Source organism: Mauremys mutica, chromosome 2 (genome assembly GCF_020497125.1).
Source record: "Mauremys mutica isolate MM-2020 ecotype Southern chromosome 2, ASM2049712v1, whole genome shotgun sequence".
Taxonomy (NCBI): domain Eukaryota; kingdom Metazoa; phylum Chordata; order Testudines; family Geoemydidae; genus Mauremys; species Mauremys mutica.
Genome location: NC_059073.1, coordinates 191,244,858 through 191,316,946, shown reverse-complemented (window position 1 = coordinate 191,316,946; position 72,089 = coordinate 191,244,858). Strand labels below are relative to the sequence as shown.

The following is a 72,089-nucleotide window of genomic DNA, read 5'->3' as shown; positions in this document are numbered from 1 at the left end:
AGTCTCTTAAAGATGATAAAATAATTTTGGGTTATGGATCAGCTACAACTGCTGCCAATTATATTGCAAAGGAAGGCTGGAAGGGACACAGGAAGATTGTTCTCTCAGTTTATTTGGAAGTGGGAGGAAATGCAACACATGCAAATGAGCAGTCTTAAAAAATTCATGTCAGAAGGGAAATTGATTTTCCATGCACCAAACCGTAGTGTTCCCTGCCAGCTTTGCTTTATGAGGGATTGGCCGGACATGCAAAGTCATTTCATTCCTTCTGGCATGGAGTGGAGGTTTGCCTTCCAAAATTGCTTCTGATACCTTTTATTGTCTCAGGGATACCCAAATATATGTTTTAATATTATGCTGGGGCCCCAGTTTGGGCATGGACAGGAGAGTAAGAGCAGACAGGTGAGCTCCTAACACCACCTCTGTTGTGAGCCATCCACAACAATAACCTTTTGTCCAACCACAGTTTAGCTAATCCTGATTTCAGATTTTGGAAGATGAATAGATTAAAAGTTTGTCTGTGCTTTTTGGTAGACAGGACATCACTCCTCTGAGGAGCTTCCATCCTTTAGTGTAAAAAGGCCATCTTTTTTTTTTTGCCTGTACTCAACTCAGGCACTTGTGGACAAAGCACTGGACTGGAATTCAAGGAGTCTGAGCTCTATTCACAAATCTCCCACAGACTTCTTGTGCGATCTTGGGCAAATCACTTAGGGCTCTGATAAACTCAGGTCAGGACAGACGGCTGAAAGTGGGGTGGTGGTAGAAAACAGTCCCAGAAGATTAAAAGTCCATATCAATTGAGGAGGGGTGACTACAAGTCAATCATGTTCAGTTGAGAAGGAGTTTTCAGAGATCAATTAGGATCAGATGAGAGGGAGTTACCTGAGGTCAATTAGGATCAGCTGATTACAACTAAGGGCTGCCTGAGACCTTTTTAAACCCTCCCCTGTTGGGAGACAGGAGGGACAGAGAGAGAGGGAAGGAGTCAAGCTACCAGTAGGTGACTAGCAGCAAGGGAGCAAGCCTCTCCAAGAGGGAAGAGAGAAGGATGGACTGCCTCTGTGCAGCCAAAAGGGACTGTTTTACTCCAATCCCATATCACCAAGGCAAAAAGCAGTTGAGGCTGGTGAGACTGAGAAGGTGCCTTGCCACATGTGTTGGCAGAAGTGGGATCCTTGAGTGAGACTTTGTGGTAAACCATCTCAAGGCAGGATTAATCACCCCCAACACAAAAAAATGGAGGATGTAGTGAAGGCATTGGTGCAGACCACCACGGCCAACAAGAGGGTACCAGGGTTCAGATGGTTACCCAGCAGGGGTCAGTGTGAATACAGAAGGAGATGAATCAATTACGGATGAGCCAGGTGACCCAGGATCGAGCCACCCTGCATGAGGTTGTGAACCAGCTAAAGGTCCTGACTACACTGACACATGGCCCCCATGGTACCCGGCCCCTCCGGGCAAGCAGCTACTTACAGACGATGATGATGGACGACAAAATAGAGGCATATCTCCTCGCATTCAAGAGAACAGCCCTGCAGGAGGGCTGGCCCCAAGACCAGTGGGCCATTATCCTGGCTCCATTTCTGTGTGGGGAGGCCCAGAAGGCATATTTTGACATGACAACAGAAGCGGCTACAGATATACCCCCAGCTAAAGGCGGAGATCCTGGTGAGGTCTGGCGTAATGACAGCTATAAGGACCCAGCAGTTCCACAAGTGGAAATATCAGGACAGTAAAGCACTGAGGTCCCAGCTGTTTGACCTGATCCACCTAGTCTGGAAGTGGCTGCGCCCTGAGACCCACAGCCCAGAGAAAATTGTGGAAATCATAGTTTTGAGAGGACTACCACTACATACACAAGGATGGGCCAGTCAAAATGATCCCTCCTCCTATGACGAGCTCGTTGCCCTCGTAGAGAAACACCTAGCAGCCCAAGAACTTTCTCGGACCACTGGGGAAGGAATGCGCTGGAATAGGAGGCAATTCTCTGCGCCAAAGGTCTGACTTGCCGTAGCCCTGGGCAGAACTATGGGGGGGAGAAAGGAGGCCTAAGAGTGGCCGGAGATTGTGGAGAGACTTGGGGACTGGGGGAGAAAGACTTGGGGGATAAGCCTCAACAGCCTGAAGACTGGGGGACTGCCCCAATCAGGGTACAGATGTTATGCATGTGGGGAAATAGGGCATATAGCTGCCCAATTCCCAAACCTAGAAGAGCCCATGCAGTGCGACCTGGGAGATCTAGGAGGGCCATGCAACCTAATAAATCTAGCAGGGTCCCCCATAGGTATACTAGACCAGTTAAAATGAATGGCATAGAGACCACCACGTTAGTGGACTTGGGAAATGTGGTCATGCTGGTCTCAGGAAAACTAGTCAGGCAAGACCAACTATCCTGGGCCAAGCACACAGGAATATCCAGTGTACACAGGGATGTCAATTACTACCCGACCATCCTGGTAAAAACAGAAGTCCTGGGAAATTCCACTAAGGTTTCCTGAAGCTCCCATAGCCAATCCTCATAGGACGAGACTTTCCAGGGTTTGGCAACCTACTCCCCAGAGAGGAGTCAGAAGAAGGTGTGGCAAATTGCTGGCACTATTCTGATGAGTCCCGCGCTTTCTCCTCTTGTGTGGGAGGGTTCAGGGCGCTGTTTCTCACCCCTGATCTGAGGTATCAACTGTTCCACTAGTGTCCCAGAGAAGGAGAGGGGAGAGGGAGGGACCCAGGCCCCCCTCTACTCCAGGTCCCAGCCCAGGGGCCCTAGGAATATCAGCAAAACTCTTGAACTAGCGATTCCTTCCCCTGGGCTACTTCCCTCTCTGGCCTTTCAGCTTGTGGGGCTTCCTGCCCTTTCTCTGCTTGGGCCAAGTTTCTCCCAACCCCTTGTCTCTGTGGAGTCCCTCTGCTCTGCACAACATGGGTTTTCCTTCACCTAGGGTCTTGGTCTTCTGGCCCGCCACATCACTTCTCCACACTGCTTTCGTCCAAACTGTTCTCTGCTCCAACACCAAACCACTCTGCTTCAACTCCTTCCCCTGTCTGATTGAAGCAGGGTTTTTTTATCAAGTGACTGGCTTTAGGTGCTCTAATTGGCTTCAGGTGCTTTAATTAATCTATAGCAACCTCTCTTCCCTCTACAGGGAATAAGGCTCTCATCATCCTGGGGCTTACATATCTCCCCTCGATCACTCTCCTGCTGCCCTCTGGCCATGCTGTATCACAAAGGTAATAATCCCAAGAGCAATGGGGTGACCCCGATAGTTAGCACCCTCCCAGTCTTTCATGAATTTGCTCAGGATTTGTTCTCTCCCCCTGGGTAGCCCAGGAAGACTCGGTGAGAAAGGAGGGCAGATAAGAAGAGGGGGATGAGAGTCTTGGCCCATAACCAAAAGCCTGCACTGTTAGGAAAGAGTTGGCCCAACTGACCAGGGGACTATGCAGGGGGTCAACAAACCAGCAGCTGGACCCAGTTCCCCGAGAGGGAGATGGAAATAGATCCCCCTGAGTTTGGGAAAACTGGATCCTTGCTGGAGAATTTTGGGCAGGATCAGGCCAATAATCCAATATATAACAATATTCACAAAGAAGTAGTTGAGGTGAATGGGGTCCCTGTGGAAGGAAGAACCAGGGGCCCAGGGTCACATTATATGATAAAGAGGGATCTGCTATACAGAGTAGTCCGAATCCAAGAACAAGTCATGGAACAGCTCATAGTATTGGTGAAACATCAGAGGGGCATGCTGGATCTAGCCCACAGCCATCTGTTCAGAGGGCATCTGGGGGTAGTTAAAACCTTTGATCGAATTCTATAGGGGTGTTTTTGGCCCAGAATTTATGCGGTGATCTGAGGATATTGTGCCTCCAGTCCTGAATGCCAATTACATGGCCCCTGACCACACTTAAGGGCCCCTTTGATACCTCTGCCGATTACTGAAGTCCCATTCAAGCAGATAGCTATGGACCTAGTAGGCCCACTGGATAAGTCAGCCCAGGGCCATCAGCACATACTGGTTGTGCTAGATTTTATGCCACCCGATACCCCAAGGCCTTACCCCCTGTGAAACACCCTGTCCAAGACCATAGCTAAGAAATTAATCCAAATTTTCTCTAGAGTAGGGATACCCCTTTCTGTCTAAATTAATGAAGGATTTGTGTGCAATGCTCCACATATGGACCATAAGAACATCAGTCTATCATCTGCAGACTGATGGCCTTGTCGAACGCTTTAATAGAACATTAAAGAATATGATACGGAAGGTGGTAAGCCAGGACAGGAAGAACTAGGATGCCCTGCTGCTGTACTTAATGTTTGCTATAAGGGAGGTTCTTCAGACTTCAACTGGGTTTTCCCCATTCAAGCTGTTATATGGTCACCACCCCTGTGGCATACTGGACACTGTCAAAGAGGGTTGGGAAGAACAGCTGAACCTAGGGAGGAACATCATCAAGCATGTGTTGCAGATGAAAGACAGGATAGCCCAAGTCACCGCCATTGTGCGGGAACACATGGAAAGGGTGCAAGGGACCCAACAGACATACTACAATCGCCAAGCAATGATCCGAAAATTCCAGGTGGGAGATTGGGTAATGGTGCTTGTACCCACAGCACAGAGCAAGCTCCTGGCCAGGTGGCAGGAGCTGTACGAGATAATAGAAGCCATTGGAGAGGTCGATCATAAGGTCTGACAGCCTGGTAATAGGAAGCCGGAACAGATCTATTATATAAACCTGTTGAAACCTTGGCAAGACAGAGAAGCTTTTGTGGTCACTCTAAGATCGCCACCCCCCGACCCCCAAGAGCAACTGGCATGGCCAAATGGGAATATCCCTGGAATTGACCCCAGACCAATGAACTGAAGTGATCAACATGATCAAATGCAACCATGACATATTCTCGGAAAAGCCAGGTAGGAGTACCGAGGTTCACCATCACATCCTCACAGACCCTGGAGTGAAGGTGAATGTCAAGCCATACCAGATCCCAGAGGCGAAAAGAGAAGAGATCAAGACAGAAGTCAGGAAAATGCTGAAGTTAGGAGTCATTGAAGAGTCTCATAGCCAATAGTCCTGCAGCGTGGGGCATGGGTCACTTGCTGGAGGATTTTCTGCAGCTTGAGGTCTTCAAACCACAATTTGAAGACTTCAATAACTCAGACATAGGTTAGGGGTTTGTTATAGAAGTGGATGGGTACGATTCTGTGGCCTGCATTGTGCAGGAGGTCAGACTAGATGATCATAATGGTCCCTTCTGACCTTAAAGTCTATGAGTCTATGAGTCTTGTCCGGTTGTCCTAGTACCTAAGCCCGATGGCAATATGAGGTTCTGCAACAACTTCCGGAAACTGAATGACGTGTCCCAATTTGATGCATACCCTATTCCCCGGATAGATGAGCTAATTGATTGATTGGGACAAGCACGATTTTTGTCCACCCTTGACCTAACGAAGGGTTACTGGCAAATTCCCCTGGCCAAGGCCAACAAAGAGAAGATGTCCTTTTCAATACCAGAGGCACCGTATCAGAACACCGTCCTCCCTTTTGGCTTACATGGGGCTCCCACAACTTTCCAACGATTTATGGATAAGCTGTTGCGTCCACGTGGCAAGTATGCGGACACCTATCTCAACGACATCATTATACATATGCCAGACTGGGAGACGCACTTGGAGAATGTGGAAGCAGTCCTGGACACCCTGAAGAAGGTGGGGCTAACTGCAAATCCCTCCAAATGAGCAACTGGGCTAGCAGAACACAAATGCCTCTGGTATATCGTGGGGTGGTGAAGCCCCAGCTGAATAAGTTAGAGGCAATACAGAATTGGCCCCGACCAGTCTGAAGAAACAGATCAGAGCATTCCTGGTACTATTTGGATACTATAGGTGGTTCATCCCTACTTTGCTACCAGGACATGCCCATTAATTGACCTAACAAAAGCCCATGGCCCAGACATAGTAAGATGAACCAGTGCCTCTGAGGAGGCTTTTGCAGATCTGCGGACCACCCTCTGCACTGGCCCAGTGCTGGTAGCTCCAGACTTTGAGAAGGAGTTTATATTACAAACTGATGCCTCTGAGGTTGGGTTGGGAGTGGTTCTTTTGCAAATGGTCAGAGAAGAACACCCAGTCCTGTTCCTCAGTAGGAAACTCCTGCCCAGAGAACGAAAATATGCTGTAGTAGAGAAGGAATGCCTGGCAGTAAAGTGGGCCATTGAAAGCCTTCACTACTGCCCAGTCGGACGGAGGTTTACCCTCGTCACGGATGATGCCCCTCTGAAGTGGATGCACCAAAACAAAGAAAGAAACGCAAGAGTAACAAGTTGGTTCCTGTTGCTACAACCCTTCCACCTCAGAGTACAATATAGGTCCAGAATCAAGCATGGCAACACTGATAGCCTGTCTAGGGTGCACTGTTTGCTGACCCAAGTAGCCCCACCCCATAGTGTTGAGCAGGGGGGTGGGGAGATATGTGATAAACTCAGGACATAAGGCTGAAAGTGGGGAAGGGGTAGAAAACAGTCCCAGAAGGTTAAAATACCCTCCTGCCTATCAACTGAAGAGGGGTGACAACAGGTCAATCAGGTTCAGCTGAGAAGGGGTTACCAGAGATCAGTTATGATCAGCTGATTACAACTAAGGGCTGCCTGAGACCTTTTAAAACCCTCTCCTGTTGGGAGACAGGAGGGAGAGAGAGAGAGGGAAGGAGTCAAGCTACCAGTAGGTGAGTAGCAGCAAGGAAGCAAGCCTCTCCAGGAGGGGAGGATGCATTCCCTCACATAAGGGAGAAAAACAAGCCCAATACACTGGCTGAGAGAAGGACGGACTTCCTCTGTGCAGCCATGTTTTAGCCCAAACCCCTCTCACCAAGGAAAAAGCAGCTGAGGCTGGTGAGACCGCGAAGGTGCCTTGCCACAGGGCTCAGTTTTGCCGTGGTCTTGGGCTGTGTGGAACTGTCCTATTCTGGAGAGCCACCAGGCACCTGCACACCCTCTACCAGACATCTTCGAAAACTACAGTTCACTTCCTGCTGCGTGGCTGACCAGATCTGGTGAGGGAGAAGCAGGACCGTGGCCCACCTCTTTAGGGTGCACGGCTCCACCAGGGATATAGTACAGGAACAATCCCAGCTCTCCCCCAAGCACAAGAAGTGTACTACTCCTTGGCCCTTATGTGGGTTTCTCAAGCCAAGGACATGAACGGCTCCTTATGTTTTCTCTCCCCACTCTACATCGGCATAGGGCCTGGCAGACTCTGAGCCTTCTATCTCTCCATGCCTTATTTTCCCCATAGGTTAAATGGACATGAAAATAATAATCTCTTATAGAGTGTTGTGAGGACAGATCCATTAAAGTGCTCAGATATGACAAATAAGTAATTAGACTTATGAGAAATGAATTTCACAGTCACCTCTATAGAAGATAATATTTATACCTGGATAATGCAGGGTGGCAAACTGTATGTTACTTAAAACTTTAATCAGTATTGATAGCTCACTGAAGGAGAAAAGGTGAAAATAATGTGGGACGGAGGTAACTACAAGAGGAAAAATGGAGATGAATGGTCAATGACCATATTCTACTACCATTATTCATTGCATTTTTTTCTCTGAGTAGTCCTATTGAAGTCAGTGGATATTTGGAGTAAGGTACTAACTGTGAGTGAGCATGGAACAACCTGGCTCAAAAGGAATAAAAAAAATGTTTCTAATGCAATCTTTGGCTACGTCTGCACAGTGTGCTAGTGATGTGATTCCCAGATCACATATGTGTACTTGAGCTCTCTCAGTGAGACAGATGTGTAGCCGCTGGTTGCACAGGCAGTGGTGGGTATGGTTTAGCCATGTGGAGTACAAACCTGCCTGAACCACATGGCTATGTATTCAGCCCATGGTACCAGCGGCTATACTACTATTTATACTTGCACTAGCTCTCAGCGACCTGGCACGAGTATGTGTACATATAACAGGAACCACACCCTAGCACTCAGTGTAGACATTGCCTTTATGAGACTCAGTATAAGATAACTGATGTATATTTATAAATGTATAATTCCCTCACCCTAAGAAATAATTATTTCTTGACTCCTCTCCCACATCCTAAGTGCAAGGCAGCAAAATGCTATCACTTCTGGTATCCCTCTCTCTTAACTGATGTTTTCTGGTATAAAATCATTTCATCCCTGATAAGATGGTTTAGCAGGACTACAGTGCTTCTTGATCCCTTGTATGTGTTTCTCGGTAATTTAACATCTGTTAATGACTTTATGAAAGGTGTCAGTCTGTGCATATTTACAACAAGGAAAGTTATCTTTATTTGCTCAATTCAAGGCAAATCCATGACTTTAAAAAGATCTACACTGCTGGGTATTCTGCTTCTGGAAATCGGCCTGTTTGTGGACAGAAATGAGGAACTCCGTCTTTGTGACATACAGAGACCACTCCTGTATTCCTTCCCTAAAAGTGTAAACAAGAATCAGGCCTTCTCTCTGGGAACTTTTTTGGTACCCACTGGAGCACTTATAGCTGCCCAGGTCTATGATGCTGTTCTTGGTCATATCCTATGTTGAGGGGTACATAAAGGGGTGGGATTTTTTTCTTTTGAGAATATGGGAGTGTAGTTAAAGTGTCAAAGAAAAAAGAATTGATTCTCAACTTCTCATCTGTCCGTTTCTGTAAAGGGTAATTCAGCAACAAAAAGAATGTAGCAAAGGCTAGTTTTATTGTTATGTTTGTTCACATATTACACATTTATGATACACATTCCCGAACCAATAAAAATGCTTTCACAATTTTTTTGTGTATTTGATATCTAGGTCTGGGGAATTCAGTGAGATAGGGTAATAGCAGATATAAAGTAGAGATAAAGGGTTGCATTCTGAGTATCAGCATGAAAACTCAGGCTAATTTGCAAACTATTGAAATATTATTGAGGGGTCATAGAAGTGTGGGACCCAAAAGAAGAGTCTTTGAGACACCCCCTCCAATGGTATATGGAAATCTACTGAGAAGATTATAGAAAGCTGTTTCATCTCTGGAAGAGGGATGGCCAGAGAGCAGTCTGTGTGATCTGTAATCATCTCAAGTGGAGCTTGAGTATGACTGTGTTCTTAGCCATAAAACATATCTTCTCTTCTCACCGATCAATAGGCATGGCAGAGGATCACGTCTACTGGGGAAGGAGGAGTCAATAAGTTGCTTCAAAGTACAACCACAGTGCAATCCCTAATTATTGTTTGGGAAAGGAGAATGAATAACCCTCCAAACAGTGCTTCCCTGGCCAGGGCTCATGATCAAATATTCCCCTTGACTTCAATGAGCTTTGGATCAGGCCTATGGAGCACAACAAGTTTAGGGCTTGCTTATACGTATTCATCTGATGATAGGTAAAATTGTCTGATATGTTCCTGTGCTGATGTTCCAAATCCTGCTATTTCTGATACTAAAACCTCCATTCTCATGCATATAGTACATGGAAAAAACAAACAAACAAAAACCTGCCCCAGTTGTGGCTGAAGAAACAATATTTTTGTGTGTGTTTTTCTGATTTGCTGGAGAAATTGTTCAAGAACAGTTCATCCATGTGAAAATATAACCCCTCTAAAGGCTTACATTGTCAGTGAGTTACATATGTGTTAATCACTCAGGTTAAAGCTGCATTTGGGCCATTTTAATCCACAAACCTAATTGTCCCACGATTTCGAAACATTGTGAAGAAAAAATATTTGCAATGTATTCTCTTTTTTCTTCTTTTTCCAGCCATTTAGGGAAATGTTAACTTTTCTTTGCCTATCTGGCAGGTTTCCTAAGACAAGATGTACATCAAATTCTAGGTGGGAAAATAGTGCCAATGAGTTATGTAAAATGAAAATGATGCACTGAATTAATGTTTAATTTCAGTTATGTGGAAATGTAATATAGCCAGGACATCTGTGAAACTGCACAGGGTCACGAAACAATACTTCATACCACTGAATTGCCTTATAAGTTAAAAATGAAACTACCATATCGTCATCGGGATTATCAGTCTCTGCGTTATTTCTTTTCTAAACACTAGACAAGTAGTGATACAATACAGTCTAAAAAGAAGTCAGTCTTCAGACTTTTATCACTAATATATATATTGCTAAATACTCATGACATTGGTTATCTGGTCTTCTTAACCAGTGTGCCCAAAATCAGCATAACAAATTTGTTCGCTTGGAGAGAAACCCTCTTTAAGCTTCTGTTCTACCTTTCCTATATAATATGTATACATAGCTACACTTTTCCATAGACATGCACATCTGTGCCATTGGCCAGCTACTAACTCAAGTTATCTACTTTTCTCTAAGTCCAAGTCCTGATTTCCTTCTCCTCAGGACTCATTTTCTTTCAAGAATCCTTCTTTGGGACTCAGTTTGGTCAGGTGATAAACCCCTACCTGATTTCTCTATGGCCAACAAGGAAAGTGGGAACCTGTAGGACACAGAGTTGCGTACTCTCTTGATGCCTCAGGTATACTTTGCAATAGGAAGATTCTCCTGCTTAAAATGTCCAGCTCTCCTTATGTTTTATTACATTTCCTGAATAGCAAATGAACTGTGTGATGACCAAAAAAACAGGTTGTGGTAGCAAACCAAAGGTCTTAAGAAAGTTGAAAGCAGAAATGGTACAAAAGTGGCACGACTTTGGGATAAGAAATTCTAATATAAAACTATTGATTGCAAATTCACTTCAGCCCTTGATATGAGAAGTTACATTCTGATCTATCCTGTATGCAACAAAAGGGAAATCCCTTAGCATGGAAGAACAAAAAATTGGAACATACAATATGGAGAATTGTGTACTGGTAGAAATGTAATTATGTGGATGAAGCCTAATCTTTGTGCTCATTGTACAAGGATGCTTAATGAGGATTTAGATGCTGATGAGGACACTTAAATACTCAAGAGCAAAAACATGATGGGGGAATTTTTCCAAAGCACAAATGGCAGGTAAATTTTGCTGCAAGTTAGTCATCTAACTGCTATTGAAAAGCTCAGTACAGAGGAGAGATAGATGTGGGGGACATCCCACAAGGACATATGCTCAGGGCTGGTGCAACCATTTAGGCGACCTAGGCGGTCACCTAGGGCGCTGGGATTTGGGGGGCGCCATTTTCTTCATCAGCGACCGAGGCAGCCGGATCTTCGGCCGCCCAGGTCGCTGCCGGCATTTAGTTAAGTAGCCACGGCATGCTCGGGGAGGAGGCAGGGCAGGGGTGAGCTGCTTCACTTCTCCCGCCTCCTAGGCTTGCGGCGCCAATCAGCTTAGGCACCGCAAGCCTGGGAAGTGGGAGAAATGAAGCAGTGATGGCATGCTCGGGGTGCTTGTGCTCGTGCACAGAGCAGGGGTGAGCTGGGGCAGGGGGTGTCTCAGGGCGGAGGGTGGGGGTGGGGAGCTGCCGCGGGTGGGGCACCTCAGGGCGGAGGGGGGAGCTACTGCGGGGGGGCACCTCAGGGCGGGGCACGGGGGGGCGCAAGGTAGAAGTTTCACCTAGGGCACGAAACATCCTTGCACCAGCCCTGCATATGCTATCAGCATAAGGCTCAGGAAGAAAGGAACACTTGACAGTAAGGTGAAGCTAATTGGCTGGGTGAGGAGATATGGCAAAGCAGCCTGTATTGTCCAAGATCAGAGAGTCAGAGACTTTTTTAGAAATCTAGCCAGAAGCATCCAAATGAAAGCTGCTGGGTGCTGGGCAATTTCGAAAATCCCAAGCCCTACTAGGCCAGATACTTAAACACCAGTAAACACCAGATGATGCAAATCCAAAGATATCAAATCCAACTTGTTTGCAAGCAAAATATATAGGCGACGTGACATTTATTTTCAAAAAGTAAGGAAAATTTTAGAAATCTTCCTTCATTCCTTTCAAAATATATTTATTATGTGTTTGCAAGTTTAGCTAGCAAATGCAAAAGGAAGTTTGGAGTCTGGCATGGCTAACATTTTCACAAATGATATCTACAAACTAATGTGACAACAACAAAAGCAGACATATGAAAAGAGAAAACAATTATGCCTGCTGTGCCCGTGAGGCATAAGCCAACTTCCTGGTCTGGGAGATAAAATTTCTGCTTGTTAAAATGAATACCTGACAGGTGGCAATCATAAATATCTCTGATGTTGTTGTTCAACAAAGTGTTTTTTACTTTAGTGCGAGTTTCAACTCAGCAAGGTCTCCAGGATTTAGCAGAATGTTTGCAAACTTTGAACATTTTGGGCCTTGCTTTATAAAAGATGTAATATCCACTAACTTCACTAGAGCCCCTGGGATTAAGGAAACATGGTTCTATTCCCAGCTCTACCACTGGCCTGCTGGGTGACTTTGGGCAAGTCATGCCACTCGTCTGTACCTCAGTTTCCTCATCTGTAAAATGGGATAATAATAATGACCTCCTTTTGAAAGTGCTGTGTGATCTATGGCTGAAAAGAGCTTTATAAGATCTAGGTATTATTACATTGATGTACACCAGCTGAGAATTTGACCCAAAGATTTATTAATATGGTGTAGATTAAATAGATTAAAAACTAATAAGTTAACTAATAAGTCTCAATGTAATTGTAAACAAGTCATCATTGAGAGAGGGCAAGTTATTAGTGGGGTCCTGCACAGATAGGTTTAGTCTATGCTTTTTAACATTTTTATCAATGACCTAGAAGAAAACATAACACCATCCTGATAAATTTTGCAGATGACACAAATTTGGGGGGAGTGGTAAATAATGAAGAGGACAGGTCACTGATGCAGAGTGATCTGGATCGCTTGGTAAGCTGGGCATAAGCAAACAAAATGTGTTTTAATACAGCTAAATGTAAATGCATGTGTATTGAGGAGGCATGGCCTCCCTCGGAGATTGACTGTGAGGAAGCCCAGCCCACCCCACTGGCAGTGGAAGGGTGGGACAGGAAAAGGAAGTATCAGTTGGGTGGGAGCCATCAAGAGAGACAGACACATACTGCCTGTTGCTGAAGCCCGCAGAAGACCCCCACCGTACTGAGGACTGGCCAGAGCTCCCAAGGCCTCCTCCCAACTGAGATGTAAAGGAGCTGCTGGGCTGCTGCCTGAAGACTGTCCAGAGCTCCCAGGGCCACTGGCTGACCGAGACGCCAACAAGCTGCTGGGGCTGCCGCTGACCACTGACCCTGGGGAGACGGAGGACACCCACAGTATGGAGATACCAAACCCGAGGATGTAGGAATTAGCCCAGGGACAGCTGATTGTAGTCTGGCTGCCTGCAGATAGGTCAGTGTATTGTGGCCAGACTCCTCACTGACCCCAGTGGTGGAACACTCCGGCACTGTTAGGGCCCTGTGCTGGGACCCGGTGGAGTCGGGTGGGCCTGGGTTCCACTATCCCCTGCCACCCCACCCCTGGGGTGACAGCCTCCCCTCTGTAGGCCAGGAGTCCTGAACTCTCTACCGTCTGCCAGAGCCAGTATGATAGACCCTTTGCTTGCTCTGCCCTGACTGAAGGTCAGAACCCCTGACTATTTGCTGTCCTGCCCTGACTGCGGGCCTGGGCTCATTGATTCAGTCATAGATTCTAGGACTGGAAGGGACCTCGAGAGGTTATTGAGTCCAATCTCCTGCCATCATGGCCCCCAAATACTGTCTCATAGACCCTTTTGCTGTTCTGCCCAGGCCAGAGCCCCTGACTGTTTGGTGTTCCACCCTGCATAAGGGCCTGGGCTCCTGGACTTTTTACTGTTCTGTCTGGCCTGAGGGCCTGAACACTTGAAGCAGCTAATTCCCCCATGTTGAGATCATCCTTAAAGGTGTGTGCAGCAAGGAGGTGTAACCTCCCATGGTGATTGATGGCAAGGGATAGCCACGCACTCCTACAGCCTACATCTAGGAACAAAGAATGTAGGACATTTTTAAGGATGGGAGATTCTATCCTGGAAAGCAGTGACTCTGAAAAATATTTGGGGATTATGGTGGATAATCAGCTGAATATGAGCTCACAGTATGATGCTATGGCCAAAAGGGATAATACAATCATTGGATGCCTAAACAAGGGAGTCTTGAGTAGGAGTAGAGAGGTTATATGATATTGTTGCAACTGTTGCTGGAACATTGTGTCCAGTTCTCATGTTTACAATTTCAGAAGGATGTTGATAAATTGGAGAGAGTTCAGAGAAGAGACATGAGAATGATTAAAGGCTTAGAAACATGACTTATAGATTCAAAGAGCTCAATCTATTTAGCTTAAGAAGAAGAAGGTTAAGGGGTGACATGATCACAGTCTGTATGAACCTACATGGGGAACAACTATTTGATAATAGTCTCTTCAGTCTAACAGAGAAAGTTATAACAGAACCCAGTGGCTGGAAGCTGAAGTTAAACAGATTCATACTAGAAATAAGGCACATATTTTTAACGGTCATGGTAGTTAATCATTGGAATAATTGACCAAGGGTCATGGTGGATTCTCTATCACTGGAAATTTTTAAATCAAGATTGATTTAAAAGAAAAAGAAAGAAAGAAAGAAAGAAAGATATGCTGTAGTTCAAACTGAATTGTTTTGAGGAAGTTCTTTGGCCTGTGTTGTATTCAATGATCACAATGGTCCTTCTGTCTTTGGAAACGATGAATCTATGAATTTCTGATAAGAGATTTTTTAAAAAAATAATGTATAGAAACCGTTTTCATGAGTGACAGGGCTAATGAGTACCAGTTCTCCATATACTTATGCTGATGTAATTCCTCTTGATTTCAGTGGAGTCACTTCTGACTTACCCCAGTGTAAGAGCAAAGAATCGTGCCTATGGTGTACAATGGTTTTAGACTTGATGCCATGTTTTAATATGGTTTTATTTGAGGCTGTAGTCATACAGAGGTGGTTACAGACATCTCTGCAATTTTTCTATGGGGATAAAGTATATACTTACTTGTATTAATTCATCCATATTTTCCTGCTCATCTTTTTCAGCTACTGCCTCCAGTTTGTGTTAGCCAATATTGTGGCTAACCAGGAACAACCACTGTAAAGGCTTGTTGTATTAACCAGACCTATATGTTCCCTCACACTAGTGTTAAGTCAATGAAGCTCTACTGTACCTGCTACTACAGTCAACAAAATTAACTCACTTTTTTGGTGTGTAGCCACTGATGCATTTAATGCTATCTGCCACATAGCAGGTTTGGGTAGCAGAAAATCAATATCTTTGGGAATAAAGAGTGATACTTCCAAAAGCCCAGCTGCAGAGAAAACATCTGCATTAAAGAAATGAGTAGCAGGATGTCCGTTTATCTAGGCAACATCCCAGGATTGTATCTGTCAGTTTCCAGCAAGATGTAGCAAGTATACATAGAAAATATAAAAGTGAAAGAAGAAGAAGTTTTAGCCTGAGGTTTGTTTGCTTGTTTATTTATTTATGTATTTATTTATTATAGACCTCACTACTAGCAGGATTGAAGTCAAACTATTGCATAAATAAGAGATGCAATGTATAGTTGAACTTGCACTAGCTGTGATGAAATGCAGGTGCACTCTTGAATTGTATATTTTATTTACATTGTACTGCATTTTCTCTTTTGTGAAGAGCTGTCATTCCAGGGGGGGAAATCAATTATGTAGCTACAGTGTATGGTGAAAAGGGGTGCTGTTAGATACTAAGATTCCTCTCCATCAGAAAACTTCTGAACAACATGGGGAAGGGGAACATATTGTGATTTTAAAAACGCCTACGGGATTATGAGGTCAGATGAAATAATTACTGTGAATTTTGATCTAAAGTGGGCTTCATCCACTTTTCCATTAAAATTGCTGTCATCCAAAGAAATGCTTGCTTGCTCTTAGCTTTTTTTTTTTTAAATGCATCACATTAAAAGCTTTCCTTGTTAAATTTTTATGAGTCACTAGTGATGGAATATCAAGGAACAGGATTATAAACTGTGCACCACAAGTGTTTGAGTCAAAAGTTTGTACAGTTATGAAGCCCCAAACATACAAGTACAATCTTGTCTACAATATATAACCCCAGGGTGTATCTTAGATGGGAGTAGGGAGAGAGATATCATTTTGTCTTTCAATGTATAATCATAGAGAGGAATTTCTGAATTTATTCTGAACATTCCCAGTGCACTTTATTTGATAGTTGTCAGCACAGCAGTTTTCCCTCAAACTGGGTTTCCTCCTTAGACTTTTGTAGACTTGTTTTTTTTAAAAATGTTACTTAGGCCTCGTCTACACTGGGAGGGGGGATTGATCTAAGTTATGCAATTTCAGCTACATGAATAACATAACTCAAGTTGACATGCTTAGATCTACTTACCACAGTGTCTTCACTGTGGTAAGTCGACTGCTGAAGCTCCCCTGTCGACTCTGCCTGTGCCTCTCGCTTCGGTGGAGTACCAAAGTCGATGGGAGAGCGCTCAGTGGTCAATGTATCACGTCTTCACTGGACGTGATAAATCAACCCCTGCTAGATCGATCACTCCATATATAAGTGTAGACATGCCCTTACTCTTGGTAATTACTAACAGCAGAATCTTGTATGTGTATTCTATGGAAACCAAGATTCCAGCCCTAGACCTGACCCTGACCTCACAGGAATGCAAACTGTAAGGGGCTGAACCTGAATCCTTGTCCTGAAGCAGCATTGAACCCCTGAATGCATAGCCTAATCCTTGTCTAGTCCTGGATTTTGAGCTGACCACCTGCTCTTTATCCCACGGCAGCTCCTTAGCTAGCATACATAAGAGTAGCTCCATAGACGTCAAAGATGCTTAGCCAGCTGAACTCAGCTGAAGATCTGGCCCCTCATCTCTAATTATTAGCTCACACTCACATTTCAGTCCAAGCTGAAAAGCAAGGAAGGACAAATGCATCATTCCATGTTGTGTTCATTTATTTTAAGAATATGCTGTGTCACCCAAAAATAGTTTACTCGCTATATTTAAAACATCATAACATGTAGATCTGACTAGCTTTCAATATCTATAAAAGGAAACTTAGTCACTCAGCTGTTCTTTAGATCCAAGATTATTTTGGATGGGATTTTATCTTCTGAAACATTACTTTAGAATGTCGTTTATCCCTTATGCATTACTCTCTGGTTTATTATTTTTGTTTTGATGACATATGTCTTCATCTATATAAATATCTTTCATGTCATTTGAAATTTCATGTGATAGTGGGGAGCCAAGTTCTGTGGTGGAGTAAATTGGTGCAGCGCCACAGACTTCAATGGAGCTGAGCCAGTTTGCACTATGACAGAATTTGGCCCTGAAATAATGCAGCTATTTTTTCTACCTTGTTTCTTTTAAAGATCAAAATAAAGAGAACAAAAGGAAAATGTATTGTTCTTACACCAGAAGCTCAATCTTGAGCCCTCTTAAGACAAAGGAAGCTTTATTATTGACTTCAGTACAAGCTGCATTAGGCCTTGAATGGAACTCCATAAGGTGGTGTAACGGGTCGGACTCACCCCTGCGGCGCCTCCTGCTGGTTGCTCTGGGGAATTAGCTCTCTCCAGCGTCCGGAGCGCCCTCTGCAGGCCAGTGATCCACCTGTTTACTATTGGCCCCGAGTCCCTCCCTGGACCCCGGTGCCCTCTTACATGGGGTGCTGCCCTCAGCAATAACCCCTTTCTCTTAGAGTCTCCCCTCCTTGGGGAACCCCCACCCCACTATCCCCACTTCGCCTCAGTAGTGGCTACTGCCCAGTCTCTATCTAGCCCTCGTTCGCTGGGGCAGACTGCAGTATCCAGTACTCATCATCGGCAAAGGGGGTTTGGACCTGCTGCCTTGCCTGCCCCGAGGTTGCCCCCTGCAACCCCCAGTACCTCTTAGCCCTCTACTAGGCCGCAGCCTGGGGCTTTCCAGGCCAGAGCTCCCCAGCTCCTTAGCCTGTCCCCAGCCCTGCTTCACCCTAGGTATCTTGTCTCAGCTCCTAAGCAGCCAGGCCCATCTCTCTCTATAGCCAGAGAGAGACTGTCTGGCTCCTGGCTTCCCTGCCTTCTTATAAGGCCCTGTTGCTCTGTTTGGGGTGTGGCCCCCAGCTGGAGCTACTTCCCCAATCAACTCAGCCTTGAGAGCCACTGCTTTCAAGCCCTGCCAGGCCACTTTTTAAACCCCTTCTCTGCAGGAGCAGGATCCACCCTGCTACACACCTTCCCCCTTAAAACCCCCACCCCAGGGGATCATGGGGCCTTCTGGCCTGTGCGACCCGGAGGTGTCCTGCCAGCCGCGCCTGCTTCTCCTCACTGTCCTTCTGTTTGCAGGCCAGGGCTTCCTTATCCTGGCGGACTTTTTGGAGCTCTGCTAGGGCTGTCTTCCAAGCCTGCTCCGTGGCGTTTAGCTGCGCCCGTAGATCCTGGTCCTCCCGGCAGTCTTCCTGACCCTTCACACTCAGGGTCTGGGTTCCTACCGTCACCTTGTCTACCCCCACCTGGGTCCCGGCCTCCTGCTGGGCCCAGTCCATTTGGGTCTCCTTCCCAATGACCTCCCTGGCGATGGTCTGGGTCTGACCCTCTCGCAGGGTCCCCACCGTCCCAGTTGCGGTCTTCAGCACCTCCCCTGGGTGGCCCACTGGCTGGTCAGCCACTCTCTCGGCTGCCTCCAGCTGTGTTGTCCTCCCCACTAGGGGGCAGTCTTTCCTCAGGTGGCCCCGCTCCTGACAATGCCAACAGGCTCCCCGCCTCGGTGTTGCCCGGGCCCCCTGCTTTTTCCTACTGTCCCTCCCTGGGCCAACCCTTCCTGGGTTGCCCTGGGTCGTGTTCCTCTGGGCCAGGCAGTCCCGCCAAAAGTGGCCCCGCATCCCACAGGCCCAACACACCCGCAGCCGCCTGGGTTCCCTCACCCAGCGTGCCGTCTGAGGGACTGGGTTTTGTCCCAATCTGGGGTGAGGCACCCTGCCCCCAGCCCCATAGGGACAGTCTCGTTTTATGTGCCCACTCCTGGCACAGACATAACAAGTCTTTAGTTCTGCCCTAGGCCTCCTGGCCCTAGAGCCGGGCTCCTTCCTTGGCCCTTGGCGGTCCCTCCTGAACACCTGCCGCAGGAGTTTCCGCATGGCCCGCTGTTCCTCCACCAGCTGGGCCATCTGTCCCTGGAGGGCCCATTGTGCCTCCCGCAGTCCCTGTGGGTCATCAGTCCCCTTCCACTGGGGTGCTGACTCCAAACCCCACCCATGGACAACGCCTGGAGACTCTGCAAAGAAGACCCCAGTATAACAGGGATCCATCACTCCCTGCCTCAGTTTCTCCACCGTCTCAATGTCCAGGCAATAGTCCCATAGTCCTTGCCCTGGCCCCTTGTATCAGGGGCGGACTGCTATGCCCGCATTCTCCACCACGTGTAACGGGTCGGACTCACCCCTGCGGCGCCTCCTGCTGGTTGCTCTGGGGAATTAGCTCTCTCCAGCATCCGGAGCACCCTCTGCAGACCAGTGATCCACCTGTTTACTATTGGCCCCGAGTCCCTCCCTGGACCCCGGTGCCCTCTTACATGGGGTGCTGCCCTCAGCAATAACCCCTTTCTCTTAGGGTCTCCCCTCCTTGGGGAACCCCCACCCCACTATCCCCACTTCGCCTCAGTAGTGGCTACTGCCCAGTCTCTATCTAGCCCCCGTTCGCTGGGGCAGACTGCAGTATCCAGTACTCATCATCGGCAAAGGGGGTTTGGACCTGCTGCCTTGCCTGCCCCGAGGTTGCCCCCTGCAACCCCCAGTACCTCTTAGCCCTCTACTAGGCCGCAGCCTGGGGCTTTCCAGGCCAGAGCTCCCCAGCTCCTTAGCCTGTCCCCAGCCCTGATTCACCCTAGGTACCTTGTCTCAGCTCCTAAGCAGCCAGGCCATCTCTCTCTATAGCCAGAGAGAGACTGTCTGGCTCCTGGCTTCCCTGCCTTCTTATAAAGCCCTGTTGCTCTGTTTGGGGTGTGGCCCCCAGCTGGAGCTACTTCCCCAATCAACTCAGCCTTGAGAGCCACTGCTCTCAAGCCCTGCCAGGCCACTTTTTAAACCCCTTCTCAGCAGGAGCAGGATCCACCCTGCTACAGGTGGTTACTGTGTGCAATTTTTTTCCCCCAGAAAAATGTGTTCATTGTCCTCTGCCTACAATCCAATTGCTCATTGAATCATCTTTGTTTTTCCAATGCAGTCCACAAAGTCACTCTTCATTTTTGTGTCCACCAGAAAAGCCATTTAAAGAAGCCATATGAAATTGTTTAATAAAATACTCTCCCATCTCTCCTACTTGTGCTTCAATAATCACATTGTCTGCCTCTTTGTCACCTTCCTGCTCCAGCCAAATGCACTCCACAAGCAGATGCCTTTGTTCCATTTACATGCAGTAAGGCACACTGACTAACACAGAGCTCACTTCGACTGGTGGTTGTGCCAGTCAGGAGGGGCTACAATTGCCAGTTCCAGGAACATAAAGCAGCTTTCACCCCAAAGTGCAGGTTGGGATGAGTGAAAGCATTTTGAATGGCATTTATTATTAACTATGCTGTAGAAATTAAGACCGGTTTATACTCTACGTAAAAAGAAAGAAACAACAAATTGACACACTCTCCCGAACAGAATATGATGCCAGGTCAGTTCATGTTATTCAATTTTTTTCTATTAAAACAGGCTCAGAATTTGTTTGTTTTTCTGAGCTGTTTCCTTTGTCCCAGTAACAACCACAGATCAATTATGCCCTTCTTCTACAAAACCTTACATATGTGCATAACTTTACATACATTAGGTAGTTTCACTGAGTTCACTGGTAGTACACAAAGTTACATATGTAAATATAACCCTATTTGATAAGATGCCTCTTTGTCTCCCTCTAGTGGTTAGAGCATATATAGAGGCTTGTTTCAAAGCTAATGCACCTGTTTCTCTAGCTCAGTAGAGTCTCATATTTTTAGATAAAGAAATCTCAGTCTCCGTCCCTGCCAACAATTCAGAGAGGGGTATGACAGAAAGTTATCTGCATGTGAATATTTGCAGGTCTGGGGCCTTAGTTTCTTCTTTTAAACAGGATTTATTTCCCTTCTTAACTGAATTGAACTTAATAATATAAGGGTGATGTTATGGCACGCAGTGGTGTAGACAAAGAAAGTTTTTTTTCACCTCTCATAAAGCCAGTCATAAGTTTTCAAAATTTGTTATATTATAACTAGTGAGAATTACCATCTGACTTCCACCACTGGTCCTCCAGGACCATCTTTCTTCCTGCTTCATCTGACACAGGTCACCACTATGCTTTAGTGATCCGACAGGACAAAACTGAGAAAACCATTCCTATCCATAGCTGAGGATATAAGAGTGTTGCAATACCTGCCCATCTTTAGAATGTTCTGTTAACTGGACAGTGCTCTCCTCAGTAGTCATCTGAAACCAAACAACTTACATCAGCCTTTGAGGGTAAACTAATACAGTAGCTTCTTTGCTCCCAGAGGCTCTTATTTCCCAAAGCAGCTTACAGTTTTTATCCTGAAACCTTTGCCATCCACTCACTGTGAGAACAATTTATCGTAAATTGCAGCAAAATCCTCTCAAAAGGACAAAAAATAAAGTTCCACTGACTTCACTCTAATCCAAAATTGTCCCAGTAACATCTACAACATTTACAGCAGCAGTAATTTTGCTAAACAGAGATCATAAATTAGACTGCATATGAAGTATAATGCTATATAAAATTCAATTACTTTAGTGGTCCATTCTCTGATGAGCCTAAATGTTTCATGGGAACACAAGAATTCAAAACTGAACAACTGATCACTCAATTTAAATAAAAGATATGCTCATATCTACATAAAAATGGCCAGACTGAGTAAGACCAATTGTCGTCTGGCAGTGGCCAATGCTAGGTGGAACGAACAAAACAAGGAAATTATTGAGTGCTCTATCACCTGTCATCCAGTACCAGCTTCTGGTAGTCAAAGGTTCAGAGACACCCAGACCATGAGGTTGCGCCCCTGGTCATCTTGCTAATAGCCATTGATGAAACTTTCTAATTACTTACTGAACCCAGTTATACTTTTGGCCTTCACAACATCCCCTGGTAAGACATTCCACAGGTTGACTCTGCGAAGTGTAAATAAATGCTTCCTTTTGTTGGTTTTAAACCTGCTACGTATTAATTTCCCCTGTTTCTTATGTTATGTTAAGGGGTGACTAACACTTCCCTATTCACTTGTTCCACACCATTCATGATTTTATAGACTTCTATCATATCTCCCCTCAGTCATCTCTTTTTTAAACTGAACAGTACCAGTATTTTTAATCTCTCCTCCTATGGAAGATATTCCATACTCTAATCACTTTTGTTGCCCTTCTCTGAACTTTTCCAATTCTAATATATCTTTTATGAGATGGAGGTGAACAGAATTGCATACAGTATTAAAGGTGTGGGCACAGCATGGATTTATATAATGGCATTATATTATTCTGTGCCTTATCTATCCCTTTCCTAATGTTTCCTAATATTTTGGGGGGTTTTAGACTGCCAAAGCACACTGAGCAGATGTTTTCAGAGAACTATCCACAATGACTCCAAGATCTTTCTTGAATGGCAACAGCTAATTTAGACTCCATTTTGTATGTATAGTTGGGATTAAGTTTTCTAATGTGCATTACTTTGCATTTATCAATACTGAATTGCATCTGCCATTTTGTTGCCCAGTCACCCAGTTTTGTGAGATCCCTTTTCAACTTCTCACAGTCACCTTTGTACTTAACTATCTTGAGCACTGTATATACTCGTTCATTAGCCCGTTCGTTTATAAACCAACCCCCCAAAATGGATAGGTAAACATAGCAAAAATTGTATGACCCTTTCATAAGACAACCCTATATTTCAGGGGTTGGAAAACTTTGGCTCCCAGCCCATCAGGGTAAGCCCCTGGTGGGTTGGGATGTTTTGTTTACTTGCAGCATTTGCAGACATGGAGCCCCTCAGCTCCCTGTGGCCACGATTCACCATTCCCAGCCAAGCTGAGGGAAGTGGCGCCACTTCCTGCAGCTCCCATTGGTTGGGAACGGTGAACCACGGCCACAGGGAGCTGAGGGGCTCCAAGCCTGCAGACGCTCCAGGTAAACAAAATGACAATGTATTAGATATCAGTTCAATGATTCCATAGAGTTTAAAATCACCAAATTTTGGTGTAGACCCATTTATAAGCTGACCCCCACTCTTTGATGTGTCACTTTTTTACCAAAAATAATCAGCTTAGAAATGAATATATATGGTAATTTAATATCATCTGCAAAGTTTGCCACCTCTCTGTTTAACCCCCTTTTTCAGATCATTTATGACTATGTTGAACAGTACTGGTCAGGTACAGATCCTTGGGGGAATCTTACTATTTACCACTTTGCATTATGAAAACTGACCATTTATTCCTACCCTTTGTTTCCTTTCTTTTAACCAGTTACTGACACATGAGGGGACCTTCCATCTTATCCCATGACTGCTTACTTTGCTAAAGAGCCTCTGGTGTGGAACCTTATCAAAGGCTTTCTGAAAGTCCAAGTACACTATGTCCACTGGATCACCCTTGTCCATATGATTTTTGACATCCTCAAAGAATTCTAGCAGATTGGTGAGGCATGATTTTCCTTTACAAAAACTATGCTGACTTTCCCCAACAAAATGTGTTCATCTATGTGTCTGATAATTCTGTTCTTTCCTTTGGTTTCAACCAATTTCCCTGGTACTGAAGTTAGGCTTACTTGCCTATAATTGCCAGGATTGCCTCCTGAGCTTTTTTTTTTTCTTTAAAGAAATCAGCATTACATTAGCTATCCTCCAGCTATCTGGTACAGAGGCTGATTTAAGTGTTAGGTTACATAGCACAGTTAGTAGTTCTGCAATTTCACATTTGAGTTCATTCAGAACTCTTGGGTGAATACCATTTGGTCTTTGGGATTTATTATTGTTTAATTTATCAATTTATTTCAAAATCTTTTCTGGTGACACCTCAATCTGGGACAATTCCTCAGATCTGTCACCTAAAAAAATTGGCTCAAGTGTGGGAATCTCTCTCACATCCTCTGCAGTTAAGACTGATGCAAAGATTTCATTTAGCTTCCCTGCAATGCCTTGTCTGCCTTGACTGCTCCTTTAGCACCTTGCTCATCCAATGTCCCCACTGATTGTTTGGCAGGCTTCTTGCTTCTGACATACTGAAAAATACATTTTGCTGTTAGTTTTTATGTGTTTTGCTAGTTGCTTTTCAAATTCTTTTTGGCCTGCCTAATTATATTTTTACAGTTGACTTGCCAGAGTTTATGCACCTTTCTATTTTTTTTTAGTAGAATTTGATTTCCAGTTTTTAAAGGATGCCTTTTTGCCTCTAACCACCTTTTTAACTCTGCTGTTTAGCCACAGTGGCATTCTTTGGTCCTCTTACTGTTAGTTTTTTATTTAGTTTGAGCCTCCATTGTTTTAAATAGTTTCCTTGCAGCTTGCAGGCATTTCACTCTCATGACTGTTCCTTTTAATTTCCATTTAACTGGCTTCCTCATTTTTGTATAGTTCCTCTTTTTGAAGATAAATGCTACTGTGGTAAATTTCTTTTGTATTTTCCCCCATTCAAGGATATTAAATTTAATTACATTATGGTTGTGATTACTGAGAGGTTCAGCTATATTCACCTCTTGGACCAGATCTTGTGCATCACTTAGTACTAAAGCAAGAATTGCTTCTCCCCCTGTGGTTTCTAGCACTAGCTGCTCCAAGAAGCAGTCATTAATGGTGTCTGGAAATTTGATCTCTGCATTTCATCCTGAGGTGATGTGACATACCAGGCTACAATCCAGTAGCTGTGTCACCCATGCCCTGTAACCTGGGGTGCCCTTAAAAATGTTTTTCTGCTCACAAACAGTCTCCAGCATGTAAGTCACTTCCAGATATGTCTGTGTGTGCTGCAGCCAACAAATCACACCTTGGCTCTTACCATCCTTAACGTTGGTTACCCCAACACACTCCTAGCCTCAGATTGTCCCCTAGAACTGTATATCGTGTACTGCCCAGCCCTCTCCTGGACACTGAAAATATATTGAGTCCATTATTCCTCAAGGGAATAACATGCACACAGGTTGTTGCCCCAAATGGAGTTACCCAGATATTTCAGTTTGAACACACTGGATTAGATAAAACAAGTTTATTAACTACAAAGAGAGATTTCCAGTGAACACAAGCAATAAAGCATAAAAGTAAAAAATGGTTACAAGAAAAATAAAGATAAGATATTTACTAATGTCTAACTTAACAGGCTATATTAGATTTAAGCAAAGTTTCTCACACTATGCTCTAGCAGATTACTGACCAAACTCAGGTCAGGACCCCACCCTCAGAGTCCAACGACTGCGTGCTTTGTGTCTTCAGCTGCAGTGAATGTGATGGGCAGAGACTGGGTCGGGGAGGCCATTGAGCTGTTTGTCCCTCCTTTTTATAGTGTCAGTCTCCCTCTTGAAAAACATTTCCACTTGAGACCCAGGAGCAAAAAAGTCTATTTCCTGCTGTTTCACCTTTTTGAATTTCCTTTGTTTTCCCTTCTTGCTTGATGACTTTATACTGCTTAAATGCAAATTAAGCAGAGCAAACACTCCTTTGTTTAGAACAGACCTGTTTGCCATCTTTGTTTGGGCAGGGATGTGGAGTTTGGAACATGTGTTAAAAACACCATACAGGAAATCTCATAGTTTCACATACAATGTTGCCACACATATTTTATAAGGGCAATACTGACCTGTAAATTATGAGTTTTCAAATGATACCTTACAAGGCATACTTTATACAAGCACTATTACAATAGTGTGTAGTGTGTGAAGAGAGGGATATATTCTGTCAAAGGTGATGTACCCAGACAATATGGGGATAGTTGAAATCCCCATTATTACTGGATTTTCTGTTTTTCTAGCCTCTCTAATCTATCTGAGCATTTCATAGTCACCATCACCATTCTGGTCAGATGGTCAGTAGTATAATTCTACTGGTATACTCTTATTATTCAAGCATGGAATTTCTCTCCATAAAGATTCTATGGTACAGGTTGATTCATGTAAATATTTTATTGTATGTTCTTAATTGGAGTGATCGCCAAATTTAAATAAAAGGCTGAACATCTGCTCATTTCTAGGACAATGGAATTTTAATTTGAAATTAAAGTCAATTTGAAAATGAAGTATTCCAACTCAAAACCTAGTTAAAAACAATTGTGGTTGAATGTATGTTTCTATGGAGCTTAGCCAAACTGAACATACAATTTTACATTTTCTTTATGACAATCTGAAACCTTAAAAAAAATGTTAGAATGTCTAGAAATGAACAATACCTCACTGCTACAGAATCCTTCACTCACTATCATCCCAGCTGACTTTACTCCACTGAAATATTCTTTCAGCTTTAACTTTTTAAAACAAAGCTTTTGTCTGTATATTTCCTAATTTTTTGAACAAGCACCAAAAGTTAAAAATGGAATGGTGGATGAAATCCAGTAGAGGGAAGCCATGCTCTGATGAATCTTGTAAAGCCAATCAAAGTAGAGCTTCCCTCCTGTAGACTTAAGCAAATCTATAAGAAATGTGTGGGGAAGGAGTGATACCTGGTTGGATAAGGGGGCAGTGGAGATGGGTAGAGCCTTTTATCTACTCTGAAATCTTTGAAATGCTTAAACATTTGTATCCAGGGATGTTTAAGCATTTAAATTTTAAGATAGATACAAGGTTCTACCTTTCCCTGACACTCTTAATGTCCTCTGTCCATTGTACCTCCAGGGCTGGTGCAAGGATGTTTCATGCCCTAGGCGAAACTTCCACCTTGCGCCCTTGCCCCCTGCACCCCTGCCCTGAGGCGCCCCCCCTGGGCAGCTCCCCCCCTCCACCCTGAAGTGCCACCCCTTGCAGCAGCTTCCTCCCACACCCGAGCTCACCCCTGCTCTGCCCACTAGCACGAGCACCCCGAGCATGCAGTGGCTGCTTCACTTCTCCCGCCTCCCAGGCTTGTGGCGCCTAAGCTGATTGGCACCGCAAGCCTGGGAGGCAGGAGAAGTGAAGCAGCCATGGCCTGCTCGAGGAGGAGCAGGGCAGGGGTGAGCTGGGGCGGGGAGTTCCCCTGCGTGCCGTCCCCCGCACTTGCTGCAGGCGGCCCTCCCTGCGCTCCCCTGCCCCAGCTCCCTCTGCCTAAATGCCGGCGGTGACCAGGGCGGCCGAAGATCCGGCCACTGCAGTCACTGCCGAAGAAAATGGCGCCCCCCAAATGCCAGGCGGTCGCCTAAATGGTTGCACTGGCCTTGTGTACCTCTCGTCTATGAACCCCAGTTCCCTGCATTAATTATCCATGACTTTCCCAAACCTTGGCATCTTTCCTCCAGACTCTCCTTCTCAGCTCCTTGGTGTGGCCAAGGGAAGGGAGCACTGCTACACTCTGGTGATCTCCATCTGTCACAATGGCACTGATCTACAACCTTAGCAGCATTAACATATATTCTGGGTTGAGATGCACAGTGGCTAGGGACTTGTCTAAACAGCCTTGCTGTGTGCACTACAGGGGTATGAATTGCAGCACGCAGTAAAGTGTTCTGCTGTAACTGTTCCATGTAGATCCTGCTAGTGCAAACTAAAAGGTTCACATTAATGTAGTCCTCTTTGAAATGAGAGTACATTCATGTAAACTAGGTACCTTTTAGTTCATACAAGCAGGATTTACATGGAGCAGTTATAGCACAGTACTTCAGCGCCTGCTGAAATTCACACCCCTATAGTCTGCATTGTGGGGCTGTGAAGACAAGCCCTAAAATGGGTAATCTGCTATGTGTCCATGGGAGAAGTATGAGGCTGTAGTTTAGGAATTGTGTTATAAGTGCAAGGTACATTAATGTTGCATGGGTTGTGTTTCTTCATCTGTTTGGAAGCAAAAGGGAGTTTCTTGTGGAGGTGCAATGGCCATGGTTGAAGTGATGTGATTATTATTTGTATTATCATAGGGCCTAAGAGCCCAGTCATGGATAAGGACCCCATTGTGCTAGGTGCTGTATAAATACAGAATAAAAATAGAGCCCTTGCCCCCAAAGAGTTTACAATCTAAGTAAGTACTTTGGAGCAGTGTGGATGAGAAGGTACAATTAAAAAATATCCTTTAACTGCGTTAATGACTTTTTGGGTCAGTTTTGCCCTTAAGCAACTTGAACTGGCTTTAAATGAAGTTTGTTTATGGGACTATTGTTTACTGTGCATCTTAGCTTTAAAGTCACACTTCTTTTTTAAAGATTTATAATACAGTATATTTTAATACGCGCTCACACACACTTGTGGGTTTTCCGTGACATGCCTGGATCCATAACAAAATATTTTGTTCATGTTATCTTAAATTCATTTGAGAACCCAGTGTTATCTTGTTCCTTAAGCCTGTAATACAGCACTATGTCTATAGAATGTATAAACCTACTCCAGGATTACCCTGAAACTACTGAAGATGCTTTCGCACTAAAGATCAACCCTGCAAATATACAGTTGTTCAAACTGGTTGAATTAAAAAAAAAGTAAACTATATTCACCAATACAGGACAAATTTCACATATTGCTGCTATCCAGGGTATTATACTACTAGATATTCACAAATATTCGTATGACAGATGAACATGAAAATGTTCAAGAAAAACAAAACATCGCAGCTTTGTACCAAGAATGCATTATTTGCTATTCAATTTGCTATTCATCACTCATAATTCTTCTCTTAAAATGCTTCAATCATCCAATTAATCATACTTATCTCTTATACAGCACTCTTCATCTGCAGATCTCAATGATTTCTATATGTAACATGATAGCTAAAATTCAGAAATGGGTAATCAAATCAGATGGGCTCACTTAAAATTTACCCAGTGAAAATCAGACCTTTAATAATAAGGACCGTGTTTCATTTTTCTCCATGTAAAGTTATATACTGTAGTATTCACTTATAAAAATCAAGGATTTATTGGGACACTGCAAGTAACAATTCCAGCATACACAGGCAAGAATAAAACTTCCTACCAGACTTCCCATCTCTTGTTCAGATTCAATAACATAAGATCAAAACAATACAGCAATTGAGCACTAAGATAAAGACACATTACTATCTATTGGTGGAGGTGCTGGATTATTTTAATATTTATAATAACAAAAACTCCATACTCTGTTCCATTTGTTTATAGCACAGAAATCACTTACTTTTTTTTCTTTTCTTTAAGGACGTCATCTTATGATGCAGTCAAAGTACAATATCAGAGAGAAAAGAAAATCTCTCTCTCTCTCTTGGTTGTGATATACTGTGTATTATGATATCAGCCACAAAATCAAGTTTCGTGTCACAAAAATGGAGGGACTGCTAGAAATTTAGCCAAATTTAGTTGAAGGTAGGAGTTGGTTAAAGCGGATTTAGAGAACAATAGAGAGATTGTGATATAGAGATAGACAGATATTAGAGATTAGAGGCAGAAAGATAAGAGATTAGATAGAAAGGGATAGGGATAGATAGACAGAGATTAGAGACTAGAATATTTTTCTTTAGGGAAGACATGAAAACAGCACAAGTAAATAAACAGCAAAACTCTGGCTCATTTAAAATTAGAATCATGTCTAGGGAACATTGAACCTCCTGGAGTTTAAGGTTTTGTAAAACTCGTGAATTATTTCTTGGTTTGCAAAACTAGTTGGAATCTGCAAACTCTCTATTTCTACAATTTAAGTGAAGTGGGCTGGAACCTTCATGAATGGATTGAATTAAATGGAACTACACTGATTTATACCAGCTGATGATCTAACTGATAGTATATTTTCAAGGAAGAGTCCATTTACTTTTTTAAACTAAAAAGGATTTCCTACCTAAAAGAAACTGTCCAACTGTTCATTAGGATCAAAAGAAGCCCTGTAATCTAATGTAGTCTGGCACAAGTGGTGTCTTGTCTACGGTTCATATACGGTACCTATTTTTTTTAAGTAGAAGTTTCTTCTCACTCCTTTTCCATTCCCTTTTTAACAGCCTCCCTGTATTGGTTTTTTACTCTGCATGCTTTTTGTTTCACTTTCCCACTTTTTTCACTACAGTTTTTCACACTGCCCCATTCACCTTCTTTTTCCACAGATTGTCCTAAGTACAATGCTAACACAATGCTGGAGCTCTGAGTCAAACATTTGAACTCACAGTGCATTCAAAGGGCTTCAGAATTAGGCAAAATTATTTCCCTTATCTCTAATAGTCCATATGGAGAGTCTCAGTCACTCTGGAGCATGCACAACCTCCCAGCTTCTTTGGTACAGATCCTCAGCGGGTGTGAATCAGTATTGCTTCGAAGAAGCCAATTGAGCTACACCAATTTACACCAGCTGAGAATCTGGCCCTTTATTATAATTCATTTTACTCTTTTTTCCCCCTTCGTGAACTGGGATTTAATGCTCATGAAAGTGCCAGATTGTCAGCCCTGGTATCTAGTATTTGTGCACAGAGCAAGTTCTGCTTGCCCATTCTGCCCAGCAATGTGTCTCAGCCATATTCTGGAGGAGTTATGTTTCAGGCCATTTACCCTTATCTGGTGTCTATGTACAGTTCAGACATTTGGAACTGTAGTGAAAATTCTTCCTACTTGTTCTCAGATCCATCCACTCCTGGAACCATTTGTCTTATTAAGGCAAGGACAGCTTGTTTTTAACACTACATAATCTATAACTCTAACACAATAGAAAGACCGATATGGCTTGGGACCTGGTTATATTAAGGATCACTTGTTTCCCTGTGTGGTGTTATAACAGCTGAGGTCACATATGATTCATATGTTTGTGAACTGGAGACTGTTTTTTATCACTTGAGAGTTTCTGGCCATGGAGCTCACTTCATCTGGAAATCAACCAGAATCTTTGTTTATTTACCTTCAACAATAGTTGCTGGAGGGTGTGGGAGAAGGAATGGGCAATGTTTGTCCTGCCTATTATGAGCAATTACATTAATATTTAATTATACTTGTTATCCTCCATATTGTGAGCCCATTGTGAGCAATTAAATGTGATATATATTTAATTCACATCGGCTGGATGAAAACTTTGTAGCAAATAATGTATTCAATGAATTTCACCCCCATTTCTGTTTGTGAATTGTTGTAAACATCGAGTATCAGAGGGGTAGCAGTGTTAGTCTGGATCTGTAAAAGCAGCAAAGAGTCCTGTGGTACCTTATAGACATCAACGTTCTTGAATTTGCTCATTGTGCATAATCATTTAAGTGTGAAATCTTTGGTCTGTAGCTTGTTGGTGATCAGTTCATCCTGAATATTAGAAATTCTAAACTCAAGCTGTTTTCACTGGAGGCATGAATCCCCGAGTATGTTTTTCTTCCTCAGTTAGATGAGCCTGTGAGAGTGTGAACTGTGATATGGGGAGGAGAAAAAATAACATATGTATTGACTCCAGTTAACCACTCTTCTCAGAGGCTGCTAGGAGTGGGAGGAGTCTGAGGGACTTTATAAACTAGACCAAGCTCATTCCACAGACAGAGAAGAGGAACAGAGACAACACCCAAGAAGACTGGAGATTAAATGAATGGTAGGGGAAAACACAGCTCTGGAAAGGGGGAGAAGGAGAGAAAATCACCTTGGGAAAAAGGTATTGAATTTGGGCAGAGTTGGGCACAGGCTGGGCCCTACCTCCCTAGGAAACTGTGAAATTACCTGAGAGGTATGAGAACTTTATAGGGAAATGGGACTAAAGACTTTGGATGTGGCTAAGTTTGCTCTTTTTTTTTCCCAGTTCAATGGCCCAGTTCAATGACCCCAAGTTTCCCCATCTACTTGGTGATGCTATGAACTAATGTGCTATTAGAAATGAATACATAGAAAAGCCCTATTTCCTTGAAGTAATTCCCAGGGTTTCACAGGATGAATAACATAGTCACGACTAATATTTGAATCCAGGCCATTGCTTACTCCTGCTCCCAGCTGTTCCCAAGGGGTTGGGCTTATGACATTTTTTAAAATACTGGCCAGCTACCTGAATTGATTCTAGCTAGGCCCTTTAAAACAGAACAGGGGCAGGTCCCCAGTACCATTAACACCAGTTGCCAAGGGACCTTTCAGCAGCCAGATGATCTGCCACCCAGGACTTGCAGGGCCTCAGCAAACTGCTTACCATTGCCCAGCACACCTCACAGAAGTAAGTGTGGCAATACCATACCATGCCATCCTTCTGCGCTGCTGCTGGCAGCGACTCTGCCTTCAGAGCTGGGCTCCTGGACAGCAGCTGCCCAGCTTTGAAGGCAGCACCACCGCCAGCAGCAGCACAGACGTAAGGGTAGCAGTACTGCAACCCGCCCCCCCATACAATAACCTGTGACCCCCCCACACACAATTCCTTTTTGGGTCAGGACCCCTACAATTACAACACCATGATATTTCAGATTTAAATAGGTGAAATAATTAAATGTATTATTTTAAAAATCCTATGACCATGATATTAACAGAAATGGACCGTGAATTTGGTAGGGCCCTAATAATTGGTTTCACCTACAAAGGCACTCACTATCACTGTGCTACAGGGTAAGTCCTCCAGGCTAAGTAGCAATGCTGCACTTCTTGTACACTCTTCATATAGACTCTGATTCCTCGGATGACACACTCCCTGTTGGGGCCAGAAACAAAGCAGCTCAGGACAGGGCAGTTGCAGGCTCCTGCTACATGGAGCAGCAAGATATTTTGTTACCACATTTCTGCATGTAGTCCCTGTTCAGAATAAAGGTTGTATCTGGACTTGTCTGCTTGTCAATGAGATTCTACATGGTACCAGGAGTGGAAGGCGCAGCATGCTGGCAGACCTAGTAAGAAATCACACTGAAATGGCTGATACAGAGCCTCTGCACTTGAGAGTAACTCCCCCACAAGCTGTGAGAATCAGGGGAAGTGCTGAATGTGCCTGGAAACTGTTCAAATAGCAAGCTGAGCTGTATATGAAAGCCACTGGGGCAAAGAAAGTGGAGGCTGAGCAAAAGATTGCTCTGCTCTTAACACTGGCAGGCACAGAAGCCCTAGATGCATACAATGCATACTATACAGATGGTGGTGGGGAAAAAGAGGAAAGCTTTGCCGAAATAATGAAAATGTTTGAGGATCATTGTGTCCCTAGAAAAAATGTTTACTTTTGCAAACTATATATACAGGGTGTGAACGCAGAATGAAGAGGAGACAAAAGAGTTTGTCACAGGCTTCAACTTGAAAGTCAGACTTATGAATATGGAATATTAAAAGAGTCTGTCATTAAAGACAGATCATCCTGGGATGTAACAATAAAAAATCTGTGACCTGTTGCTAAATGAGATGGATCTGACACTAGAAAGGGCAATATGTATACCCCAAGCAGTGGAACAAACAGAAACACAAATAAAAATCCTAGGGAAAGGCACCAAGCATATGACTGAGAATATCATAGCTGAACCACCAAGGGAAACATCACATAAATTAAATTGACTGGAGACTAAAAAATGGAAAGCAGGAAACAATGTCAGCAATGTGGCTACTAGCATGAGTATAGGAAATGGCATGCATTCAGGCAAATATGTAAGAACTGTAATAAGTCCAGCCACTATGCTAATATGTGCAGAGAAAGCAGGAAAGTGTATGTATTAAGTGCAAAAATGGATTCCCCAAGTGAAGACAAATAACTGTTCTTAAACATAACAATGGAGAAGGCTGAATACTCCAGTGCTCAGCTAATTAAAATGTGCACAAATGGCACATTTATGACATACAAGATAGATACTGGGGCACAAATAAACGTAATAACAGAAACTGAAAAAGAGAGCTGTAAAGTGCACATAGAAGTGGATGAGTCAAAAGAATCTGTGTAAGACTGTAATGGAGGTACAATTCCAGTGTTGGGAGACTGCACACCGACACTTAAATACAAAGGGAAAACAAGAAAACAAAAGTTTGTGGTGGTAAGCAAAGGCAAGCAACCAGTCTTGAGCCTAGACACGAATGAGGTGTTTGGTCTCATTAAGAGGATGTCTGACATAGAGAGATAGAAAAACAACATAAAACCAGATATGAAAGTATTTATAGCATCATATGAAAGTATAGTCACAGGAAATATACAAGATACAGTTAAGAGAAAATGCAGAACTTGTGGTACATGCTACAAGTTCTGTAAGATTTAGGAAGATGCTGCAAAACATGACAGCAAATGGTACCATTTGGAAATTAGAAGAACCAACAGACTGGGTTCAGTCCTTAGTAACTGTAGAGAAAAAAGAGGACTACAGCTGTGTATGTTCCCGAAGGAGCTGAACAAAAACATAAATAAAGAACATTTTCACTTGACCACAAGATGTGAACTACTGTCTGAGATGACAAGAGTCAAATTCTTCAACAAATTAGATGTATTAGCAAGATATTGTCAGATCCCCTTGTATACTGAGAGCTCCATGACCTGCACTTTCAACACATCATTTGACAGATACTGCTTCCTAAGGGTATGTCTATACTACCCGCCGGATTGCCGGGCAGCGATCAATCCAGCGGAGGTCGATTTATCATGTCTAGTCTAGACATGATAAACCGACCCCCGAGCACTCTCCCATCGACTCCTGTACTCCACCGCCGTGAGAGGCGCAGACAGAGTCTATGGGGCAGTGGCAGCAGTCGACTCACCACAGTGAAGACACCACAGTTATTCACGTAGCTGAACTTGCGTAACTTAAATTGATCCCCCCCCCCCAGTGTAGACCAGGCCTAAGAGTGCCTTTTGGAATATATTCAGCTCCACATGTATTTCAACAAGAAACAGCTGGATGATAGAAAACAGGAATTTATATCTTAAAACCAACAGAAAACAGAATTCTAAGATCAACACAATATGAACCAGCAATAATGGAAAAGCAAATCTCCAGGTTTTCATTTGGATTACAACACGTTCCTAAAACCAAATTTTGTTCTCATCTACTAAGATGGAACTTTTTTCATTTGCTTCAATTGGAGCTGAGCCCATGTAACCGGGAATAGTATTCTGGCCACACTTAAGTAATGTTCTTAAGCACATGTCTGATACATGTAAATATTCCCATTGACTTAAAGTTAAACATATGCTTAAGTATCTTGCTGAGGAAACAACAGTGATAACTATTGAGTTAATCCAGGGGACAATCCTTAAATCAGGGAAATGAATTAATTTTGACTGTGCCCCTTGAAACAGAAGAGGTGGGGAACAGCCCCTGATAACTGTACTTGCCCCATGCAGATGCCATACAATCTCTTTAGGAGCATCTCCAATTATTAAGAGTGCAGTGTTTCCTAGAAGTTAAAGCTCTGGTGAAGGCCTCAGCAGATCCTAGTTCTAGTCCGAGGTCTACTATGGGTGACCTCACGCTAGTGATTTCCTCTCTGTAAGCCTCAGTTGCCCCATCTGTAAAATGGGGATAATAATATTGACCATTTTTTTAAGTGCTTTGTGATCTACTGAGAAAAACCCGACAGCCTAAATGTGTGGTGGGTTCTTTTTGTGGGGTGTACAAACCTCGTGGGGGCCATCCAAGGGTTAATGAACCGTCCTGGGGCTAAATTGCCTGGTCTTGCCATGTCTGTAAGGCATGGAGGGAGGATGTAAAAGGGAGCAGTCCAGCTTAGATGTCAGCAGAACTGGGAAGAAGATAGATTTTCAGTCTTCTGGCCCTTGAAACTGACTGACTGACTGAAGGCAAGAGCTGCTAGGGTGACTGCTGTCTGTTGGGGTCATTTCTGAGAAACAAGGAGGTCTTGCTACTGAACCATTACTTTGGGACTATTATTAGAGACTTGCCTTTGGGTGCTAAACTAGGCTATGGCCTACCAGAGGCCTCTTGAAGGAAGGGAGGCCTGCTGTGGGCTTGTGTCAGTTTGTTTTCTCTTTTTCCCTCTTGTGGATCTTTAGTAGCTTTGGATGGGAAGATTCCTGTGAGACTTAGCTGGAGGGCTGGACCTGTGCTGCCTATCCCCTAGATCAGTGTTTCCCAAACTTGGGACACCGCTTGTGCAGGAAAAGCCCTTGGCGGGCCGGGCCAGTTTGTGTACCAGCCGCATCCACAGGTCTGGCCGATCGCGGCTCCCACTGGCCGTGGTTTGCTGCTCCAGGCCAATGGGAGTTGATGGAAGTGGCGCGGGCCAACGGACATACTGGCCGCCACTTCCAGCAGCTCCCATTGGCCTGGAGCTGCCAACTGTGGCCAGTGGGAGCCGTGATCGCTTGGACCTGCAGATGCGGCAGGTAAACAAACCGACCCGGTCCGCCGGGGGGTTTCCCTACACAAGCAGGGTCCCAAGTTTGGGAAACACTGCACTAGATAGTGAGGACTTGAGGCTGGGAGAGTACAGGGCCAAACCACAAGGGAGTGCTGTGGGAGACCCAAGCTGTGACAGTTTTATTCTGTTTTCTGGTATATTTTTTTAAATCTTGAATTTAGGATGTTTGCCTGTATTTTGTGAGAGATATAAGCAAATAGCTATAACTTATTGGAGGGTAAATTACATTTTCAGGTAAAATGGAATTGGCATCCTGCCCAGCAGTATGTCTCTCTGCTGTTCCACGGTTCCCCAAATGTGAGAGGAGAGTGAAACGACATTCCATTATCAAGCTAAACTTGTACCGAACACCTGGAGGTTTAGTTTAGGTTCCCTTGAAACTGTGATGCTCAGAGCAATAATTATCTAACAGGTAAATCAGATGCTCTCCAAGACTGTTTCTAGTGACATGTGGAGCCATCTTTTAGCCAGGTGAAATATCTCTTGGTTATGAAAACCATTGGACTTATTTCTATAAACATCTATTCAAATGTTTTGGACATTTTTATTAAATGTTAACAATTGTTTCTTTCTTTCTAATAGACATTTCATTATGCTGTGGCATTAAGAATTAAATATTGAGTGAATGTGACTGGTAAGATTTCCTTTAAAAAAATTAATGCATTTTCTATTATTTGGGATACACAGTAGTATATCTGGTTAACCAGGGAGTCCCATCCCATGGCACCCTCAAAGGCACCCGCATTAGGCTTCCAGCTCCTCAGCCATCACCTCTATTGGATGGAGATGCGCCTCTCTCTCCCTCCTAACTGGGGTTTTTCCAGGCTGCACAGTTCCCTGACTACATTGGGATAGTCCCAGCAAGCCAGACAGCCTAAACAGGCAAGAGTCTGCACTTTTCTTCCTCTCCGAAGGCTATGAACAGCTGTAATTGCTGGAACTGAGGAATATTGAAAGGGAAAAGAGGGCATAGAATATGCATGTCTATAGGCCTGTATACAAGGCGCATCATGCCAACATACTTGAGACTAAAACTACATTATATCAAAACAACATTCAGAATGACAGATCCCAGTAAGTAAAAGGTTAAAATGAAATCTGAAATGGAAAGTAATAGGATGATTTTAAATTCTGAGTCAGGAATTAGGTTAGGCTGCATGTTTAGGCAAAGCATGAAGTAACAACAGATCATAATGGGATTTTAGCAAAACTATTTTCTTCTTGACTACAAACCTGAGGCTTGAGCCACTGCCCAATGAAGTCAATGGGAAGACTCCCTTTGACTGAAATAGAAATTGGATCAATCCAGTGGGCCCCAGTCCTGGAATGAGTTCCACACTGACTGTGACTTCACTGGGGCTCATTACAGGATCAGGGCTATCATGACAACTTAACAGTAGCTCACTTGGGCCTGATCAAACCTCACTGAAGGTAACAGAAGTATTTCCATTGATTTCAGTGGGCACTGGACCCGGCCCTTTGTGACAGCAAGTAAAAATAAGACTTTTGTATTGGTCAGGGGTCTCTGCATTGGTAGTAAGTCAGTTGCACTCTGAGGAGTTGACCGTACAAAGAGAAGTCAATGAGACTCCATGCAAGTGCAAGGGTATGACATAAATCTCTTGGCAGGATTGGGGCCTTATTTTCTGAGACTCTATTTGGTAGTTAGGAAACATAGTGATAAGGAAACAAGCACCAAAAACAGAGCCTTAAAAAATAAGACACTGAACCTGCAAAGAGCTGGCAGACCCTTGCACCAGCATAGAGCCTTACTAAATCCCATGAGGCTGGGAGTATCCATCTGTGTGTGTCTCTATAGGATCAGGGCCTTGTTTCTTAAGAAATGATCAATGATAAGAGGAGTGAATGGGGAGACACCCCCTAAAGAGATCTTCTCGCCAGGAAAGTGAAAGTCTTGCCACAAAATGTTGCCAATAAAGATACCTCTCCAGTTTATGTCAGCCAGGTCCAGAAAAGTCTATATGGAGAGAATCAAGGGTAGCTTACTCAATTAGCATTTTATCAGGATTGTTGTACTACTAAGCAAATATTTTGTAGGGAGGAAGTCCAATAGTAGACCTTGACATTAGGAAAAATGAGATTGGCTTTAACTTTACAGTCTTTGAGATCAGCTCAATTGACTTTGGGCCTTTTCCTTTGCCAAACGGAACTATTAGTGAAGTTTTCAACTATTTGAAAATCTGGTTCAGTAAGTTCATAGTAAGGAGAAAGGAAAAAGTACAGTGTTGAAAAGAGGACTTTTTATAGCCTTAATCCAACCCATCCAACATTTTACAGCTTTCTCGGTTTTGAGCGATTTGATTAAGTCGAAGACAGAAGCAGGAGTAAATCATATTAAATGTATGATACATTTTAAGGAATCTATCTGCTCCTTTTATTTATAATATCATCAAAAATTTTCAAGATCACAGAGAAAAAGCACAGTATGTAATCCACATATATAGTCCCTAATCCTGGAATTTGATCCACGCAGATCTTGTTGGTTACATGAAACTCTGCTGAAAAATCACAGGGGGTTCTCCTTGCCAACCTCCATCCCCAACTACAAGGAAAGGGGGATACAAATCTGATCCGACATCTAATCCGACATTCTAGCCCAGTGTACTTGCCCTTGATTTGTATTAGAGGGTGCTTTTTTGGTGGGTTATCTTGATTGTTGAGTGCAGCTCAATTTCCTGAGGTGCTCTGGCTATTAACTGTTTGTCTATTGGTCAGGAAGAACATTTCCCAAAGTGTAAATTGGATTTAGAAGTCTGGGGGTTTCACCTCATGCAAAGCACCAGAGAAGCTTGGTTTGGGGTATGTAAAGTTAATTATCATGTTTATGATCAATGTTGTACTGTCTATATTGATGCCCAATATGGTGCCATAGAGGTGTAGTACACCACAAGGCTATCTTCTCACAGCTAGTTTTATACTGAGTTCAATAAAGTGTCAGCCTATGAATTGATTATATCAAATTGGGAGGAGGGGGGAATCTTATTTTCCTGTGCTGTTGAACTACAAATACAAACAGAGAAGGTAGAGAGAAGAGCAGGTAAAGGAAGAAACAGGGAGACATAGTGCTGCTCAGTATACCATGTGCTACACTAATTCAGCATAGTATCAGAGGGGGTGTGAGGATGCTTATTATCTTGTGTCCTAGAAGGGTGTCGCATCCCAGTGAGTTGTGACCAGGCTCTTTAATACTAGAAGAGATTGAGCTTTCCAATTTTGATTTTTATTTGTATACATATTGTATAAAATAATAAATCAAGTGCCAGCAAGAGTTTTTCCTTAGATATATTTGGCATATCTATCTGTGGGATAATATGTGTCAGACCTTGAATGAGAAGTGAGAAGCTTCTGAGATGCTGCATGAGGCCACTGACTGAGGTGCCCAATGGGATTTTTAATATTCAGTTCTTTCAAATTACCTGTAGAGCCAGATGATTGGTTATGTTTAGTGTTGTGGATTCACAATATGTTTGCGGCGGGGGGGGTGGGGGTGTCTTTCACAATGTGGCACTGTAATCTCTCTTATATTAAGTAAAAGAGAGGCTGTTGGTCTGTATATGTCATACACCCCTGTCTTTGGGCTCTTCTTTTTGTAGTATCCCACCTTGTCCACCTGTGAAACAATAATGTCAGGCAAAATGTGTGTTTAAAGGTGGTGCAAAACTTATTTTTCATGTAGTATAACTGTAAAAGCTTCATGACCCACCTACCAGCTTTAAATAACAGAATGCTGAAAGAATATATGTGACAAGAAAATAAGGTTCTTATCATTTAGTCATTGCTTGGCCACCCGACTGGTCTCTTAACACTTGTGTTGCAGCTGGGAAAGAAAAGCCACCCCATGCCTAACAGGGTTAGCAGGATTTAATATACAAACAGAATAAGGCTTGTAGTAAGGAGGCATGGCCTCCCTCTGAGACTGATGGAGAAGAACCACCACATGCCCTTGTGGGTGGTGCTGGGAGATCCATGCCTGCCTTGCTGGAAGTATAAAAGGTGGGCCTTGCAACTCTTTTGGGTTGCAGCTGGTGAAGGAGACAGACATCATCCACCCACTGCTGGAACAGGAGCCTAAAGGGGACCTCTGCAGCACTGAGGACTCGCCAGAGCTGCCAGCTGATCAGGATGCCAGGGAGCTGCTGGAACTGCCACTGGCTGTATATGCCAGGGAGACGGAGAATGGCCATGGAGTAGGGGTTGTAGGAAGTAGTCCAGAGACACCGGATAGTAGTCCAGGTGTGTTGTTACCTGAATCAAGGTCAGCATGTTTCGACTGGATCCCCGCTGACCCAGTGGCAGAACCATCTGCCACTTGTTAGGGCCCTGGGCTAGACCTGGTGGAGTAGAGAGGGCCCAGCTCTCACTACCCCCTGCTGCCAGGCCCACCCTGGGGTGGCAGCCTCCCCACCTCAGGCCAACAGGCCTGCGTTTGTCTCCATCTGCCAGAACCAGGACATGAGACTTTTTGGTGTGCCACCCTGCCTGAAGGCCTGAGCCTTTAGACTGTATACTGCTCTGCCCTGCCTGAGGCCAGAGCCCCGGATTACTTGTGGCTTGGCCCTCCCTAGAAGGCCATGGCTTTAGAGATTGCTAATTCCCCAATAATCCTGGCCATATTAGGGACCGAGAGTGAGAGGATGTGGCCTACCTCCAAAACTGATGGCGGGGGGGAAGGACACGCACTCCTATAGGATCTATCCCTTCTGGGTGAAATCCTTAAGGACATATTAGCAGAGTACTGAAATGGTAAATAGGCCAATTCCTTGTAGATAGTTATCAAAGCCATGTTAAATAGACTAGAATCCTTGATATGTAGCCAGTATTAGAGGATCAAAAGTAGATACTAATTATATTTGTCTGTGTTTACCTATATCTTCTTAGAAATTTAATAATGCAATCTAATTAGCCTGTAGATGCTAAAATTCTGTTCCTATCTTTAATGATTCATTACAGTATTCTATTGATTCAGAGGTCAAAAGGGAATATTATCATTTAGCTGTGACTTGTGTTGTATTAATATTGTCTTCATTTCTCTTTGAAATTCGTAACTCCACATAGTAAAATTACCTGTAAACTGTTTGAATGGTTAATTGCCTTATGTTAATGAATACAACTAGTTACCAGTGTATGTCTAGGAAACAGATTAGTTTCAAAGCAACAATGTACATGGCCTTCCTTGGATGAAGAATCGATAATCTGTAAGTATTTGCTCTCAAGAGGCTTATCCGCTAAATTTCAACTTGGAAGTTTTGATCCTTTCTATTTCAGATCTGCTTAAACTTTGATGGGAAAAGTTTAAGACCACAAGACTGAGGTCTCCAGGTCTACTCCGAATTAACACTGCAATTCTCGTGGAAGAATGTTAACATGCTCTGCACATGGACTGCCTATTAGACTATAATCCTTTTAATTGATTCCAGAAGGATTTTTATGAATCAGCAGCTTCACCATCTCTGCCATGAAACTTACCTAGGGACTTTATTCTAATCTGTATGTATATTGATCTTTTAACCATAGCAACTCTTTTTTTCCTTTTTATTAATAAATCTTAGATTTAGTTAATAAGGATTGGCTCTAAGCATGTATTTGGGTAAAAACTAAAATATTCATTGACCTGGCAGGTATGTGTCTGATCTCTTGGGATTGGTAGAACTTTATATATGGTGAATAAGGTTTTTATTAACCTTCACTATGTTAGACTTGGCTGTCTGGGTGGGAGCCAAAGGCTGGATTGCTTAAAGGAGACTATTTTGGATTCTGGGAACCAGTAAGGTATTACAGAAGCTGCTTGGGTTATTGGCTTGGTGAAATCTAATTACAGAATAAATCACCAGTTTGGGGATTTGTCTGCCCTATTCTTTGCCATTTGCCCTGAATAAGCATTCTCAGTATGGCCCCTCCAGGCATCATGGTCACACAGGGGTAAAACCAAAGCTGCAAGAGAGGTAAAAAATTGTTCCCATTTGTCCAAATGGGGTTAACTCTGAAACTCTTCAACCTCCATTTGGAAGAAAGAGAGGTCAGATACCAAAAACTTTTCACTGGCAGGATTTAATAATCTCTGGTGTGTAGGGTTATATTTATGACTCCCTAAAAGCTCTAGGAAAGTGTTTGCTAGTATATAACACTACCACTGGGCTGATGGCCTGGCTTGTAATGATGTTCTGTCTCACCAAATTACACCATTTACCTGACCCACTTTGTATAGGAATAAACCATACTGCTGCTCACCTTGTGTTATCTGAATCTCCTGGTGTTTCTTCTTCACATAATCTTGCACATATATATATTAACCAGCCATTTGGGGCTTTGACAAAAGACAGACAGCTTTTCCACAGATCAATATCAAAATATTCTTCTAACAATGGTGTCAGTGCAATTTTTTAGGCCTGACTGCACCTTTCCCAACTAGGACTTGTGCTGAAGGAGAATAAAGAACCATTGATTTTTGAAACATGAACTGACTGTTACTGAAATATGGTTAACTAACTTGTGTATACCTTAAAGCAGTGGGACAGTTTCTGTAATGAGTGGCTTACCTTATTTTCTAGAGAGCCTCAATATGTTCAAGTCAATTATTCCACCCACAGAAACAAGGTTTCTTTAATCAATATCTACTCAATTCCAAGTACATCAAAATCACCCAGTACAATTAAAACTGCCTTCAGCGCTACAGATTTGAAAAACTAGCAGCTAAGGAGTAACAGAAGTTTAAGGCGAAGGGCCCAATCCAAAGAGATTCCCCTATAAATACAGAATACATAATTTCTGGGCCTGATTCAAGGTTTCGTAAGTCACATTTGTACCTCTGGCAGCTTAATTAAGGGGCCTTAAACCAGGCAGAAATGGCTTCCAGGAACATCCCTGCATAAGGGATTCCTCATGTAATATACAGCTTCTAGAATGGGTCTATGCTTGTCCCCTCTTCCTGAACATAGGGAGAGGCTATGGCTGGAATGTGCGACACTCCAGTTCTTCTCAGCTGGTGGATGGCCCGTTGGAGTCTATTACAGCAAAAGGGTAAATTAACACAGACTTGAAGGTGCCTATTTACACCAGGAGCCAGACAAGCTCCTGGATATCTCAAGAATATGGAGAGCATAAAGGTGATTTAAAGCCTCAGTTGCTCCCCCACCACCACCACTGTTCCTGGGCTGTACACGGGATTTCAAAGGGACTAATCACATGTTTAACGTTAGGCACATAGTTAAGTGCCTTGTTGAATCAAAGCCTCAAGGCTAATCTACACTACAAAAACTTTTGCCAGTATAGTTATACCTGCAAAGGCCCCTAGAGATGTAGCTTATACCAACAGAACGAGTTCTGCTGGTACAGTTAAACCTTCCTGAATGACATAACTTATACTGTCAAAAGGACCTTTTTGCTGGTGTAACTGAATCTACATTTTTTTTTGTCAGCATAGCTGTTATGGCCTCAGATGGCCCGAGGTACTCTGCAAGAACGAGACCGACTCCACACTGAGAGTAACTGGTTTTTTAATGAAGGTTACCGTGACAAACCCGCAACGGGGACTCCGCTCATTGCTGCCATTAAGGCGGGGAACCCAGCACCCAAAGACTTGAGCCTGGTTCGAAGTCCAAAGACTAGTATAAACCAGGCTCCTATTTATCTCACTAACAGCAAAGCAGCACAAACATAACAAAGCAAGGCCATCCGCTCTCTAGAACTGCTTCCCATGGCTCACCGCCAGGGACTTATCACATAGCGGTCTCAACCGGTTATACTTGGCTAAAGCTGGGGCATTATGACCTGTAGTAACCGGAGCTGAGAAAGCGGACTCAGGGAAAATACCTAGCTAGTCCGTAACAATCTCTTCCGCAACTCCCTGCTCTCCTACAATCCTCCCCTCGCTTTCTCAAGCGACTCCAAGGACCATGAGGGCCTCGCAAGGGCATGCGCTATGCAGCAACAGCGGCGGCCACACAAGCAGCACAAATAAAAGCAAACAAGGCCAAGCAAGCACATAAGGCCAAGTGCTAGGCCCTGAACAATATGGGCAGCCCATCCACGCAGCGAAGACAACCAGGACCACAGCCAGGTATCCCCTTGTTGTTGGCGAATGCCTTCCGCCAAACGTCGGAGGCGCTCCAGGTCATCAGTGATGGTGGATCCTGCATCTGTAATATTAAAACAACACATGCCAACAAAATCCAAACAGGAATGGCCATGGCGCAAAAGCAAATAATCAATAGCCATACGATTCTGCAGCACTCCCCGGCGAACTTCTCCTAATTCCTGGGTTAACAAAGCAAGCACAGTAGAGGTTAAATTAAGGGCTTTGGCCACAACACAAGCAAGGTGTGCCACAGCATGGTAATTATGTGCCACCATGCCTGGGAGGCCAATCAAGGTAAAGGTAAGGGCCGCAGCCTTCCGTTCCGAAAACATATTAACCCCTGCCTTACAAGTAGAATCCAGTGGAATGCTCTCTCGCCGATACCGGTACTGGCCCTTGGCGCCCCTCGAGGGATGGGGAAAAAGAAGAGGGGCTACCCGACCAATGGCGCAGGGACCCCCGGAACTATTGGCAGGAACATAGGTAAATGCAGTGCGCCCACACAATAAAAACCATCCTATGGGCAATTTCATATGCCCATATGCAAAGGATACCTCGCTCTTATGGCGTCAAAGCAACTCACCATTGGTATGATCCACTGCTACATGCCGGGCATTAACAAAATACATACACATGCCTGCAGCCGTCACATTGGCCAGGCGAAAGGAATACATACTCGCATCCAGGGTGTATGTGGCAGCTCCAGGACCTAGGGCATACAATTCCTTATATGAAAAATCTTTAGCAATCGCAAATAGCCATGAGTGCCGTTGCAATACCTCCAAATCAGTACAAACACCAACAAAACAGGTTTCCATAAGGGTCCCTACGGCATACACACGGGGGAGGCAAAAGGCTGTCGCATTTATGGCACTCTGCGCTAGTGTCACCCAAGCATTCGTAGGTAACATGTCACCTTGAGCGGCGCCTCCCCTTACAAGGAGCGCTGCGATAAACGCGATAATGAAACCATTCGGGGGTAATCCTCTCCTTCTGGCAAAATGTAAGTCCAGCCATCCCCCGTCGCCAGGGCCACGGCGGCTTGTGGATCGCGTTGTGGTATCGTCCACCAGACGCTCGCTAGGACGTGCCATGCCGTATCGCTCGGGGCTTGCGGCTCCAAACCTGCAGGAGGTAATGGGATAAGTTTACATAACGCCTCCCCTTGCTCCCATTGCACAGGTTCCGTGCCCACATTTGCACACGTAAGAAGACTCAGCGAGCGATCAGTGCTCAGCCAATACGGGGGGTAATTCTGCACATCTCTAAGGGTCGGCGACACATAAAAAAGACAGGGGGGGTCGCACCACAACTGCGACTGGGCAGACCAGGGGGTCACCACTTGTCCCACTGGCACCGTGCAGGGGCCAGGGGCATGCAACACCACCACACCTTGTGCAGGGTCTACAACTCCCGGTGTATGCTGGAGCTCCACCCGCAGGGTCGTCAGCATCTGGGGGGCCACCGTTAGCCGCTGAAAGGGTGTCTGGCCTCCGCCCAGCAAGCGGTTATTAAGCAGCCACACAGCTTGCTCTAAAACCCCCGTTCAACCTCGCAGCGTGTGAGTAGGTGTAAGGCGGCGGATCTGGTCCTTTAAAAGCCCGTTAAGGCGTTCAATAAGGCCACTTGCGGTAGGTGCATAAGGAAGATGGTAATGCCAATCTATGCCAATATCAGCGGCCCAGGTACGGACGGCCTGGGCCGTAAAGTGGGTCCCCTGATCGCTTTGCACTGAGCGAGGGGTCCCGTAGCGGGAACACAATTGCTGCAATGCCGTTAGTGTGGTTGTCGCTGTTGCAGACGCGCTTGGGTGTGCAAACAACACTCCGGTATAGGTATCCACCGCCGTCAGGGCATATTGCCAGCGCCGCTCCTGGGGTAGTGGGCCTATATAATCCACTTGCCAGTCCTGGCAGGGGCCGGTGGCTCGATATATTTGGCCGACCGGCCCCGAAAGGGCCAGGGGAGCCACACGAGAGCACACCGAACAACTCGCTCGGGCGGTGCGGCACGCGGCGAGCGGCAGGTACACACCCTGCCGCCATGCCGCGTATCGCGTCGCACGGGCCCCACGATGGCCCCCCTCGACATGGTAGCGCTCCGCCACCTGGACTGCCTCACTACGGGTCATCTCGTCTGCCGCTGCATTCCAATGGGCCTCCGTTGTTTCAGCCTTGGTGTGGGCGTCTACATGTCGTACGGCTAGAGGGGCTCGCTTGGCGTAGTACAGAAGCTGCTGCCAAAGTATCGCCCCCACAAGGGCCGGCCGGCTAGTTCCCATCCCTTCGCCTCCCAGGCCGTCACCCAGGTGCGGAGACCCTTGTAAAGCGCCCAGCTGTCGGTGTACAGGTACGTGCGTGGTGGGGACCCTGCGATAGCCAGGGTAGCCGCCCTCAGCTCCGCCCACTGGCTGGAGCCGGCCATCCCCCACGCCATAGCTACCACATCCGCGTACGGGGCATACGCGATGGCCCTCCATTGCCGGGTTCCCTGGGCGGTGTAGGCTGCCGATCCATCCGTAAACCAAGCATAGCATTGTTCCTCGGCAGGCAGCTGGTCCACCGGTGGGGCCTCCGTTACTGGTGAGGGGGGCGCCGGATCTTCCACGGGGGGCAGGTCATCCGTGAGCGAGGGTACATGTTCAAAGGTAACAGCCCCCAACAATACAGCATGGGGGGTGGAAATTGTGGGCCGGCCGAGCAACATGCGCTTCTGCAGATAGTGCTGCCATTTGAAGTGAGTGGAGCTCTGCGCAACTCCGGTTTGCACTTGGCCGGGGTCCTCCTGTACCCAACGCCCCAGAGGAATGGGCGTCCGCACCACCACTGGCGTGGGGCCAGTTATGCGCTCTGTATCCTGTAGTGCCCACACAACAGCTAAAATCTGCTTCTCCAGCGGGGTATAGCCGGGCTCCGCCCCTTTTAGGGTTCGGGACCAGAAACCTATGGGTTCCTTCTGCTGGCCCCCTACCGGCTGCCATAGCCCCCAGGAAGCCACATCTGCCACGGTGGTAACCTCCAATTCAAAGGGGACTCCCGGCAGAGGAGCATGAAGCCGGGCGTGCGTCAGTAGTGCATCCTTACACAGATCAAACACTGTCTGATGATTGCGCTCCCAATGCCATGGGGCCGCCTTACGCACGAGGGTCTGCAGGGGTGGCATCAAAAAGGCAAGATGGGGAATAAAGGCCCGCCAGAATCCCAAAAGGCCAAGGAAAGCCTGTAGTTCCCTCTTAGTCTGCGGCACAGGGTAGCCCTGTACTGTTTGCCGCACCTTCTGGGGAATTTGCCGCTCCGGTCCTGCCCACATGATCCCCAGAAACAGAACGGTCTGAGCTGGCCCCTGTATTTTTTGCGGGTTCAGGGTCCAGCCCCGCCCCTCCAGGCCGGTGGCAACGGCGTGCAGGACATCAGCTACCACCTCTCGAGAGGGGCCAGAAACCATAACATCATCAATGTAGTGGTAGCAGCGGATCGAAGGGGGTAGTTGCACTCGGGCTAAATCCGCACTGACCAGCTGGTGACATATCGTAGGGGAGTGCTTCCACCCTTGGGGCAGTACACAAAAGGTATACTGTCGAGCTTGCCACGAAAAAGCAAACTGTTCCTGGCTACTAGGGGCAATAGCAATCGAAAAGAAGGCATTGGCGAGATCCAAAACGGCATGCCATGGCTGGGCAGCTGTTGCTATGTGCTCTATCACGGTCACTATGTCCGGCACAACGGCTGCCAACGGGGGGGGTCACTTTATTGAGTTCTCTGTAATCCACTGTCATGCGCCACGTTCCATCTGGCTTTCGCACCGGCCAGATGGGGCTACTGTAGGGGCTCAAAGTGGGTCGAATAATCTCAGCTTCTAACAAGGCGCTGACCGTTTGGGTGATCTCCTCCTCTCCTCCTGGGAGGCGGTACTGTTTCTTAAACACCACAGCGGCCGGGGGCGGCAACACCACCGGCTCCCAGCGCGGGACGCCCCGCAGGATAGCCAACAGTCTGACCTCTCGCACTCGCGCTGCGCTTACATACCGGGGGTGACCGAAGGCGAACAGGCCATACTGTGTATCCACGGAGCGTCCTTGCAAAACGTCAATGCCCAAAATGTATTCCCGAATAGCCGCGGCTAGGATCGTGGCCCGGAACGGGGGTGCTTTTCCCATGGTTAATGTAACGGTAACCTCATAGGCCTGGATTTCGGCCCCCCCGAGGCCCCTCACCAGAGCCGCCCGGCCATGGGTCTGTGCCGAATGCAGGATGGTGACCTCGGCCCCAGTGTCGATTAATGCTAACACATGCTGCACACCTCCCCTCGGCCAACGTATCGTGAGGGGTACATAGGGGCGTTGGTCCCCCGCCTCCCTCCCAGGTGCGACGGCTGCCACACACGGGGCGGAGGACCCGCCCCCCCCCTCAGTAAGGTCGCGGCAGTCGCCACTCCGCCGGCGGGGCAGGCAACTCGCCGGCTCCGCTGCGCTCCACCTCCTTTTCTCCCTCTGCCTCGGCACTTCTCTTGGCGGGGGGCAGCTGCATCCACCATTTGTATAGTTCCACGGTCGGTTTCCCGTTGATATCGTCGCGGGGAACACCCGCCCGCAACAGGTCTTGCCACTATGTCTTCCGGGGTACCCGCACCTCCCCTTTCTCCTGCCCCCCTCCGGCTGGGTCCTTCCCTTGTTGACCCTTGGAAGCTCGAACGGCCCGCGGCCGTGTCCCTGCCAAGGCAGTCTCTAATTGCGTGAAGGTGATAGCCAGGTTGCCCACTCGCCCGTCTGCAGCCATGACGACCGCAAGGAGGGAGGGCTTCAACTCATCCGGGGCCAGACGTAGGAGGGTGGCTTTGGTCGATTTAGATACCGGGATGTCATCGGGACCCTCCGTGCCTCCCATCCCGACAGCCCAGGCCATTCCCAACTGCCTGAGGGCCCAGACCCCCTCAGCCATGGTCTTCCAGGGTGCCACTAGGGCCTCCAACTCCCCCACCGATGGGTAGGCTACGTCTACCGCCACCGCTAACCAGCGGTACAGGGACGGAGCTTCCAGGTTGGTCCCGTTCTCCTGGGGGTGTGGGGGATTGGACAACTGCGCCCGTACCTGTGAATCCTGTGACAGAACTCCCAGCTGTTGCAGCTCCATCCGGAGGAGCAGGACAGTGTTCCCCGTGCTGTCCCACACTCTGACCAGCCAGCCCAAGACGTTTTCGCCTGGCTCCTGTTGAAACGTTTTCACAATTTCTTGCAGCTCCGTCGTCTTATATGTCCAGACAATGGGTGGCTGCAGCTGGTCGCCTTCCGCCCGCAACTCCCGCACAGGGCGGGCACGGGCTACCACAAGCTTCGATTCCACCTCCTCCCCTTCCGAGGAGGAGGACGACTCCCAAATGTTACCATCCCAGGCAGCAGGGTCCCAGAAAGGGGCCGTGGTCACCGCCCGTACCTGTGCCGTGGTTACCGGCCGGCGCCCTAGCTTGAGGCGCCGCTTGTTAGGTACACAGGCAACTAGTACCTCACAGCGCCTCGTCAACTCCTGGGCGCGTTCCGCCTGGGAGGTAACAACCTCCTGGGCTACGGCACGGGCTTCAACTAATGCCGTGCACTCAGACGTTTTCCCCTCTAGGGCCCGCCGCAAGCGGAGCACCTCCTCATCCTGGGCCCGGAGCGCGGTGAGGAGGAGCCATCCCAGCTCCCCCATCGCTCGCCGCTCCGTGCCAGACCGCCGGTTTGCCTGCAGCCGCTGCAACCCCTCGAGCAACCGCTCGGGAGTAATCTCAGCCGACTTCTGGAACTCCGGCCAGTCGGCTGGAGCCGCCCAGCCTGCTAAAAGCCGCGCCACTGGCCCCCAGCATTCCGACTGGGGCCACCCGGGTATGCGCTGTAGAGACAGCAACGGCTTCCCTACCTCCCCTACCTTCGGCCAGAACGGCATCGTCTCGCAGAGTACCCTGCCCGCTGCGCCACTTGTTATGGCCTCAGATGGCCCGAGGTACTCTGCAAGAACGAGACCGACTCCACACTGAGAGTAACTGGTTTTTTAATGAAGGTTACCATGACAAACCCGCAACGGGGACTCCGCTCGTTGCTGCCACTAAGGCGGGGAACCCAGCACCCAACGACTTGAGCCTGGTTCGAAGTCCAAAGACTAGTATAAACCAGGCTCCTATTTATCTCACTAACAGCAAAGCAGCACAAACATAACAAAGCAAGGCCATCCGCTCTCTAGAACTGCTTCCCATGGCTCACCGCCAGGGACTTATCACATAGCGGTCTCAACCGGTTATACTTGGCTAAAGCTGGGGCATTATGACCTGTAGTAACCGGAGCTGAGAAAGCGGACTCAGGGAAATACCTAGCTAGTCCGTAACAATCTCTTCCGCAACTCCCTGCTCTCCTACAATAGCTATTTCAGCTACCGGGTGGATTCTTCTCCCCTGTCCCTTCCCCATATTACTAGCCAACATGGCTACATCAGCAAAACTTTGTAGGGTAGGCCTCGCCTCAGACAGTAAGCTCTCCATGTTAAAGACTGTCTCTCATGTTGTATTTTTATACAGTGTCTAGCTCAGTGGAGCTCCAATCTCCATTAGAGGTGTCTAAGTCCCACTGATATACAATGAATAATTAGAGCTGGTTGAAAAATTGTATGAAAAAAAAAAGTTCCTTTTCTTAATAGAAAATGGGTTCAAACAATATTTACTCATAAATATAGTGTGGAGCCAAATTTTGATATCCACTATTAATGGGACTATTCACATTAAGTAATGGTTCACGCTATGGATAGTCCTATTAATTTCCACAGCAGTATTCAAATCTGGCCCCAAAGGAAACTGCAGTCTGTTTCCATTATTTTGACCATCTCTATTGCTAGCACTTTAAATGAGGGGCTAGAGTAAATAAGCCAGCAACTGAATGCTTAGTACAAACTGAAAATGATAATAGAAGTTTTGTCATTGAAATTTGCTTGCCAGTGTCAACCCTTTATTTCCATTAGCAACAATGCCTTCAGGAAAAGTTTGGAAAAACTAGAGTAAATTGGCAATTTTCCACCATTTCAGTAATTACTCTGCATAACATTTTAGTAATTCATAGACAGTGGACTTTTGCGGTTATATTAACGTATAATTGTTAGATTTAGCATATTATTACCATAAAATCTAAAATAGTATGGAAATGAACATAATAAGCCTTCATTTTTTGCAGCCAAGAGATACTGCTTATTCTGGCTTGGTTTAAAACCTTCCAATTAGCATAAGTGAACAAGTGAGTGCTCCAACGATTAAAAAGTAATAGGATCGGGACACTGCTTTATGCGGCAATAACATTATACACTGATAAGCAAAGAAGCATACCTTGTAGGCAGCATAAAATAAAGTCCTTCACTTCTGCTTATCAAAGATTCTGAGGCTAAATTTTGGATGTTCTAGACAAGTCCCTGTCCCTTTCCCCCGTTCCCCACCCCACTATTCTCCTCCTTTGTAACTCTCCATGAAGGCTGAGATTGTCTGAGGGGAAGAAGTCATGAAGGATATTTTATCTTGTATGGTATATCTCAAAATCATGCTGTTATCTGCTGATCTTGTCTTGCATTTGCCAGACTTTTCAAAATGAGGTGGTTTTATATAGCACTGCACTAACCCTGGTTCTTGCTTCCCTATCTGAAAACAATTCAGTCAGCTCCTAAATGGATAAGTGATGAGAGTGGAGGCTGAGTAGCTTATCATTGTAATGAAATAAGTGGATTCTGGCTGAGAAAATAAACACGATGCCCATCCTGTTATCACTTTTATGCTACAAGTGAGAGTAAAAAAGAGAGACATCTGATAGTTAACGAATATATATTGAAATTATTGAAAATAGTTGTGCTTGGCTGGCTAGGACTGAAAGGTAAGGCACAGCAAGAAGTTAAGTGTGAAGAAGTTGCAGTCAGAAGAAAAAAAATGAAAGAAACGTATATGAACTGTAAAGTTCACTAGGTGAAAATAAAGGAAGAAGTTTTAAGAAGCTGATCTGAAAACAATGGCAGTTCATTGTACATGCTGACATTTTAGGCAGCTGTGATGTTTGTCAAGGTCACCCATAAGCAATGTCATCATCACAATATCTGTCTCTATCCTTTATGAGAATCTTTTTGTCAAGAGAGTGCCAGACTGACAACAAGCGTCCTGCTTAGTTGTGGTGTCCATACTGGAAATGATATTACAAAGAGTGTTGAATACTTGGCCCTAAAATAGTTGGCTTACTGAATTGCTACTTTGGATCCCCTCTTCTCATTGTCCTGTCCTGTATCTTTAGCAGTTTCCCTCTATTTCTTTCCTTTTAATTTTGGTTCCCCTTTCCTGAATCCTACAGCCTCATTTCTCCGCTCTTTTCCCTCACAATTTTTTTCCCTCCTACTTGTCCTCTCTTCTGCTTTCACCGTCACTCTGTCCCTTTTTTATACTCTTCAGACTTGGCCTGCCTTTATCAGCCCCAATGTTTTAGTTTGCCTCATATTCCTAATGCCTGTCCTTCCAACATATTATTTACCTTTCTGTTCTGCTCCATGATCATCCCCACTCCCTCTTCATACACAACTGTCATGAAGCAGTTCAATAGATTGGTGAAGAGTTTTGAGGTGCATTAGTGGCCATCATTGATTTAGACTTAAGTGATTTATTGAATGAAGAATATTGTCAGTCTGACATTTTTTGCAGATGAAAAAAACCACAAATATAGAGAAGTGTGATCCATTTGCTGTTTTATGGGCCCACAAGCCTCCAGAGAGCATCACAAATCCCCACAATGTCCTTGAATGCTCGATTTTGCATTTAGATCTCTGAGTTAGATGTAAGATGTATAAAATCGCAAGTAGGCAAACATCTCCCTATTGACTACGGATCTAAGAAGACTCAGTGCATTGTTTATTCCAGAAAAATCTGATGAAATATTTTCTGTTTGTGAAATGTGACATACCTATAGTTTTGGCAGAAATACAGTGAGTGCCCCTAAGAAGTTCCACAAGTTTGCAAGCCTGTACCACTTCTAATAAAATGCCCTATTTCAAAGACAGGAACGCCCTGTAGAATCTTCCCAAAGTGCATCTTTTTAACACAGTATGTGAATAACTATTGTGTTAACTCAGAGGACTCACAATCTGGAAAGCTAACATCATGCCCCAGCACAAGCGGAGGCTGCCTCCCAACACAGACAGGTGTTCCATTAGCCTTTACAGGAATAGTGAAACAACAAAGTCCCTTGATTTCTCTCGGGGCTGAGGCAAAATCTCCAGGGTTAAGAAAGGATGCCTAAAAAGGACAGTATCACTGTATATAGTAACTTATGTACAGTAATACACCAACCACAGATTTCTGTAATAGAGCAATAGAGACCACTGCAGAAAAGTGCAAAGAAAATGTCTAGCCACAGTTTGTACCTTCCCAGCTCAGCAAACTACACTAACTATCCCAAACTCATAATGTTAGAAGAGGATGGTTCAATAGTGGAGTGTGTAGAGTGGGTTGAGGAAGCAGAGGTATGGCTGTGGTGAATGGTAGCTGTAATGGGGGGGGGAATGGGGAAGTGTGCCTATGAGTGGGGGGGGACAGGGTATTTATATGGATGATTTCTCTCTCCCTCCCCTCCCCCTCTCTCTCCACTCACACAGACTTAGATCTACTGTACTGTATCTTGCAGGCAATATTAAAAAAGCTCCCTGGCATCTAATTCTATTATTTCATAAAATAGATTTTTAGTTTCTCCCTCCCCTCCAATTCTTTACAAAGATTGATTGGCCTAAGTACAAAATTTATAAAGGAATTTTATTTTCTGTATCTTATAATCATGCTGTGTTTATCTGCTGGCATTGTCTGCATTTCACACACTTGTCAAAATTGATTTTATCATAGAGACCTAGACTTGATTCTTCTCACTTCTTTGCCTGAAAACAATACAGAGAGGTTAGTGCATTGATCATGATGTGTCTTGGAATGTTTCTAGAATGGAATGAAAAGTTTGCTGAACAAAACTGCCAGGAATCCTGTTCCTTCTGCTTAATACTTGAACATCTCTCTCTGCTGCCTATCTTATTTTGGAAGGAGAGAAGAAATATTTCATATACTTTCCATTATTTAACTCCAGAGATATAAACAGTTCTTTTCACACACTGATATTTCTTCTTAGTCCCTATAAAAAAGTTGTCAGTACAATACATGACTTTTAACATAACAATAACCTTGCATTAAAAAAAGGAGTAAACACCAGAGAAGGGAACTTCAAAGATCTACAGTTGATTACAACCTCAATGCCAAATGACATACTGGTTGGATATACAGAAAATGAAGATACAAATGTGTATATACTTGCAGATATAGATCTATATACCCAAGTGATAAATTAGAGAGGTAGGTGATAAATGTGCCACATGCCTATGTTGTCATCCCCTACTCATTCTGACCAAGGACTTATTTTAATATTCCAATTACCTAAGCAGCTTTAAACAGATACCATTTTTTTTTAAAAAATAACCCATTGAGGAGATGTTTCCTCTTTTCTTCATAAAATGGAATTTCTCGTCTCAGTTACATTTGACCAGTTCCCAAGATAGGTACGATTCAGTCATGAATCTTTTCTGAATGCAAATACATCACTGCTTTAAAGGAGGTTTTTGGGTTTTTTTCTAATTTAATTTTTCTCTTCCTCTGAGCCGTATACAGTTGGATTCCTCAGATGAAAATCTGGCCCCACTTTAAACCATGATTTGAGGACTTCCATGGCTCAGACACAGGTTTGATACAGGAATGGGTGGGTGAGATTCTGTGGCCTGCATTGTGCAGGAGGTCAGACTAGATGATCATAATGGTCCCTTCTGACCTTAAAGTCTATGATTCTATGAGTCCAGGGGTATTTTGATGTTAATTTCAATAGAGGCAGGATTTCACACCTAAGTAACTAAGGCACCTGATATTACAGGTGGAGGGATAGAAGAAATAATTCCAATTACATTTTTTTAAACTTTCTAAAACAGGGGTTGGCAATCTTTCAGAAGTGGTGTGCCGAGTCTTCAGTCATTCACTCTAATGTAAAGTTTTGTGTGCCAGTAATACATTTTAACGTTTTTGGAAGGTCTCTTTCTATAAGTCTATAATATATAACTAAACTATTGTTGTATGTAAAGTAAATAAGGTTTTTAAAATGTTTAAGAAGCTTCATTTAAAATTAAATTAAAATGCAGAGTCCCCTGGACCGGTGGCCAGGACCTAGGCAGTGTGAGTGCCGCTGAAAATCAGCTCACGTGCCGCCTTCGGCACCAGTGCCATAGGTTGCCGACCCCTGGTCTAAAACATCCCTGAAATAGTTTTAGAGTGGCATATGTAGCATATAAAGAATACAAGATAGAATGGTGAAATATAAACATTTCAACAGGTCTTATTTGGGATGATCTGCCTGACTCATTTATGACTTAGCCAGTTTTGACTCACCATCTCAAACTCATACCAATGAAAGCTCAGTATCATACCACACCAACAATTATTCCATGTTTTATAGTTAGATGTATAGGGATCAGTCCTACTAGTTTATGAAGAAGGAGATCAAGAGGTGACTTGATTAAAGTATATAATATCTTCACAGGGGGGAAAATACCAGTACTAAAAGGCTCATACATTTAGAGGAGACAGGCACAACAACCACAATGGCTCCAGTTAAATCCAGACAAAAATCAAATTAGAAATTGGGCACAAATTTTTAACAGTTAAGGCAGTTAACTATTGGAACAAGCTAACAAGGGAAGTGATAAATTCTCCATCTCTTGTTCTCTTCAGAGCAAGACTGGATGCTTTTCTAGAAGAAATGCAGAAGTAACTGGATGGAACTATATGGCCTGTGTTATGCAGGAGGTCAGAATAGATAATCTGATAGTTCCTTCTGGACTTAAAATCTATTAATATATTAAAGATGGTGATTCAGAAAGACATTTAATAAGCATATGGTGAATTTTAAAGTATTGTGGTAAAATAATACATTGCACTTGTATACATTTCTTTCACTAGAGCAGGGGTCGGCAACCGGTGGCTCGCAGCTCGCCAGGGTAAGCACCCTGGCGGGCCGGCCCGGTTTGTTTATCTGCCGCGTCGGCAAGTTCGGCCAATCGCGGCTCCCACTGGCCGCGGTTCGCGGTCCCAGGCCAATGCGGGAGGCAGGAAGCGGCGCGAGCCGAGGGATGTTCTGGCCGCGGCTTCCTGCCTCCCGCATTGGCCTGGGACCGCGAACCGCGGCCAGTGGGAGCCGCGATCGGCCGAACTTGCCGATGCGGCAGATAAACAAACCGGGCCGGCCCGCCAGGGTGCTTACCCTGGCGAGCCGCGAGCCACCGGTTGCCGACCCCTGCACTAGAGAATATGAATATTCTATATAATATTCAATAAAGCGACATGATATCCTTTGAGATGTTCATTATCCCTTCTCAGCAGATGAGTACACTGAGATACAATAAATTAAGTGACTTGGGCAAGGTCACAAAGTGAGTCAGGAAAACCAAGACCCATTTTGTAAATCCTAGTAAAAGATACAATGCATGGGAAATAAGATCAATCCAACCCATGCAATACCTACTGTGAGTACATATGGTAAGCAAAGGAAAATATTTTACTAGCCTTTGAATGTCTGCACTTTTTTACATTACACTGTTTGAATGTATGCTTTTTTGTAAAGGTAAAATGTTCTACAGTACAGCAAAGGTTCATTGGGCAATTTGAAATGAAAAGGTAAAACATGAACTCTATTCCAGATGAAAAACTGCCAAAGTGCTATTTTGCTTTGTCACTTTTGCTGTATTTGTCTATCTATGCTAAGCATTAGGGCTGAGATTTCCTAACTGCATGGCAAGTAACAGTTCTCTAATGATTATAGTGCTAATTTTCATTGCAGTTCATTGACTGAGGTCATACAAAGCATGTGTCAAAGCAACAGTGTCTCACCATTTGGTTGAATACCATATCCTTTTTGTTTCCTGTATTGTTGTAGCCATGTTGGTCCCAGGATGTTAGACAAGTTGGGTGAGGAAATATCTTTTATTGGACACACTTTGGCTGGTGAAAGAGATAAGCTTTTGACCTTACACATAGCTCTGCTTCAGGTCTATGTATATTTATAATCATACTTGTGTCTACTGTATATGGGCACTATAATACCAAAGGTTAAATATTCATATGGAAATAGAGCATACGCAAAAGATGAAGTGTAGTTTGGATATGGACATTAGGATAATCTACTGTTGTTTCAAAGGAAAATTACAAGGAATGACCTCAGCTGATGAACCACAGTGAAACTTATTACAGAAATATCAACTTACCCTACAATTAGCCTTAATGCGTTAGATATATAGACTGTATCGAGGAGGAATGTCCTCCCTCAGAGATTGACAGGGCGGGACCACAACACGCCCCCAGGAGTGCAAAAGCAGGACAGGCCTGCTGGAAGCTGAGGGGCAGGATAGGAAGCGGAAGTACAAGAGGCGGGAACTGCAGCTCAGTTGGGCTGGAGCCGCCAAGGGAGACAGATGCATCCTGCCTGCTGCTGGAACCTGCAGAGGAACCCTGCCGGGTTGAGGGCTGGCTAGATCTCCCCGGGCTGCCAGCCAACTGAGACGCCTGCCAACCGAGATGCCCGAGGACACAGAAGACCCCCATGTTACAGCGGTACTAAACCCCAGGGATGCAGGAAGTTGCCCTGGGGAACTAGACAACCATCTGGTTAAGTGTTGGCCTGATAGTAGGTCAGCATGTTCTCGCACCCCCGGCCACGCCACTCCTGGGGTGGCAGCTTCCAAACCTTAGGCCAGGAGGCCTGTGTTAGTCTACTGTCTGCCAAGCTAGGGTGCTAGACTGTGTTGGTGCTCACCCCTGCCTGAGCCCCTAGATCACTGGTTCTCAACAGATGGGCCGCATGCAGCTTGATTAGCACAGAGCTGCAGTCCAGTTGTGTGCTAAAGGCTGCCCGATCCCAGCTGTACTGCTGCCTGGCGCAGTGAGGTCTGGGGTTAGGGCTGCTTGGCTGGCTTGCCTCCTGGCCTACGTGGCAGGGTCAGGGCTGCCCAGCCCTGAGTGGCAGTGGTTGGGGCAGGGGCCAGGGTCAGAGCTGGGGTTGCTGGGCCCCATGCAGCCAGGTTCAGGGTTGGAGTCAGGGCTGCCTGGCCCTGCATAGAAGTGGCCGTGGCAGGATCTGGGGTTGGAGCTGGGGCTGCCCAGCCCTGAGCAGCGAGGTCAGGACTGGCCCGCTGCCCTGCTGCCTGGCCCACTGTGCTGGAGTCTGGGGTCCCAGCTGCCCGGACTTGCACCCAGGGCTCCGCTCTTGGTCCCACTCTGTGGAGGTCTCTGGGCTGGGGGTGGTGGGCATAGGGGTCTGTGGAGAAGTTTGGGAGAGGGGCTGTGGTTCTCAACCTGTGGCCCAGGTAACATACATTATGGATCACATATTTGGCCCACAATGATAAATAGGTTTAAAACCACAGCCCTAGAATGTGTTGGTGCTCACCCCTGCCTGAGCCCCCTAAGTTATTTGGTGCTCCACCCTGACTGAGGGCTGGGGCTCATAGACTATGATTGTGCTGCCCTGGCTGCAGATCAGAGCCCCCTAGACTATTTGCTTACCCACCCTGACTGAGGGCCTGGGGCTCATAAACTGCTTTACTGCTCTGCCCGGCCTGAGAACCTGAACACTAGGAGCAGTTCATTCCCCCTTTTGAGATCAGCTTGACAGGTGCATGACAGCGAGGAGGCATGGCATCCCTCAGAGACTGACAGGTAGGGATGGCCACACAGCCCTACATAGACAGATAGATACACTCATACAGAGCAAGAGACCGAGCAGAATAACGGAATATGGTATTATGATTCTAGAAAGATCCTGAACAGATTTTTTTAAATAGCCAATCTGTCAAATTTCAGAGTAAAGAATCTCAGTGTGCTGTAATTATTAACAGAATTTTAATCTTCAATACAAATACAGGCAAGACAATGAATTTCCACAATTCAACCACTGCAGAATCGGCTGTATTTACCTTTTCAGAACAACCCCACTACAGAAGTCTTCTTGCCAGCTAGAGAGAGAAAGAGAGAACTGCAGTGTGTGTATGCCACAGTGACAGTTGCATAGAAACATATTCAGCAGGGGTTTTTCTTTGAATTACTAATTACATTTTTTATTGCTTTTCATGTAGGTCCTGATTCTGTCACCCTTCCACACACTAAAAAATACTTGGATTAGAGATTTGTCCCACTGATTTCAATGGAACTGTTTACAGAGTATGATACTACCGGATATGACTATGGGTGGCAGAATCAGCACACCCATTTATGTCTGCTAAGGCTCTATCTTAAAAAGTCCACTCAGACCTCCACAATACTGTGTAATGGAGTCGACATTGGGCAGATCATGAGCCCTGAAATGCTTATTTAAATGTTAGAGGATAGTCTTGATATTGTGTTTTGTACTCCTGAGAAAACAGGAGCCAGGTGGGTGAGTTTTATTATGTTTTGGCAGTAGGATGGGAATTAATTGAAATTGCCTCATGAGGGAATACAATTTTAAAGTCCAATTCTCACCTCAGAGACCTGAAACATATTGCTGCACATCTGGGGAAATCAGCTATGATGCACACACATCCTGAGCCTAGAATCAGGCCCCGAGTTGCTAAGTGACTACTTTTTTGTAATAAAGTGAATCTTATTACAGTGGTGTTACTCTGAGAATGACTGGGGAAAAATACCCTTCTTCCACAGACACTTATACTTATTCAAGTGGCATGCTGTCACCTTTTGCAATCACTGAACTAGGCAGTGCTTTTAGGAACAGCTGTGAGGATGGTACATAAATTTCACCGTTCCAAAAGTAGCCCCAGAAAGCTCAGTGCTTCCGAGACAGCTCTCTGAGGGTATGTCTACATTCCAATGTAAGCTGTACTTCAGCCCGGGCTCAAGGCAGACCCTACCCATGTGTCTACACTGCAATTGTGCTAACCCAAGGCTCAGACCCAGGGTCCCAGGACCCTGCAGGACTGGAGGGTCCAAACTAGAGTCAAACTGGGGGCCTAGAGTCTGTACCCTATTGCTTTGCAGTGTAGCCACAGCCCCACTTAACTCAGGTCCTGAGAGTCATCTGAAAGTATCCCACAATTCCATGGGACAACTTCCTCAGTCCTCTCTATCCTAACAATTCATTGAAAACAGATGCCTCCCCAACACCTTTGGTAAACAGCAGCAGGTCAGGTCAGCATCAACCCCCTCTGTTCTGATCATTAATTTGTAAGCACACTATGGGTACGTCTACACTATCTGCCAGTGGGTAGCAGTCGAGCTATCGGGGATCGATTTATCGCATGTAGTGTAGACGCGATAAATCGATCCCCGATTGCTCTCCCATCAACTGCTGAACTCCAGCAGTGTGAGAGGCAGAAGCAAAGTTGATGGGGGAGCCACGGCCATCGATCCAGCACCGCGAGGAGCAAAGTAAGTAATTTTAATACGATCTAAGATACGTTGACTTCAGCTACGCTATTCTCATAGCTGAAGTTGCATATGTTAGATAGATCCCCCTCCCCCACCCAGTGTAGACCAGGCCTATCAGAGAGCATCCTGGGTTTGCAATGGAGATCAAACCAATCAACATTTTGCAGTGCAAGCCACTTCCTGGTAATATGCAGGATGGGCAGTAAAGTTTCCCCACAGTGCACCATGGTTAGAGCAGCCACATTTCAGAAATCATAGATTATTAGGGACCTTAAGAGATCATCTAGTCCAACCCCCTGCTCAAAGCAGGACCAATTCCCAACTAAATCCCCCAAATGGCCCCCCTCAAGGATTGAACTCACAACCCTAGAAGTGCCTGAGACTCTGCAGTCATTTCCTGTTATTTTCCAGCTAAAAAGTGACATTTTTGAGTACTTATGTACAAATGCTAGAAGTCTAAGGGCTAGTCTACACTTACCTGCCAGGTCGACGCGGTGAGTTCGACTTCTCGGAGTTCGAACTATCGCGTCTAATCTAGACGCGATAGTTCGAACTCCCCGCGCGCTCCGGTCGACTCCGGTACTCCACCACTGCAAACGGAGGTGGCGGAGTCGACCTTGGAGCCGCGGACTTCGATCCCGTGGCGTCTGGACGGGTAAGTAGTTCGAACTAGGGTACTTTGAGTTCAGCTACGCTATTCACATAGCTGAACTTGCGTACCCTAGTTCGACCCCCGTCCTTAGTGTAGACCTGCCCTAAGATTGGTGAGCTTGAGTGCCTCATATTAAATGATGATATTTATATAATAGGTATCACAGAAACTTGGTGGAATGAGGATAATCAATGGGACACAGTAATACCAAGGTACAAAATATATCAAAAGGACAGAATAGTTCATGCTGGTGGGAGAGTTGCACTATATATGAAAGAAAGCTCAGAGTCAAATAAAGTAAAAATCTTAAATGAACCAAACTGTACCACAGAATCTCTATGGATAGCAATTAAATGCTTGAATAATAAGAATATAGCAATAGGGATATACTACCGACCACCTGCCCAGAATGGTGATAGTGGCTGTGAAATATTCAGGGGGATTTCAACTATCCCCATATTGACTGGGTATGTCATCTCAGGATGTGATGCAGAGATAGAGCTTCTAAATGACTTAGAGCCATTGAACCAAACTGTAAACCCTGTATATAACAGAAACCACTTCAAGCCAGGAGGGTGCGGCAGCACCTTTGACACCTCTCGTTCCAGCGCCTTTGCGCTCATGGATCGGTAGCTGTAAGGGTAAGAATAAATGGCCAGTTTTCACATTGGATAGAGATGAATAGTGATGTCCCACAGGGGTCTGTACTGGGACCAGTGCTGTTCAACGTATTCAGGAATGATCTGGAAAAAGGGGTAAACAGTGAGGTGGCAAAATGTACAGATGATACGAAACTACTCGAGATAGTAAAGTTCCAAGCAGACTGTGAAGAGTTACAAAGGGATCTCACAAAACTGGGTGTTAAATGTTGATAAATGCCAAGTAATGCGCATTGGAAATCATAATCCCAACTATACATATAAAATGATGAGGTCTAATTTAGCTGTTGCCACTCAAGAAAAAGATCTTGGAGTCATTGTGGATAGTTCTCTGAAAACATCCACTCAATGTGCAGGGGCAGTTAAAAACGCTAACAGAATGTTGGGAATCATTAAGAAAGGGATAGATAATTAGACAGAAAATATCGTATTGCCTCTATATAAATCAATGGTACACCCACATCTTGAATAGTGTATGCAGATGTGGTCACCCCATCACAAAAAAAAGATATATTGGAATTTTAAAAGGTACAGAAAAGGGCAACAGAAATGATTAGGGGTATGGAAAAGCTTCTATATGAGGAGAGATTAATAAAACTGGGACTTTTCAGCTTGGAAAAGAGACAACTAAGAGGGGATATGATAGAGATCTATAGAATCATGGTGGGTATGGAGAAAGTAAATAAGGAAGTATTATTTACTCTTCAAAGCATTAAAACCAAATGGAATTAATAGGCAGCAGGTTTAAAAACAAACAAAAGGAAGTATTTCTTCATACAACACACAGTCAACCTATGGAACTTTGTGCCAGAGGATGTTGTGAAGGCCATGACTATAACAGGATTCAAAAAAGGACTAGATAAGTTCGTGGAGGATAAGTCCATCAATGGCTATTAGCTAGGATGGGCTAGTTGCAAAACCATGCTCTGAAGTGTCCCTCGCCTCTGTTTGCCAGAAGCGGGGAATGGTTGACAGGGGATGAGTCACTTGATGATTACCTGTTCTATTCATTCCTTCTGAAGCACCTGGCATTGGCCACTGTTGGATGACAGGATACTGGGCTAGATGGACCATTGGTCTGATCCAGAATGGGCATTCTTATGTTCTGTTCCAAGACTAGGAGAAAACTCTATTAGAAACTCTGAACACATGGTAATTGTTAAAATAATAAGTGCTTCAGTCACATCACTGCTGCACATTACATGCTATTTCTTAACTGGCTCCATTTTGTAAACAGTACAGTTTCAAGTGAACTTAAATCAGGAAACCCAAGGACAGGTGAATGCCAAATCCTGTGTGGTAATATTTTTCACAGAAGCTCAGCAAACCTTCCCTCTCCCTCAACTTGTTTCTCTCTTTTAAATTCTGAAAATCTCTTCTCCTCTGCAGGTTCCCAGTGAGAGAAATATAATAGACAGTGAAGTTATTTTGTTTTTCTTCATCTTCCTCCCCCCGTCCTCTGAATTCATTTTAGCTATCCATACTGCTCTGCAGAGCATCACAATACCATTGTCCAGTAGGCAATCAATAATGAGACTCAGGCCTTGAAAAATGCAAAGGCAATGAGGATATAAAAAAGGCAAAGGGAAGTGAAAGTTTTCTCCATTTAGAGTATGAATTGATTAAAATTTAATGGAGTGGCATTTCCGAAGGCTAAGGACAAGTCACATCAGTTAACAGAGTAAAAACAATAAGTTTTCTCCTTGTTTGCGTTTAAGAGATATTGGAATAAATTGCTAATTTCATCTTTCCATAAGAAGGCATTAATGCTATCTATCTGCCATTTTCCTGTTATGACATTGTTACTCCCCTGGAGGTTTTCATGCACTTTCCTTATTCTGTGGCTGGAAGCCACTGCATCACTGAGAAAATAATGTCAAAATGCTAATTATCATGCTGGTATTTAAATAAGATCATCTGATTTGTTATATTTCAGTTCTTTCTTCCTGGAGCACTATTATTATAATGTCATATTTAATTCCTTAACTATTCCCTTGGATCTGTGATCTAATGTTAATGCTCTATTCACTGACAAAAAACTTGGCTAACACAGAGTTAAGGTTGGCCAGTGGTGTCTCGTGCCCCTCCAGAAAACTGAGTTCTGCAAGACCCAAACTTTTGAAAACTAGGAAATGGAGAGTTAAGTACACACTCTTGCAACCTTAACTCTGCCATGGGTGTTGTGAAGGTAAAAATCCATTCTTGTGAGGGGCTTTTATTTCAATAGTAGATGGAATGTCATATAATGTCATATGACAGTAAGTGAGGGTACATAAGTGCCTACATAGACAGCTATCTGCGGGTACATCTACATTGCAAAAAAAGACCCAAGGCAGCAAGTCTCCAAGTCTGGGTCAACTGACTTGGGCTTGCAGGCCTCATGCTACAGGGCTAAAAATAACAGTGTAGACTGAAACCTGGTGAGTTTGAGTCCAAACGTTGACACTGCCAGTAGCATGATCCCAGTGTGATGCTGGCAGACCAAGTGCCAGCTCATGCCAAGGCCCCAGGCATCACAGAACACTGACAAATACATAGCTGGAAACCACTCTGGCTCACCTGTGTGTTAGTATCGTTAAGATAAATATTAGAGTTTTAAGAATGTGTTTTGTATCTATACCTTATGAATGATGTAGGATGTGGCATGTTTTGATCACACTTATAACCTCTGTAACTCATGGTATAAAGTGATATTGAGTGTTTGCATTGTAAACCTCTGTAACTGTGTAACTCACCCAACAGGAAAAGAACCATTAATTAAGATAAAGTGCTCTAATGGTTCTTTTCCTGTTGGGTGAGTTACACAGTCAATCTTGGCCCATTGAAGGCAAATTAATCATTGTGTAGCATCAAAGGTCAAAGGCCTTGTTGAGTGCATTACTCACTCCTTCCAGGAAGGGGAGACTTACAAATGAACTCATCGCATCAGCTTGGATTCTGGAGTAAAGGGGATAAAAATCCCTGACAAGGAGAAATTGGGATCTTTATGCTTCTGGACTCTGGAAAACAAAGATTCCTAAATGTAAGAAAGAGATCCCCATATTGCTTGCCATGGGTCCACCCTAAAGAACATCTAGAGCTGCTTATTATAGATGCTTATACTATCTTTTTTAAATCTAAGACTGTAACTCATTTACATGTGTGTGTTTCCTGTTTTAACCTTGTAAATAACTCTCATTTCTTTTCTTAGTTAATAAATATTTATTTAGTTCATTACAAGACTAGCTAGGCGTTGTCTTTGGTTTTAGATCTGAGTACAATTCAACTGGGGTAAGTTACTGGTCCTTCGGGACTGAAGTAACCTGAATATTGTGATTTTTGGTGAAAAGTGACCCTCTATCACATAGTCCAGCTTGCCTGGCTGGTGAGATAGACTGAATGCCCAAGGGGAGTGTCTGTATCTCCATGTTACAGTGCTTTAAGAGTTCATGCTTGTTATTGAGTTGGTGAAATCTGATTACAGAACATACAGTCAGTTTAGCATGTCTGCCCTGCTTTTTGATAGTCAATCCTGAGCTTGGCACTCATGGTCGTGAGCCACTCTAGACAGTGTGACACCCTGCAAGCCCAAATCAGTTGACCCAAGCTCTGAGACTTGATGCCACCAGGTTTTTATTGCTGTGTAGACGTACCCTGTGAAACTTAAGGCAATGTGTATATGTTTTGTTCAAATTTGGGGAATTTAATACAAACTGTCTGGAAATAAGATTTTTTTAAATGGGCACCTAAATTGTAGTCTGATGTTCAAAAGTGCTGAGCACTAGTAATTCCCATTGATTGCCTATTGGACTGGTCTTTATATCACATTGCTCCACTTCAGTCAGAAACTTTGGGTCAGGTTCCTGCTAGTGAGCATCTCCTGCAAGGCATTGAGTAAAATAGCAGTTGAAGGCACTCAGACCCATGGAAGTTGGACACCTAAATAATTTTAAGGATCTGGTCTTAAGTTCATCAAAGGACCAGGCCTTTAGCTGGCTCATCCATCCATCCGTATTTTCATACTCTTCTTATCATTGTAGTATCTAATCTTCTTAAAAGGGCAACAACTGAATGGGAGTGGAAATTGCCCTGCCTTTTTTACCTCTAGAAATTGTCAGTGAGGGGATGTATGCATTGCTATAGCTGGTTCTGTGCTAAACAGAGTCTGCATCAATGTGTATGTCTATTTGCCACTTTTCACAAACACTGTATTAATTTAAAAGAAAATAGCAAGCACACAAAGTTTTCATAGAATCATAGAAGTGTAGGACTGGAAGGGACCATCCCTGACAGGTGTTTGTCTAACCTGTTCTTCAAAACCTCCAATGACAGAGATTCCACAACCTCCCTAGCCAATTTGCTCTTGTGCTTAACTACTCTGACAGTTTGTAAGTTTTTCCTAATGTCCAGCCTAACCCTCCCTTCCTGCAATATAATCCCATTGCTTCTTGTCCTATCCTTAGAGATTAACAAGAACAATTTATTCCTTGTAACAATCTTTTACATACTTGAAAATTGTTAGCATACTCCCCTCAGTCTACTCTTCTCCAGACTAAAGAAATCCATTTTTTTCAATATTTCCTTATAGGTCATGTTTTCTAGATCATTAATAAATTTTATTGCTCTTCTCTGGACTTTCTCCCAGTTGTCCACATCTTTCCTGAAATGTGGAGCCCAAAACTGGACACATTACTTCAGCTGAGGCCTTATCAGTGTAGCGTACAATAGAATTACTTCTCATGCCTTGCTAAAGTGAAGATATACCGCATCCACCACTTCCCCTCAATCTGCAAGACTTGTTACCCTATCAATGAAAGCTATTAGGTTGGCTTTCTATATGATTTTCCTTTAGAAATATAGCTTGAAAAAATGTTAATTATTTTATTTGCAATATTGAGATCAGATCAGCTTGAAAGCTGATCATTTACCTTTATTTCAATAGGAATTGGAATGATCATGCAAAAAATCAGGTTTCAATTCTTTAGCTAGTTCTTTCACCTCTTGGAGATTTTCTCTTTGTGCACCAGTTCCTTTACTAAAATCCTAGAAAAAATCATAATTTTAGCTTTCTTCTTTCCCCAGAAGGGCTCTTTTTTGCCTCTTGCTTTATATAAAATATGTCCCTTAGTGATAAATCTCCATGTTTTTTTTAATTATAAAGAGTTTTGCCTTCTTTTTGCCTGTAAGAATCAAAGCCTAGGAGCTAGTAAACATTTTCATTTCCAGTATAAGGAGATAAATCCAACAAGTCTCGCAACATTTTTTGTTTTGTTTTTTTAATGTTGTCCTTTTGTATCCCTCTAGAGAAACCCACAGTATTGTTTCTCTCTGATCAGCTTTTCTGCTCTACTGTTTTTCTTTTTAATTTCTCAGTTGAGTTGAATCATCCACTAGAGATTTGGATTTCACCACATAACTGTCTTCAAATACAGAAGTCTCATCTTCTGCTTCAATTACTCCCTGAGAGCAAATAGAATATACTGGATTTTATCCCAGTTAACATCTTCAGAAATTTTCTGTAATGCATTTTCCACAGAATTTTTGAGTTGTTCTCTTGATCAGCCATTGATATCATTAAGTGAAAGCAAAAACAGCAAGAAGTTAAAGCAACAACGACAACAACTAAAGATAAAGTAGGCACGGGTTAAAGAACAAATGTACCAAAATAGAAATTAAGGGTAAATAGAGGTCTTGGGTAACGATAACAAAAGCACCTACGTGACTTGGGAGTGTAAGTCCCATAAACTTTCATAAGATTTAGATACCTAAGTGCCAAATTCACTTTTCAAAATGGGATATAGACTACTAGGCCCAGATCCTCAAAGGTATTTAAGGGCCTTAAATTCCTTAGGTGCCTCAATACAGTTGGGGATCTGAGCCCTAAATCATTTAGATGCTTTTGAAAATGTTACTCTTTTTCTACACACAAACTTTCCCTAATTTTACTAACTGTGTAATTTAAAATCGATTTGGTTAATACAGTGCAGGCATTTTCTGCAGATATTCTTAAATCGGTTTTTAAAAATGATTTGTATCAATTTAGCTTAATTTGACAAGCCATTTAAGCTAGGTCGATAGACGCCAGGTTTAAATTAATTTAAATGAGTCCTAGTGGCATGGGAACACTTTGAATAGTGGCCAACACCCTTACCCCTATCAACCGAACCCCACCCCCACCCCCTGCGAGCTGGGGGCGGGGAGGAGCTAGAAGCAGAGCCCTGGGACCGGCAGCCTGGGGGAGGGGCAGCAGCCAGCCAGGACCCTGGGTGCGGGGTGGGGCCAGCAGCTGGAACCCAGGCATGGGGGTCTAGCAGCGGAGCCCCAGCTAAAACCTGGGGGTGCTGCAGCACCCCCCACACCCCTAGTTTCTGTGCCTATAATGAGTCCATTAAGTGGCTTTGCGCCAGTTTAACCACATCTATTTAAAAAACTATTTTAATTCATAGACTCATCGAATATCAGGGTTGGAAGGGACCTCAGGAGGTCATCTAGTCCAACCCCCTGCTCAAAGCAGGACCAATTCCCAAATAATCATCCCAGTCAGGGCTTTGTTAAGCCTGACCTTAAAAACCTCTAAGGAAGGAGATTCCACCACCTCCCTAGGTAACCCATTCCAGTGTTCCACCACCCTCCTAGTGAAAAAGTTTTTCCTAATATCCAACCTAAACCTCCCCCACTGCAACTTGAGACCATTACTCCTTGTTCTGTTATCTGCTACCACTGAGAACACTCTAGATCCATCCTCTTTGGAACCCCCTTTCAGGTAGTTGAAAGCAGCTATCAAATCCCCCTCATTCTTCTCTTCTGCAGACTAAACAATCCCAGTTCCCTCAGCCTCTCCTCGTAAGTCATGTGCTCCAGCCCCCAATCATTTTTGTTGCCCTCCGCTGGACTCTTTCCAATTTTTCCACATCCTTCTTGTAGTGTGGGGCCCAAAACTGGACACAGTACTCCAGATGAGGCCTCACCAATGTCTAATAGAGGGGAATGATCACGTCCCCCGATCTGCTGGCAATGCCCCTACTTATACAGCCCAAAATGCCATTAGCCTTCTTGGCAACTAGGGCACACTCTTGACTCATATCCAGCTTCTCGTCTACTGTAACCCCAGGTGCTTTTCTGCAGAACTGCTTCCTAGCCATTCGGTCCCTAGTCTGTAACAGTGCATGGGATTCTTCTGTCCCTAAGTGCAGGACTCTGCACTTGTCCTTGATGAACCTCATCAGGTTTCTTTTGGCCCAATCCTCTAATTTGTCTAGGTCCCTCTGTATCCTATCCCTACCCTCCAGTGTATCTACCACTCCTCCCAGTTTAGTGTCATCTGCAAACTTGCTGAGAGTGCAGTCCACGCCATCCTCTAGATCATTAATGAAGATACTGAACAAAACTGGCCCCAGAACCAACCCTTGGGGCACTCTGCTTGAAACCGGCTGCCAACTAGACATGGAGCCATTGATCACTACCCGTTGAGCCCAATGATCTAGGCAGCTTTCTATCCTCCTTATAGTCTATTCATCCAGCCCATACTTCTTTAACTTGCCGACAAGAATACTGTGGGAGACCATATCAAAAGCTTTGCTAAAGTCAAGGAATTACACATCCACAGAGCCAATTATCTCCTCATAGAAGACAATTAGGTTAGTCAGGCATGACTTGCCCTTGGTGAATCCATGCTGACTGTTCCTGATCACTTTCCTCTCCTCTAAGTGCTTCAGAATTGATTCCTTGAGGACGTGCTCCGTGACTTTTCCAGGGACGGAGGTGAGGCTGACTGGCCTGTAATTCCCTGGAACCTCCTTCTTCCCTTTTTTACAGATGGGCACTACATTAGCCTTTTTCCAGTCATCCAGGACCTCCCCTGATCGCCATGAGTTTTCAAAAATAATGGCCAATGGCTCTGCAATCACATCCACCAACTCCTTTAGCACCCTTGGATGCAGCACATCCGTCCCCATGAGATTGTGCTCGTCCAGTTTTTCTAAATAGTCCCGAAGCACTTCTTTCTCCACAGAGGGCTGGTCACCTCCTCCCCATACTGTGCTGCCCAGTGCAGCAGTCTGGGAGCTGACCTTATTCGTGAAGACAGAGGCAAAAAAAGCATTGAGTACACTAGCTTTTTCCACATCCTCTGTCACTAGGTTGCCTTCCTCATTCAGTAAGAGGCCCACACTTTTCTTGACTTTCTTCTTGTTGCTAACATACCTGAAGAAACCCTTCTTGTTACTTTTAACATCTCTTGCTAGCTGCAACTCCAAGTGTGATTTGGCCTTCCTGATTTCGCTTCTGCATGCCTGAGCAATATTTTTATACTCCTCCCTGGTCATTTGTCTAATCTTCCACTTCTTGTAAGCTTCTTTTTGTGTTTAAGATCAGCAAGGATTTCACTGTTAAGCCAAGCTGGTCTCCTGCCATATTTACTATTCTTTCTACACATCAGGATGTTTTTTTCCTGCAACCTCAATAAGGATTCTTTAAAATACAGCTGCTCTCCTTTCTTCCTTCTGTCAGGATCCTGAACTCGACCATCTCATGGTTACTCCCTCCCAGGTTCCCATCCACTTTTGCTTCCCCTACTAATTCTTCCTCGTTTGTGAGCAGCAGGTCTAGAAGAACTCTGCCCCTACTTGGTTCCTCCAGCACTTGCACCAGGAAATTGTCCCCTACCCTTTCCAAAAACTTCCTGGATTGTCTGTGCACCGCTGTATTGCTCTCCCAGCAGATATCAGGGTGATTAAAGTCTTCCATGAGAACCAGGGCCTGCGATCTAGTAAGTTCTGCTAGTTGCTGGAAGAAAGCCTCGTCCACCTCATCCCTCTGGTCTGGTGTTCTATAGCAGATTAAAACTGTTCAACGTTGTGTTCAAATATGACCTAAGGAAGAACAAAGGTGGCTATCCCCTTTGTCTGTTTGTGGTCTGAGTTAGACTGTGAGTTCTGTGGGAAATGAATTTTTCTTCTTGCTTGTTTGCAAGGCACCTGTCATACCTTTGGGTGTTATAAAAATAACAGTAGTAATAATAATACTGTAATAAAGTGGCTCTTCCATAGGGTTGCATTCTCACCCCTCCATTTAAAGTCCTTCAGTACAAGTGTGTACTATGATCTGAGATATATATTTGCATTCTGAGACTGTCAGGTACTAACCACCCACAAATTTATTTGAAGTCAAAGGGAACTGAAGGCACACAACACCTGGCAGGGCCAAGTGCTTAGACCAGACAGTTGGGATTTTCAAAAGTGTCCGAGTGACATAAGATTACAAGTCCCATTGGCTTTCAATGGGATCTATTCTCCTTCATCACTTAGACACTCTTAAACATCCCACCCTAAGTTCCTTGGGTCAGGAACTGTGTTTTTCTGTATAACACTGAGCATTTCTTTTCTATTTTCCTTATCTTCTCCTCTGCTTCTTGTTGCTCTCTCTTTCCTCTTCATTCCATCTTTCTTCTCTTACTTCTTCCATTCCTAGTTCTCACGCCTATGCCTCAATTACATGCTCTCTCTCTCTGCCACAATTAGTCATCATGTATCACTTTTACTCCTAATCTTTTATTTTGCCTCACTTGCTGCCTCTGGTTACCCAAGGGTTCACTTGCAGTGCAGCGGAAATGAGCAGAAGCATAGATGTCGATCCAGTTCAATAGGCATGTGTACATTTTCAACTTATATAGTGCCCAGAATCTCATTCTCCATGTGGCTCTGACTCTAAATACTGAGAAGTGCTGGTTCAGCTTGTTCACTGGAAAGCTTTGTGGTAGCAATATTGATTTACTGAGCTAGACCCTCAGGTTGGTCTCTGAGAGTTACTGTGATTTTTCCCTAGACCTTAACCTCTTAGTTCCCAAGAACTCAGCTTGACTCTGGACTCATCACTCAGTTAGACCTACATTCAACCTCTTTCTTTTTCTCTTATAACAATATTTGTTTCATTTGTATCATGTATCAATGGCAGAAGAGTTACATGACTTTTTTGTTTCAG

At 44.6% G+C, this 72,089-nt stretch overlaps 1 long non-coding RNA gene across 2 annotated transcripts; it reads left to right on the top strand.

The window, feature by feature from the left end:
* Nucleotides 1–36,163: 36,163 nt before the first annotated feature.
* On the top strand, nt 36,164–42,463 carry LOC123364709. Of its 2 annotated transcripts, none has more exons than XR_006577239.1 (5): nt 36,164–36,221; nt 36,491–36,727; nt 36,839–36,890; nt 38,993–39,076; nt 41,543–42,463. It is a non-coding gene; the product is annotated as an uncharacterized LOC123364709 (long non-coding RNA). The 2 variants fall into 2 exon arrangements; XR_006577238.1 differs by lacking the exon at nt 36,164–36,221 and adding an exon at nt 36,240–36,390.
* The last annotated feature ends 29,626 nt before the right edge of the window (nt 42,464–72,089 follow it).